This window comes from Papaver somniferum, unplaced genomic scaffold (assembly GCF_003573695.1).
Source record: "Papaver somniferum cultivar HN1 unplaced genomic scaffold, ASM357369v1 unplaced-scaffold_19, whole genome shotgun sequence".
Classification (NCBI taxonomy): domain Eukaryota; kingdom Viridiplantae; phylum Streptophyta; class Magnoliopsida; order Ranunculales; family Papaveraceae; genus Papaver; species Papaver somniferum.
The window spans coordinates 16800069-16872157 of record NW_020628818.1 but is presented as its reverse complement, the minus strand read 5'-3'; the positions used below and the strand labels follow the sequence as shown (position 1 = coordinate 16872157).

The following is a 72089-nucleotide window of genomic DNA, read 5'->3' as shown; positions in this document are numbered from 1 at the left end:
GATAAGTTCAAGTCTCCACATACCTTTTTGGTCGGATGAAGTTCCACTGGTTCCTTGAGTAGTTCTTCGTCTTCGTAATATAATCGCCATGGAGTCTGGAGCTCAACTACACTAATCTTGTCATAAACGAGACTTAGCTATTAGTAGTCTAGAAATCAAGACATATAGTTTTGACAACTAAACTTGACAAACATGCTTGAGATAACAAAGCATGCGAGTTCGACCGAGCAATGCTCTAACAATCTCCCTCTTTTTCAATTTTAGTTACAAAACTATCAATACATACGGATTACAAAATAAATAAAACTTTGTATCTTCTTGTGCACATGCTGGATCTCCTTGGTGCTTCAACATTACTCGGAAACTTCGTCTTTTCCAAGTACTCCCATGATTCCATAGATGTTCAATTCAGCATCATAGTTGTTGAAGTTCCATATCCATAACAACGAGAAAACAAAAGCTCCCGATCATTGTTATCACACAGTATCAAAGTTCTTATATCAAAACTTCGACAACAATACTATGATGATATGTATCACTCCTCCTTAGTCAATACTCTCATCTCAACATGAAAACCACTCCCCCTTACATAATGGCCCGTAAAACATGTAAACCATATGTATTTGTAGTGTGAACTACATATTAATTCTCCCCCTTTTTGTCAATAAAATTGGCAAAGGTACGAAAACGGGATCCTAATGAAATTTCCACGGAGATGTTTCAAGACCAAAGAAAAGTACATACCAACTTATTTAGATGCAATCATATAGCCGAAGCTAAATGCTTTCATCAAGGAGTTTATAAAGATACAAGATAACCCCTAAAAATTCCACAACCGCACTCCACACAAAGATATGGAAATTAAGCACAAGTTCAAATGAACTCTCCCCCATTTAATGTCATTCCCTAAAGAACAACAAGAGCAACCTTACTTTTAAGAAAATGAAGGATTTTATAATAACACTAAGATACTTAGAAGATACATCTACTTAGAAACAAAATGCACAGAACCTTAAAAACTCAAGACATTCCACACTCAATTGCCCAAATGATCGAGATAAGAGAAGGGGCAAGAGTTATGAATGACTAATGGACCAGAACAATACCAATAGACTGCAGTAAGTGTTGAAACGTTGCAGTATCTAATGGTTTGGTGAGAATATCATCCAATTGTTGTTCTGATGGCACAAATTCCATATTAATGATACCATTCTCATAAAGATCTCGAATAAAATGATACCTTATGTTAATGTGCTTGATCCTTGAGTGCTCGACTGGATTTTCAGTTATGCGAATTGCACTAGTGTTGTCGCATAAAATTCTCATTATTCCAGTGTTGAATCCATAATCAGCAAGCATTTGTTTCATCCATAGAAGTTGAGTACAACATGAGCTAGCAGCAATATATTCTGCTTCACACGTTGAGAGGGATTGTGAATTTTGTTTCTTGCTGTGCCAAGATACAAGATTCAATCCTACATAGTATAGTAGAAACCCCCTAATGTATTTTTCTTATCTTCCACACAACCTGCCCAATATGCATCTGAATAGGCAGTAAGATCAGTGTTAGTATCAAAGGTGTAAGATAGTCCATACCCGGCCATACGATTGATATAGCGTATGATCCTCTTCGCAGCTGCCATATGAGATCCCTTTGGATTTGCCTGAAACCTCGCACAACATCCAACACTGAAAGCAATATAAGTTCGAGTAGCTGTAAGATATAAAAGACTTCCAATAATAGATCGGTAAAGTTTTTGATCTACACTTTTTCCTTTATCATCTCTATGCAAGTTACCAGTGGTAGGCATAGGAGTGAGTTTAGGGGTAGACTTATCAAGTCCAAATCTTGAGACAAGATCCTTAGCATATTTTTCTTGAGATAAGTAAATTCCATCCCTATGTTATTGAATTTGTATAACCAAAAAGAATTTTAATTCACCAACATTGCTCATTTCAAACTCCTTTCCAAGAGATACTTGAAACTCTTTTGCAAGTTTCTCCGATGTTGATCCATAGATGATATCATCTACATAAACCTGAGCAATTACAACATCTTTTCCATTCCACTTGGTAAACAAAGTTTTATCAGCTCCTCCTCTCGAAAAACCTTTCCCGAGAAGAGATGAGGTCAGTTTTTCGAACCAGACACGAGGTGCTTGTTTCAACCCATATAACGCCTTATTAAGTTTAAGAACGTGATATGGGAAGTCAGGGTTTTCAAAACCCTTAGGTTGAGCTACATAGACTTCTTCCTTTAAGGTTCCGTTTATAAAAGAGGATTTGATGTTCATTTGAAATAGCTTTACCTTAAGAAAACAACCATGAGCTAATAATAATCTGATGGACTCAAGGCGTGCCACAGGAGCGAAGGTTTCGTCAAAATCGATTCCTTCGATTTGTGAATATCCTTGAGCGACAAGTCTTGCTTTTTTTCTAACAATAGTGCCAAACTCATCAAACTTGTTCTTAAATATCCATTTGGTGCCAACAATGTTGACATTTTGAGGACAAGGTACAAGCTTACATACATATTGTCTTTCAAATTGATTTAACTCTTCATGAATTGCATTCACCCATATGGGATCGCTAAGAGCTTCATTAATATTTCTTGGTTCTACATGTGATAGATAACAATCGAAATTGCACAAATTTTGAAGTTGTCCCCTAGTCTTTGTAGTAGAATCTCTTCCTCCAATGATACTATTTGTATCATGATTTATTTGAACCCAGAGGTGTAGTGGAGGGACACGTTCTTGTTCAGCAGGCGCAGTCTGATCAATGTTTTTCTCCTCGTCACTAGAAGGATCAGGATCAGTAACAGTAGAAAATAACTTCAACTGAGTCCGGAACTTATTTGAATTTCTCAGTTGTCTCGGTTGGAAGCAGCTCAGCACGAGAAAAATCATGATGAACATCACTAATATCATCAATAATGACATTAGCATATTCCATAATTACTTGAGTTCTGAGATTAAATACTCGAAAACCACGACTATCAGATGCATATTCCCTCTCTGTTCTCGATCTTTCAGGATGTAGCACTTACTTCCGAACACTCTTAGATAGTGTAAGTTGGGTTTTATACCATACCACAACTCATATGGAGTGTTAAGGGTTTTAGACCATAGATAGACACAGTTGATCAAATAACATGTTGTAAAGACAGCTTCTCCCAAAAAACTTAGAGGTAAGTTTTTGTTATGGAGCATTACCCTGGCCAGTTCCTGAATATTCCTATTTTTTCTTTCAGCAACCCCATTAGCCTGAGGTGTGATAGGTGGTGAATATTGTTGAATAGTCCCCAGTTTGTCACAGAATTCAAATACCTTGGCGTCCTTGAATTCCGTGCCACGATCGCTTCTAATTTTCTTTAGTTTGCGACCTTGTTCAGTCTGGATTCTATTAACAATAATCTTGAATTCACCAAGGATTTCATTCTTATGTGCTAGGAATGCTACCTAAGTGAATCTGGTGTAGTCATCTACCATAACTAAAGCATACTTCTTTCCTCCAACAATAGGTTGTTGAATTGGTCCGAAGAGATCCATATGAATTAAATCAAGTGGGTCTTTAGTGAGAATGTCTCGAGATGACTTATGGTGAACTTTCGTTTGCGTACCCTTTTGACAGGCACCACATACACCGTTAATCTTTGCATTGATTTTGTGAACGCCTCTAACAAGTTCCTTGTTAATGATCTTAGTTAAGAGACGACAATTGATGGACCAAAACGTTAATGCCAAAGATGTGTAGATTCCACCTTAATCAAATTGCAACAATTATTAAACTGAGTATCAAGAAGATAACAGTTGTTTTTACCACGAGTTCCTTGAAAAATTACTTTTCCATATTTATCCAAAATGTCACATCAATTTGCATTGAAGACAACTTTATGGCCTTTGTCACAAATTTGACTAATAGAAAGAAGATCAGAAGTAATACCTTTGCCGTATACTACATCGTGGATTTCTGGAACGCCGGGAAGTTTGATCGTACCCTTCTTGCTAATGTAGAAACATCTCCCATCTCCGAAAGTGACTGGTCCTCCTTCAAAGTTGCTTGTAGAGATAAACCACGAAATATCACAAGTCATATGTCGACTACAACCACTGTCAAGAAACCATTGAAAGGGTGATGTTGATTTCAAGGAAAAATCTTCCATACTAACGCTACTTTCCTGTTTAGGATTTCTTGTTAGTATTGTACACCTTTTTAGATAAGTACACAGTTGTTCAGCTTTCTTGTGAAGATTACTCGCAACCTTTTTACTTTTCTAAAAACGTGTACAGGTATGTTGAACATAATTTTGAGAATCACAGAACATACAATGGACAACATCAATAATCTTATTTGAGAAGTTCTTCCTTCTATCAAGTTTCTCAAAGAATGTACTTTGTTTTACACTTGACTTATGAAAATTGAAGGGGTTATTCATCACAACTGAAGGTTTTTTCACAGACATCAAATCCAAACATTTTGCAATTTCTGCAATAAGATCTCGGTTGATCTGGATTTGTTCATATAACTTCTTTTGGAGGATAACAAGATTTTTTGAACATTCTATAAGATTTTAATTTATTCCTGATGAAGCGTTTAAAGAGACTTTATTGTCCATCTAGTCAGATCGCTACAAACACAGACTTTTGAGGTCTTGAATGTGTTTGCCTGCTCTGATACCAATTGAAAAAGCGGGTGTCTAACAACAACACCCAATATTTCGCTTAGCAATCTGTATGGAATAACTCCAATATACTTTCTAGAGAATCAACTAGACAGTTAGACTCAATCTAGGTAAAAGTATATCGAGGAGTTAATATATATCTCTTGGTTTGATCTTACTCAAGCAAATAGGATTCTGCGAGTCTTAAAAAAATACAAGGAATAAACTTGGATGACACCAAAGACCAATATCCAATGATCAATCAATTCCCAATCAACAACCAAAGGTTGGATTTCATAACTGATCGATACAACGCACAACCTGTATTATTTCAATTATATAAAATATAATGTGGAATAGAAATAACACAGACACCAGAAATTTTGTTAACAAGGAAACTGCAAATGCAGAAAAACCTCGGGACCTAGTCCAGATTGAACACACACTGTATTAAGCCGCTACAGACACTAGCCTACTACAAACTAACTTCGGTCTGGACTGTAGTTGAACCCTAATCAATATCACACTGATCCAAGGTACAGTTGCGCTCCTTACGTCTCTGATCCCAGCAGGATACTACACACTTGATTCCCTTAGCTGATTTTACCCACAACCAAGAGTTGCTACGAACCAAAGTCGAAGACTTGATAAACAAATCTGTCTCACACAGAAAAGTCTATAGGTTGGATAAATCTGACTCCCACAGATAAACCCAAAGGTTTTGTTCCGTCTTTTGATAAATCAAGGTGAACATGAACCAATTAATAATTCGGGCTTATATTCCCGAAAAACAGCCTAGAGTTATCAATCACCTTACAACAATCTTAATTGTATGGTAGCGAAATAAGATATTGCGGAATCACAAACGATGAGACGAAGATGTTTGTGATTTCTTTTTATCTTGGCTTATCGGAGATAAATCTCAATCCAATCTTACAATTGAACTCATACGATAGAAAATGGCAAGATCAGATCGCTCAACTATAAGAGAAGTAGTTTCGTCTGGCTTCACAATCCCAATGAAGTCTTTTAGTCGTTTAACCGACAAGGTCTCGAGAAGAAACCTACGGTTAAAGAAGAAACGACTCTAGCAAAACTAACTAGTATCACACAGGAGGTGTGGGGATTAGTTTTGCAGAGATGCTAGGGTCCTCCTTATATAGTTTTCAAATCAGGGTTTGCAATCTATGTTACCTTGGTAACAAAGCATTCACTGTTCACCGTTAGATGAAAAACCTGATTTATCCAAGCTAATATCTTTCAACCGTTAGATCAAATCTTAGCTTGCCACATACAAATGAAATGCTTTCATTTAGGTTTGAGTAACCGTACCTAAACGTGTGCACTTGGTTGGTTCACACATGGTTCACCAACGGTTAGCCATATGAGTAACTTTCATATCAACCGTATTCATCTTCTTCATAACTAGTTCAAATGACTTCAAAAGAACTAGTTCAAGAGTTCTTCAATTGTTTACATCTTTATGATAGACACAATTGAAACAAAATCAACTTGATTCACTTGAATCAATTCATGAAAAATATAGCCACGGTTTGAAAAGATTGGATTCCTTATTGATTTATTGTTTTAAGTTCATGAGATACCGATTTGAGATATAACCAGCTTGGGTACGCGTACGGGTACGTGTACTCTAGCTTTACCGGAACTAAGGTTCGAAAACTTCCGAGGGTATGCGTACGGGTACGCATACCTAAGGTGACGGTTTTTCCAGTTGGTAAACTTTACAAACATCAGCAGAAATTTTCGGTTCGAAAACTTCTGCCAGTACGCGTACCCAACCTGTCTCCTTCGCCAACACCGTATTCACGAGTGCACATACTTGGTTTCCCGCACATGGATTTATAGACTAATGTGCGAACACACTATATATGCTTATATCCATAATTGGTTACAACATCCCAACTCTACATTTCAATCATTGAAACATTCTTCTATAATGTTATAATAATCGTTATTCACGACTATTGTCATCAAAGCTATTTTCATGATCGAAACGTCATTATGACTTGCGTCACGGATAAAGATGAACAACGGCTAAAGCGAAAGCTTTACCAACATATTTCGATATAAAAGATAGACGAGTAAACATGGCTCGAAATGTCAAATGTGTATGTATGAAAACTAACATACTTATACGACTTTGTCTCAAGAGTAGGAGATAGAGTAGATAAACTTTTGAGTGATAGATAAGTTCAAGTCTCCACATACCTTTTTGGTCGGATGAAGTTCCACTGGTTCCTTGAGTAGTTCTTCATCTTCGTCATATAATCACCATGGAGTCTGGAGCTCAACTACACTAATCTTTTCCTAACAGAGACTTATCTATAAGTAGTCTATAAATCAAGACATATAGTTTTGACAACTAAACTTGACAAACATGCTTGAGATATCAACGCATGCGAGTTCGACCGAGCAATGCTCTAACAGTTTGTATTGAGTTTAGATGGTTACAAGAGATCTTAAATGCTTCCCAAAGTAATATAGCGAACTCAAGTTGTTGTATCTACTTAAGTTATAAACATTAAAAAGGTTTAAGCTTAAGACTAGATCTTCTTATCCTAAGAATTAAATGCCTTCATTTGTTGGTGAGGCTTGGTATTTATAGCCCCATTCGACTCCAGATATATCTTTGATGTCTTTGAATCCATCGTTATTCTGATATACCTTCCGTACAAATGGTACCTTCGTTCCCGCGTGCTTCCTCCAGTCGAACTCTGCCACCTCAGCTGACTCACGTTTCTCTGGGAACTTCCCAGCCTCAGTACAGATTGTACCTTCGTCCACCGCTATCTTTCTCCTACCGGGCCCCGCCACGTCGTCTCTCTCCACGTGCTTGGATAATATATTTGTGCATTTAATGCTGATTAGATATGTTATCTAACTATGCCTCTTCGCCAGCTGCCTTCTCCTAGGATATGCCTTACTTTATCCATCTTGACCGTCGAGACTTCTTCTTGAGGGAAGATAAAGTAGATCTACGAAGGCATCTTCTGCTGCTCAGGTTCCTCTGTACAGCGAGGGCTATACAGTTATCTTGTATGCGACCGTCGAGATCATGACACGTGCTCTGCGGAATATTGGTATTCACACCACGCTCACTGGACGACGCACTATCATACTACCAGAGTCCTTATTCAAGCCATCGCTCGTACATGACATCTTTACATCAAATAGAGGATTCTGGTAACATATTTTACGATTAAGTTCAACTACTTATTTCATTTACAGTAAAATCATCATCCAGTGCTTACTGCGGTATATGACTATCCCTCACTAATAAGGGGACTTAATGTTGATGGTGGATTTTCGACAAAGGGTAAAATCATAAAATCATGATATTGCATGTTTCTGATACGGCTTCAGACACGTATGTGAAACTCATATTTTAAGATTCGTCAAATCTCATTTCACAATCTTTGACCTAGCGTACACCCTCTCAGAGATATGTATGAATATATGTTATTCGTAAAGCCTCTCAAAATGAGCTTTTCGACACTTCGCATATTTCATCAACAGTTCTACATAGAATCAAAATTATTGGACGGATCCTAGACATATTGCATGCTAGTATAGAGCGTTAATGTCTTCAGGATGCCACATTGTTCCCTAACTATGTAGAATACCTATGTATAGAACATGTTAATGATTGGACATATCCTAGACATATTGCATAATATAGAGCGCTAACGTCTTCAGGATGCCATATTGTTCCCTAACTATACACAATTAATATTCAGAATGAGTATAATGCTTCCATCATCTCATACCTCATTCTTGAATAAACATAATGCTCCTAGACATATTGCATGCTAGTATAGAGCCATTCGCAGATTAATTCTAGCGCAACATTCATCAATTGAATTCCTAGAAAAATAATCTATTATATCTCATTACTCCGTTTCATGGCTTATTTCTGGCTGAACTCCATGAATTAGTAATAGATAATCAATCTATTTTATTACTCAGTTTCATGGATTATTCTCAGCTGAATTCCATGAATTAGTAATAAATATTCACTGTTCGGGCATCTGGGCCACCACCAAATAAGCCCCGAAAAAATGGTGTGAATGTACTTAACAATAATGCACGAACGAGCACCCAAACCCTTAAACAAGCATTCAAAAATATGGACGAATGAGGAAACCTATGCAAAATAGGTAAGAAAAAACCTACGCTTCCCTTTTCTTTTCACCTTATTTTATTATTTTTTCTAATCTCATGAAAACTCCTTGTTTGAGAAAACTTCCTTGTTCGAGCAAAACTACTAGTTTCTCCATATTTCCTCAAATGATGAAAATAATAATATAAAATAGGGAAGAGTACGGGATCGGGCACGCCGGCCGGCTGGCCATGCCTTGGACGTGGCCGGTCCCACACCTACCAATTCCTCATTTTATTATTATTTCTTCCCTCATCTCATGAAACTCCTTCGTTTGAGCAAAAACCTAATTTTTCCATATTTCTCAAATATTTCTCAAACTATCAAAAGCCAAAAAGTCAAATGGTCACACGACCATCCAGGCTTCTCATGACAAATATTAAAATATAATTTATTTTAATGTTCTCAAAATATTGGTCGCACGAGCAAAGTTTTACTTGCTCATTCAAGCAAAATCGAGAGTTTCAGTCAAGATAAAACTCTTCTGAAAATCCAAAATATTGCTCGAACGCGCACCAGAAAATACGAAAATTCTCAGAATTGGGTCACGGACAATATGGTGACACGGGCATGTCACCTTGATCGATCAAGGTCGGACTTTAGGCTTGCAAGGAGCCGGTCCAACATACATTAATGATTTTGACCTAATTAATATTTACAGTTCATATTGGGTTCAAACTCTTTCCAATTAACTTGGAACTTGATCAATCAACCACCAGCTGGTTGCATGACCACCAAGGGCCGGTTTCATGCCCCTTGGTTGGTCTCTCCTCTCTCCATAATTAGGTTTTACCACCTAATGCTCGGACGAGCACTATTTTTAATAATGATTAAACGAACATTTAATCATCCTTTCACCAACTGGTCTACAAAAGACTTTGGTGCATGCTCATTCGATCACCTAGGCGCTACATGGTCGGCCAATCATCCCATGTAGTCATTCTCTCTCTCACACATTGGTTGATTTTCAGTAAACCATCAATTGATCAACAATCGATCAAAATTAGGGTTTCAAACCAAATTCTCTGCAAACCATAATCCTGAGCAGGTTCAAACACTAATAATTTTATGTTAATACGGAAATCAATATCCTAATTAATTATACAATATTCGGTCCAGCTACCAGTATTTTTAATTAATATTTTATTTGGTCCCGCTACCAAAAATTCATGAATCGAGCAATATTGCTCAACCAAGCAATATTTGCTTAAACTAGCAATATTTATTTTGCTCATCTACGTTAAGCTAGCAAAATACGCGATCAAATGGGTTCGGAACTCATTGTTTTAACTGTCTATTGCTCGATCGCGTAATATTCCTCATGTTGATTCAACTATCAACGTGAGGAGAATTTTATTGATCCAGCAATCAATATTCTAATTTATATTAATGTTTGGTCATGTTACCAACATTTTTGCTCGATTGAGCAACATGGTTCGAATTGACAACCATCCAATATTTTTGATTCATATTTTGTCATTCTATCGCTCATGATATATTGGATCATAAATGAGCATGCGACAATATCTTTGATTTCCTATTGAATACTCGACATATCAAAATAAGTCCTTGATAGAGCAATCTCATCGGACGCTCGATCTAATTTGATATCATTATTACTTCTACTGGTAAAATGATATATAACAATTCGTCAAGACTCAACGTCTTTATATTATTGTGTCCCAGCAGACACTTTATGCTCAATCCATCAGTCTCGGAGCATACCACATTCGTTCATTATGCTCGACTCACCAAGGCTAAGACTCATCGTCTAGACAAGTCAACTAATTAAATACACGTCTGCTGTGCAGACTCCATATTCGTGAGATATCAATCACGTCACATGGGGGATAATCTCTAGGGTTTTGGTCTGGCGGCCTACGACACATGTGTACACCCACGATGAGAAATTTGAGTAAGTCGTGCAAGCAGTTGAGGAAGTTATCAAATTAGTGGATGGACAATCAACCAAGTCTCCGCACGACGTGGAACTGGTTTAACCATGATTTTCCACTTTCCCATTCTTTCACTCCAGCAACCGTCACACTTACTGGGATCGATGTGTCTATTATTCTTGCAATATAAATAAGTTTCTGAATCCATGATTGAATAACCAATAATTCTCATCTGAACAAGATCTCACAACAGAACAAAATTTAATCAATCGATCAAAACTCACTCGAACTCGACAGTTCACTTGCAGAAATCTCCAACACATCCACAATCCTCGATCATCATTGATATCATACATACTTCTCAGCTTACCATCCTACAGATCAAACCTCATCCCTCTTTGTGACCGAATTGACTCTGGAACGGCCATTGTCTTGGTTTAGGACGGAGTCCTATAGATTGATCTCTCGAACTCAAAGCACTCCCGTGTAGTGCATCTGTTTGAAAAAGTTTTAAGCAATTTTCTCGGCCAAGGAGTCCCCACCGCATGGTCGTTTCTTCACTTTCCTAAAAAACCAGCAAATCGTTTTGTCCCATCAATAATAAACAAGTAAAGTTGGATTGTTATTGTTTTAGTGCGTATTGCCAACTTTTTTTGACTCTGCACTTTTAGTAATAGATAATGGCGGCTCCTGGTGATAATTATATCTCCGACTCCTCTGAGAAGTGCTCTATAAACATCAAACCGAAGATGAGATATTTTGCAGATGTTCATGCAAAGATAGATCAACCTTTCACCGGGTCAAGAAAGTTGATCCGTGGAATGCCTCTTGATCATCTAGGCGTGGTTCGTGCTAAAATCTGCGATTTCTTGAACTTAGTGGATGCAAAAGAATATCTAATCGGGAAAAGGCCGAAGATAAAAAGCTCGCAGCTTATCAGCAGAAACGGCATCGAGTTCAGCAAGCAAGGCTAGCAGTTGATGAAGTTCGATCTCATGCTGATGGTGTAGCTTCCGATTCAGATGCAGACGAGGTTGAGTCTTCCTGGAAACCTATTGAGCATAAGATTAAGCCACATCCACCTGGCATGTGGGCTGAACGATTGTCCAAAGCTGATTTCCAAGTCGAATGCAAAAAAGATGACTATTTGGAAGCAGCTTATGATGATCTTGAAGATCGTTTGGAGAAGTTCCTGATAAGAATTCTGAAGATGACTCTGAAGAGGAACTTGAAGAAGATTCCATGTAATATGATGACCGTGGAGACGAAGAATATGATGAATCTGATGATTAATCTTATTTTCAATTTTCCTGGATAGTTGAACATTTTTATTTTTCGTAGATATCTTCTTTGATCATTTGAGCAACTTTGCTGCATAGATATTGCATTAGGATTTTTTGAATGACAATCCTTTTACCATATATTCTGCTTACTTCTCTTACGTTATTGATTGAATGAAGTGGACCAATGTCCATACGCATAAAAGTCGATCATGATTCCTTGAAGTGTGATATGCACGAACGTTGTATGAGATGAGAAAAACGTGTGATATGCACAAACAGTCAATCCCGAATTAGGGTATTGATGCTCCTCAATATTTTTGTTAAATCTCATTTTCGTTTTCACTTATTCTGGCAAGACCTAGATGGAGGACCCAGGTAGAAAAACTTGATGTAAAGAACTAGGTGGTAGAAGTTGAAGGTACATTAATGAAGGACTTAGTGGAAAGACCTGGTGGATATCGACCGACTGTGGAGAGGTTATGAATCCCGTCTAAGAATTGTTGCTTGTATGTTGTATGCTCTAGCAGATGTAAAAACCTCACACGACGTTGGAATTTGGTGCTTTACCCCAACTTTTGAAGCTAAGAGTTATCATATGAGAAAAGGATCACTCAATTTGGAGTTGTATAGGTCAGCCAATGAGGCGTGCACATTTTTAATTTGTAATCCCTTCAGAATTCATAGACCTGGCGGTAAAGGACATATCTTTCAGCTCGTATATCCGATTGATGCGCCTTTTTTGTATGTTTTAGTAGAGACATAGACGAACATCGTTTGTCAAGGAAGCATTGTCCCATTCCTCACCCATTGGTACGTTTTTGTAAAACCATGGCCTGAAGTGTGTTGTATCTCATTTGTAGAGGTGATAAGAACATCTTGTAGAAGACTTTGGCTTGTGCCCGTCCGCCGTGCAGCTTTGGGAATACTTTCATGTTAACATGTTTTCATGTTTACACGTATTGATATGAATCATCAGTGCTTGGAGAACTCTGATCCATCGAGTTGTTGGTTAAACTTCAACATAGAAGTCACTAACAAGCTGGTTAGGACAAGATTAGGAAATTGATGTAATCATAAGGGAATTAGAATTCATCTAGTTCTAAGAAAAGGAAAGACATGTAATAAGGTAATAGGACTAGGAAAAGGAATTCATATTTCTATATATATATGATCACCAAAGTTGTGATTGATCATATGAGCAAGATTAGAGCTTGTGTTTAGTTTTGAGAGATTTTCTAAACATCAATAAAGAGAGTTGTCTTTATATAAGCTAAGTTTCATCTTGCAGTTGCCATTAATTGGTATCAGAGCGTGTTTATGATCCATGGAAAACGAAACCACCATTGTGGGTGAAAAACAGTTCACGCCACCATCAATACAAGTTCCAATCCTCAACGCCACAAACTACACAGTAAGGGCCATGAGAATGAAAGTACTGATGAAAATCTACAAAGTTTGGGAAACAATTGATCCTGGTACATTGGACCCAAACAAAAACAATGTTGCCATTGGATTACTCTTTCAAGCAATACCAGAATGTCTTGTTCTACAAGTTGGTGAACAGGAAACTTCAAAGAAAATTTGGGATGCAATAAAGGCACGTAATATCGGAGCTGATCGAGTTAAAGAAGCCCGTCTGCAAACCTTAATGTCTGAATTTGAAAGAGTGAAGATGAAAGACACTGATACTATTGATAGCTTTGCAGGAAAGCTATGAGAGATAGCCTCAAAAGCTGCGTCACTTGGACAATCCATTGATGAAGATAAACTGGTAAAGAAATTTCTTAATAGTTTACCAAGATCCAAGTATATTCATATCATAGCTTCTCTCGAACAAGTCTTAGATTTAAAGAAGACTAGCTATGAAGATATAATTGGAATATTGAAAGCATATGAAGAAAGAATCCTTGATGAAAAAAACAATGGAGAAACTCAAGGAAAACTCTTGTGTTCAAACTCTTTCCAACAAAATTCTGCGACAAGAGGAAGAGGTCGTGGAAGAGGTGGTAGAGGAAACCGAGGCCGAGGAAGGGGAGGAAGGTTTAACTCCCAAGATAGAACAACAAGTCAGAATGATCAAAACCAAGGGAAAGAAAAGAAGGATAGATCAAACATTATTTGTTACAGATGTGATAAACCAGGACACTTCTCCTCTGTATGCCCTGAAAGAATACAAAAGATGGAAGAAACAAACAAGAATGAAACAAGGGAAGCAGATACAACTCTTTTCATGCACGAAGTTGTATTCTTAAACGAAGGGAAACTAATACCAAAGAACTACGAATCAAAGTATGGAGAAGAAGGAATCTGGTATTTAGATAATGGAGCTAGCAATCACATGACTGGTAAGAGACATGATGAGTGCCAAATATTGTATATATCTATCCCTTTTTGTTGGCATTTAACTCATCTTTTGTGCAGTATTTCTACATTTTATCCCATATTCTGTATTTTCATTGTTTTCAAGAATAAATATTTTTCTTACTTAATTTTGCATTTTTAGGTAATAAATAAAGTTTGGATGAATAGCAGAGCGGAAAAGAGCAGAAAAGTAGTGAAAAGCCGGGAGGAATTACACAAGGAAGCCGCGAAGAATGTTGTGCACAAGACCAAAAGGCTAGAAGTGGGCTTGAAGAAGAAGAATTGTCCTTAAAGAAGATATGGGCTTGGCATACCCAAGGCCCAAAACCCTTACTCAAACACATTTCCACTATCCAAGCCCGTCTCGGATTTCAGCCGTCAGATCGAAGCATTTCAGCATCCTACGGTCGCTCCATCATCGCACATCAAACTCCGAAGTCCCCGCTTTACATCGCAACGCCCATCTCCATCTTGGGTCGTCCGTTTTGCTACATCCCTTCATCCGACGGTCGCTCCACGCTTACCTCTGGATCGCCGTTGGATCCACCTACCATCTTCCCATCCATCGCTCCTTGTCGCAGATCATCAAACTCCACTGCACCTGCTTCACACCCTAGCAACCGAACACCTACACCCCAAACAAACAGACCCTAATCCCATTTCCATCGAGTTCTTCCCCTTCTTCCCAAAAATTTTCAGAGCTCTGCAACTCCATCACCACCATCTCTTCCATCTCCACCTCGAACACCACCACTACCACCTTCCCCCGACAAACTCAGGAGTCAATCACCACCCTTGTCTCTCCCTTTCTCGTCTGTAGCATCGAGTCCTGATGCTGCAAACTCGACAGTGAGAGAAGCTAGGGTTCACAGAAGTCTAGGGCTAGGCCAACAGCGCAACAAGAGCTAGAGGAGGAGCAGTAAAACATCAACAGGGCATGGGTCGAGCAGAATTCACACATGGGTATGTCGAATTTGATTTTTCCCCAAAAAATTAGGGTTTCGAATTAGGGTTTTGTTTTGTTGTAAACTATAAATAGGAAGTGATGTAGGATGTTAAAGGTTGTTCTTGGTTAGCCGAGATACCCCCTAATTGGGTTAATTTGATTTCCTTGTTTTAATATCCTGTTGATGTTCACGTGTTTAATTTGATTTCCCTGTTTTAATATCCTGTTGATGTTCATGTGTTTAATTTGATTTCCCTGTTTTAATATCCTGTTGATGTTGTTGTTAATGTGATGTTTTGGGAGAACTGGATTAGCCAGTATCTCCAATTGTTGTGTTGTTCCTGTTAATCATGTGTTGTTCCATCTGTTTTCTCATGTTCTGAGTTCACTGCTGAGGCTCAGATGAAGCTGTAGTGCACTGTTAGATAGTGGAATGCTAGGTTAGAGCCTTAGTGCAGTGTGTTGATTGAGCAATGGGAAGAGATTGATGCTCATAGTGCCTGTGATTGATTGTTCTGTCAAAAGACAGTCAATGCTAGGGGCAAACTAGTGAGCAAATTAGTTTTCCTCCCATTCTAGATGTATGCATAGGATTTTCAACTCAACCTAGGATCACATTGTTTGGCTAGGACACAAGGGTGGATTCAAAGCCTTAGCTTAACCCACATTTTGTTTTCACAGTCACTTGCAACTTAACTGTTTTGTTACTTCTTCTCCTCCCTGCCCTTGGCTCACAGCCTTGGTTTCTTTGGTTTTGTTTCCTGTTTTGTCACTGTTTTGAATCTCTTGTTTTGTCAACTGTTAGATTCTCAAATGTTAGGATTAGTTTACTGTTGTGTGTCAATGCTAGGTTAGAGACTTAGAGCATTGAGTTGATTGAGCAGTGGGGAGAAACTAGTGCTCACTAGTGACTGTGAGCAAGCTGGTTCTCTTCCCACTCTAGATGAATGCCTAAAGCCATTGCCTTGGCTTTGCTTTTTTTTTTCCTTTTTTTTACTTCATTGTCAGCTTATCTCCACACTCCTGTCCTTGGCTTGTAGCCTTGGTTTGCAACTATCTCTGTTTTGTTATTACTTGGCTTGCACTGTCACCATTGCTGCTTTCTTTCCTTTCCCTTGCTGTGCACCTGCTCCTGCTGTGCCAGCCACCACTGCTGCTGCAACCTGGTTTCCACTGCTGCTGCTGCAACTGAGCTTGGCTCACAGCACAAGCCCAGTTCAGTCCACAGTTAACTCCAAAGGCCTAGTTACTCTCAGGTCAAAAGCTAAGCCCGGGAACAAAGCCCAAAAGCCCAAATCCAGCCACTGTTTGGTTTACAAGCCAACTGAGTTCAAGGCTCAGTTCAGTTCACTTGAACCCAAATTCATTACATTTCCAAAGGCCCAGATCCTTGACTGAATCCAAAACCCAAGTTCACAGTTCATTCCAACATCATTCAAAGGCCCAAGGCCTAAATCACTTCACCATTACAAACAAACCCACTAAGCCCAAAGCACAATTAGAAGCCCAATAGCAATTTAGAGCCCAAATAGCTAGAAACTCCAAACACACCCAGTCTCTGTGGATCGACCCGTACTTGCACGAGCTACAACTGACGACCGTGCACTTGAGGTATTACTGTAGGCCCGTTTCATTTCGCTTCAATTTTATACGCTTTCCCGGGTCCACCAAGACACTACTTTTCTGAACTCAATGATAAAATCAAAGGACAAGTGAAGTTTGGGGATGGATCTTCTGTAGAAATTGAAGGGAAAGGATCAATTATATTTCAGAGCAAGACCGGAGAACAGAAGCTTGTCACAAACATCTACTTCATCCCAAACTTACAAAGAAACATTCTAAGTTTAGGACAAGCTACAGAAGTTGGATGTGATGTTAGAATGCGACAAGATTATCTAACAGTTCATGACCCAAGTGGAAGACTTTTAGTTAGAGTCTCACGCTCACAGAATAGACTCTACAAGATAAGTCTCATGATTGGAAGGCCATTGTGTCTGATATGAGACTGGAAGATCAGACATGGAAGTGGCACGCAAGGTTAGGACACATAAGTTTCAGAACCTTAAAGGCAATGTCTCAGAACAAGATGGTTCGAGGGATACCACAGATAAACGATGAATCAAGGATCTGTGAATCATGTTTAGTTGGGAAACAAACGCGTCAAGGTTTTCCAAAAGCAACAACATTCAGAGCCTCAAAGCCTTTAGAGCTTCTTCATGCTGATTTATGTGGTCCTATTACACAACAAACCCTTGCAAATAACAGATACATATTTGTTATTATAGATGACTTCTCAAGATATATGTGGTCTATTCTTATGAAAAAAAAAAGAGTGAAGCATTTGACAGATTCAAAGCTTTCAGAAATCTGATAGAAAAAGAGTTAAAAGAGGAGGTCAAAATGCTTAGAACTGATAGAGGAGGAGAGTTCACTTCCTTATAGTTCAACAAGTTATGTGAGTCAAATGGAATCAAAAGGCAACTCACAGCACCATATACACCACAAAAAAACGGAGTGGTGGAGAGGAGAAACAGGACTCTAATGGAGATGACAAGAAGTTCTTTAAAGGTTATGCAGGTACCTAATTATCTATAGGGAGAAGTTGTACGACACTCCACATACCTAATAAACAGGATACCTACGAAAGCTCTGAAAGATATGACTCCATATGAAAGTTTGCGAAAGAGAAAACCAAACATAGATCATTTAAGAGTGTTTGGTTGCAAAGCATACACAAAAGTTGATTCTGCAACTCTTAAGAAACTGGATGATCGATCTCAGACTCTTGTGCATCTAGGAATTGAGCCTGGATCCAAAGCTTACAGATTATTCAATCCAACAACGAAAAGAGTGATAGTGAGTCGAGATGTGGTATTCAATGAAAAAGCAAACTGGAACTGGAAAGAAATTAATGATGGACCAAGTAGGGATCCAGGAATGTTTCACATGAGATGGGGTCAAGTAATTGATCAAGGCGAAGGACCCATAATCATCAATACCAATGGAAACAATGATGTTAATCAAGAAGAAGAAGAGAATAATGAAACCACTGAGAATAACGAAGAAGAAGAAGAGATCGATGAAATAACTCAACCCATTCCACTGCGAAAATCAACAAGACAGATACAAAAGCCACAGTATCGGAGGATTGTGTTCTTCAAGCAGCAGAAGAATGTGAGATTATGCTACTTTCTGTTAATGATGAACCAAGGAATTTTCAGGAAGCAAAGGTCTCGACTAAATGGACACAAGCATGTAGAGAAGAAATTATTTCAATCAACAGAAACAAGATTTGGTTTCTAGTTGATAAGCCAGGTGGGGTAAAAGTGATTGGTCTTAAGTGTATTTTCAAAATAAAACGGAATGATGATGGTACTGTCAACAAATATAAGGCAAGACTTGTATCTAAGGGATACGTTCAAGAATCAGGCATAGACTTTGATGAAGTTTTCACACCAGTTGCTAGACTAGAGACAATTCGTCTCTTAATAGCAGAAGCAGCATCAAACTCATGGGAAATTCACCACTTAGACGTTAAGACAGCATTCTTACATGGTGAATTGCGAGAAGATGTGTATGTTGAACAACTAGAAGGTTTTGAAGTAAAAGGACAAGAGCATAAGGTTTATAAGTTATCAAAAGCTCTATATGGTCTAAGACAAGCTCCTCGAGCCTGGAATACAAAGTTAGATCAAATCTTAAGAGAAATCAGATTTGTTAAGTGCTCACAGAAGTAAGACACAGTAGCTCTCTCATCCTGTGAAGCTGAGTTTATGGACGCAACAGAAGCAGCTAAACAATCAATATGGCTTCAAGAACTGTTGGGTGAAATCAAAGGAAGAGAACCTGAAAAAGTTCTCATCAAGATTGATAATAAGTATGCAATTGCACTCACTAAAAATCCAGTGTTTCATGGGAAGACGAAACACATTCACAAAAGGTATCATTTCATACGAGAATGCATCGAGAAGGAGGTCATTAACGTAGAACACATACCTGGAACTGAGCAGAAAGCAGATATATTGAAAAAGGCATTAGCTCGGATCAAGTTTGAAGAAATGAGACAATTGATTGGAGTACAAGATATGTCACGGGTAAGGTTGAAGCTTAACGGGGAGAATGTTGGTTAAACTTCAACATAGAAGTCACTAACAAGCTGGTTAGGACAAGATTAGGAAATTGATGTAATCCTAAGGGAATTAGAAGTCATCTAGTTCTAAGAAAAGGAAAGACATGTAATAAGGTAATAGAACTAGGAAAAAGAATTCATATTTATATATATATGATCACCAAAGTTGTGGTTGATCATATGAGCAAGATTAGAGCTTGTGTTTAGTTTTGAGAGATTTTCTAAACATCAATAAAGAGAGTTGTCTTTATATAAGCTAAGTTTCATCTTACAGTTGCCATTACAAGTAACACTTTAGACAATGGATAGTTGATGAAGCCGGTCATGAGGATGTTGCTCCTGAGACCGTTGTTGATGCTAAGATCACAATTGAATTTTCTACAGAAATTCTAGTTGATGCTGAGACCATGGATGAAGTCCCTACAGATATCCTTATTTATGCCGATAAGGTTAGAACCATGATTATCGACATAGTCTTTGCTCCTCTATCCAGTGAGCCTGTACATTCATGAACTAGTTGGAGGGTTGATCATTCCTAAGATGAAGTTGTACTGGGAGTTCAACCCGAATTCTCTTGGACAGTACAAGGGTGCACACGGTACGGTTCTTGACGAGACCGAGTACCTGTACCTCCCTAGCCTCGGTTCCAAAATTTTGGACCGGTACATGTACCTTGTACCTCGGTTCCGGTACCATTCGGTACCAGGTACGGTTCCGGTACCCGTCGGTACTTTTCCAGACAGAAATATGTCTTTTTTTTCTGACAATCTAAGTACCTGTTTTTCAATATATTAAGTATTACTAATATCTGAATTTTCATTCAAAGCAACAACTAATAAGTAGCAAACCAAACAAACAATGTCTTGAAAATCTGAAAAAAGCAGTAGGCAGTAGGCACAGACACACACACTAAGTGACTTAGTCTAATTACATGCAAGTACTTAGCTCTCTCTTCTTCCTTTGTCTTTGAACATTCAACCTCTTGAAATGATTCCAAATGTTAGAAGTTATCTTACCACCCATTTGAGTAGAAGTAGCTTTTACATCTACTGCTGCTGTCTCTGGCTGTGCTGCTTCATTTGTTGGTTGGATTGAGGATCCAACAACTGTATCTGTGGCAGTGGTAGGTGTATCAGTTGTAGGTGTAGGAGTAGATGTTCCATGAGATTGACTTGATGCATCCATACCGGCTTATCACTGAGAAAACAAATTTAAGTGCTGAAAAATTAAATAAGAACTGAAATGAAACTTGTGACCAAGAAACTTGCAAAGTAATGCAACTACTCTCTCTTACCTATGTAAAACAAGGTCAAGAAATTGCACCAAGCTCCCACAATGGATAGAACCCACAATCCAGCAATCACCTAATAGAAAGCAACAACCTTAATCAACAAGTTGATAAATACCAGAGCCAAAGCAATTTCCAAACATGTACATATGAGTCATGAAAAATGAAACACAAGTATTATAAAACACTATTAGTGCATTCAAAAAATTAATAACATAAGAAACTGCATATATATATATATATATATGTATCATTTTCAAGTAGATACTTTTAGGAAAGTAGATCTGCAACCACAAATGCAAAACTTCTAACAAAAGCAAGTGAAAAGTGGCACAAAAAAGATGTGAGGAAATCTAATCTGTTAGGTGAAGAAAGAAAGCCCAGATTTTCAATGGGAGCAGTTGGTTAATTGCTTGTAATAAATAAATGAATGCCGTCCTGTTCAGTTTGCTACAAATTTACACTAGAATGAATGAAATCTTGAATTACCGTTTGCTAATTATAGTTTTTAGTTGCATCCAATAGATTTCAAGAAAATGAAAGTTGTATGCATCAAAAGAGAGACTACGTCATAACTGCAAACCACGTCATAACTGCATAAGCATAACTGCAAACCCAAATCATTCTATTGAACCTAACAGAAACAATCAAGTTTCCCAAAATCAAATCTAAGCAATAAACAAAAAAGAACACATACCCCTCAACTGGATCAGTTCTTCAGGCTTCTCCTCTGAAACTCTACACCCAGTATTCTGGAAAAAAAATTAAAAAACAAAAATCCGTCAATCTCAATCACAGGCATACAAAAATTAAAAAAAAAATTGAACAAAAAAGATGAAACAAATCAGGTGATTAAGAAAGAAAGAAATAAGGAATTTTCAGTAAAGACTTACCCCGTGAATCCGTGATTAAGATTCTGAAATTGTTTAATTAACCCCAAACAGTTGAAATAGAAGGAATTCTTCGCACCGGAATTAGAAAACAGGAAAAAACGAAGATTTGAGGGGTTTGAGGAAGAAGTTCTTCTCCTTCTCAGAGAGAGGAGACGAGAAAAAAAGAAAAAGAAAGGGAACTGAAACCTAACCCTATTATGTTAGTTTATATAACCCCCTCTAATCTAACGGCTATTAATGATCTATTATCCCCTAAATCTAATGGCTCTTACTATTCGGTACTTTCGGTCTGGTACGGCACGGTACTTGTATTGGACCGTGTACCTGTACCCCCAGACCTCGGTTCCTATTTTTTGGACCGGTACCTGTACCTTGTACCTCGGTTCGGTCCAAAACCAGGTACGGTTCCACCGATTTTGGTTCGGTCCGGCTCGGTTCCTGTGCACCCTTAGTACATTATGACTTTACTGTGAACTGGCTTCGTCAGTGAATCGACGTTGTTACGGCAAATAACAGCAACATTCTTCATTCTGGATGTGATCGGTGAAGAGAGGAAGTTCCTTAGTCGTGTAAGGGTTTTTGATGTAGAGAGTTCCCGCTGATGAAGTTTCATGGAATCACATTAGGTTGCAATAACTTCTGAAGAATATGTCCCTCAGAGATGAGATATTTTTGACTTTCGGTTGGCTTTGGAGAAGTAGGCGATTGACAGTTGTAGGTATTTTATTTTGATTTGATAGATTCAATTACTTAATGCAAGTATTGTATATATTTTGGAGGAATTGAAAATAACAGATAAGTTATGAAAATCTTAAATGCTTCGCATCTTAGATGCTTGAGCGTTGAAGCGGCATATCCCTTAAGCATCGGATGTCTTAGGCTTGATCATCTCGGCCTCAAGTATCTTCTGTTGATTCAGCATTCCTTTTACGGTGGTATTCCACACTTGTGCATACATCAAAGCTTTCTGATTTTGTGGCACATATGGACACTCATGCAAAGGTCACGGGGAATACCCAAGATATTCTTTGTCATGATTGAACATCATCTCAGTAATGAATGTCTCAGTGAGATGCTCGATTGGGAGAGGTTTCAGATTCAACCATTTGGTAAAATATTAATGTGGTGAAGCTACCCATTCATTACGTATTGTAATAGTAGAGTTGCTAGCAGAATTGAGGCCCCATGCTAGGATAACATATGAGGAAATAAATGACATAGACATAGAAGGAATTAGACTTTCCTGAGTGTGGAATCTCTTGATGAATGTCCATGCATCTCTTGCAGGTTCTTGTTTTAACCTCGTCAAAGTTCGAAATTCCAACAAGTGCCCTGATGATGGAACATCTGCCAAATATTCTGGATCAGAACTTTCTTCGTGGGAGAGATATGCAACCAAAGGTGCTTTGTTAGTAGACATCTTTTCAGCGTGGATACACGCTCGTCCGAGGATCATGCAATATCTTGGATCTTCCTGATTATGTGAAACTTGGTTTCTGCTCAGGTTGAACCTATTTTCACTTTGAAAGTGATGTAGCCATAAACATGTTTGCGCGTTCCTTCATGGTCTCTGATTGGAGCATGAGTAGCTTCTTGTCGAGTGATGCCTGCGGATCTGAGGGTTTTCAGTGGAACAGTGTTGATAGTGTTTCCAACATCAACCAATTCTCTCTTGAATTCATTTTCGTTGAGATTGACTATGGTAAGAAGCCCCCATTCATACATCTCCTTGTCTGTGGATGGAGGTTCAAGGAGCGTTTCTGGAACGGACAAGCGTTTTCCTGACACTATGTGATTCAAAGCCGTGAACATGTCTTTCCTTGAGCCTTTGACAGATAAAGCAATTCACATATATACTCGATCAAGGATTGAAATGCTTCTTTGACATGTTTCTTAGAGAGGGTGAAAGTCCTGATCAAGAGAGGATTCTTGTATATTCCTTCAGTCCCCAGTTCTTCTGAATCGACATTTTTTTTGAAGATGTTCAGAATTATGTAATCGCTTGTTGGATGATTGACAAATCTATGAAAACGACGGTACCGAGGATTCTTCATTTCTTCATCAGTCGGGTCTTTCCTGACATAAGGCAATTTGATTGCACCGTCTTGAATACAGACTTATAATAATTCGATAACCTCTTTAATGGAAATGGAAAGTCTGGGTCCTCCTGTTCGTTTTGCTGACGCTGAGTTGGTGCTTGTGCATTTCGAGTTTGATTATATTTCATTAATGCTTTTCTAGGAGCTTGGGATGTTGGAGAAGCATTTACGTTGTTGTGTTTTGGATTTCCTCTTTCTCCATTCAGCAACAACATTCGTGGAAGGTTCAAGGTTGTATTGCTTATTGATCAGGCTCCTGGTGCTGCCTCGAGTTTTCCATGGCTCCTCGACTTTTTTTAGCTTTTGCTATTTCCAATAAGGTCGGGGCAGTAGTTTTTGACTGTTTGGATGCTTCATGAAGCTCTGAAAAAGTATGGAATCAGAGATTTCCTAGTAAAGCTTTGTAGACCGGGATCATTCCGTTAATGCACAAGTCTACAAGCTTCTGCTCAGTCACATTTGGGTCGTGACAATCCAAAGCTTGGACTCTGAATTTCTTCACATAATCGTTCGGATGCTCATTGTTCTTCTGAAACATCCTTCCTAGATCAGAGAGAGTAAGTTGTTCTGAGACGAAGAAGTATTTCCGATGGAAAGCATTAATCATTTCTCCCCAACTGGTGATACTTCCTGATGCGATGTTATTGTACCAGGTGTATGCTCGTCTTCTCAGAGATTTCGAAAATTCCTTCAAATGGACAACATGGTTGTGCTCATGTTCGCCTAATGATTCTAGGAATTGAGAGACATGTTCTCGAGAATTTCCCGTTCCATCATAGAGAGTGAACGTTGGAGAAGTATAACCCTGTGAAAGAGGAATCCCCTGTGTAGCAGCAGGGTATGGAGGTTGCTGACGATGGACAAAGGATGTCTTATCTTTTCCATGATTCTCCAAGAGCGCTCTAAATCTTCACGAGTGATGAAACTAGATGGATCTTTCATTGGCGGGTTGTCTGCATCCTTACGGACCTCATCATCTTTCGGGATATGGATTGGGGAAACTTCATGATCAGTGGACGAGGATATATATTTCCTTGGCCTTTCATTTCTATGACTGACGAGGTTGAGCTCGCTCGGGAGACAACTAGTCTGTGAGATTCTTGAGATGATCATATAACTCCTACTTCTGGGTTGTAGCCATGTCTATTTGATTCTTGGTGAGAATTTTCTGAATTTTCATGAGATCAGTTATGGTAGGTGGATATTCTCTGACTTCTTCAGGAGATCGTCCAAAGAGATGATTATTTCCGATGTCGGTTTGAGGAGGGGTAGTATCAGTAGCGCCGCTGTTGGAAACGGGAGGAGTTACTAGAGCACCACCATTGTTTTTAGTGCTATCATTGTTTGGGTTAAGGTTTGTAACTGAACCTGACCTAAGATCAACTATTTTGATGAATTGGGATTGCAACCGAGCGATTAATCTCCCACTGTGGTCGCCAATCTGTTGATGGGTGAAAACGATTTGCTGGTTTTTTAGGAAATTGAAGAGACAACCGTACGGGAGGGGACTTCTAAGACCGAGCAAATTGCTTAAACCTGCTTCAAAAAGATGCACTGCATGGTAGTGCTTTGAGTTCGAGAGATCAATCTGTAGGACTCCGGCCTAAACCAAGACAATGGCTGTTCCAGAGCCAATTCGATCACGAAGAGGGATGAGAGTCGATCTATAGAAGGAAAGCTGAAAAGTGTGTGTGAGATCGAGGATTGTGGACGTGTTGGAGATTTCTACAAGTGAACTGTTAAGTTCGAGTAAGTTCTGATTGATTGATTGAATTTTGTATTGTTGAGAGTTCTTGTTCGGATGAGAATTCTTTCTTGTTCAATCATGGATTCAGAGACTTATTTATATTGTCAGAATAGTAGACACATTGATCCCAATAAGTGTGTCAGTTGCTGGAATGAAAGAGTGGGAAATCGTGGTTAAACAAATTTCATGTCTTTCGGAGACTTGGTTGATTGTCCATCCACTACTTTGCTAACTCCCTCAACTTCTTGCACGAATTACTCACATTTCTCATTGTCGGTGTACACACGTGTTGTAGGCCGCCAGAAAAAAACCCTAGAGAGTATCCCCAATGTGACGTGATTGATGTTTCAAGAATGTGGAGTTTCAAGAATGTGGAGTCTGCAAGGAAGACGTGTATATAATGAGTCTGTTGTTGGCTTGACTAGACGATGAGTCTTAGCCTTGATGAGTCGAGCATAACGAACGCACGTGGTATGCTATGAGACATAAGGTGTCTGCTGAGACAGAATAATGGAAAGACGTTGAGTCTTGATGGATTGTGATATATCATTTTACCAGTCGAGGTAATAATGATATTTCGATAATTTGGCTCTAGCTCCGATGAGATTGCTCGATCAAGGACTTATTTTGATATGTCAAGTATTCGACAGGAAATCAAAGATATTGCAGAATGCTTATTTCTGATCTAATATATCATGAATGATCGTGGGATCAGAAATATCGGATGGTTGTTCGTTCGAACCATGTTGCTCAGTCGAACAAAAATGTTGATAGCAGGACCGAACATTAAATTAGAATATTGATTGCTGGATCAATAGAATTCTCGAATGTTGAGAGTTGAATCAACATAAGGAATATTGCTCGGTCGAGCAATTAATAGTTGAATCAATGAGTTTTGAACCCAGTTGATCGTGTATTTTGCTAACTTATATTGCTAGTGTTGATATATGAGCAAAATAAATATTGCTAGTTTAAGCAAATATTGCTCGATTCATGGATTATTTGTAGCGGGACCTAATAAAATATTAATTAAAAATACTGGTATCTGGACCGAATATTATATAATTAATTAGGATGTTGATTTGAAACCCTAATTTTGATCAATTATTGATTAATTGATGATTTAATGAAAATCAACCAATGAGTGAGAGAGGGACCGACTACGTGGGATGATGGCCATCCATATAGCGCCCAGGTGCTCGAATGAGCATGCACCAAATTATGGAGAGAGTATGGACCGACCAGGAGGTATGAAACCGTCCCTAGTGGTCATGGGACCAACTGATGGTCGATTGATCAAATTCCAAGTTGTTTGGAAAGAGTTTGAACCTAATATGAATTATGGAAGATTAATTAGGTCAAAATCATAGTAGAGTGTTGGATAGGCTTTTGCAAGACAAAGGGCCGACCTTGGCCGGTCAAGGTTGCGTGCCTGTGTCACCATATTGTCTGTAACTCAATCCTGAGAATTTTCGTATTTTCGGGTGCGTGTTCGAGCAATATTTTGGATTTTCAGAAGAATTTGATCTTGACTGAAACTCTCGATTTTGCTTGAATGAGCAAGTAGAACTTTGCTCGTGCGACCAATATTTTTCAGAATATTAAAATAATGATATTTTAATATTTGCCATGATAATACCGGATGGTCGTGTGACCATTTGAATTTTTGGCCTTTTGGTAGTTTGAGCAATATTTGAGAAATATTAAAAATCAGGTTTTTTAATTTATTCGAACGAAGGAGTTTCATGAGATGAGAGAGGTAAAAATAATAAAATAAAAAACTGGAGAGGCGTGGGACCGGCCATGGCCAAGGAATGGCCGGCGGACGGCCTGGTCCCGTGACGCTCTTCTCTATTTTATATTATTTTCCATCATGTGAGGAAATATGGAGAAACAAGGAGTTTTGCTCAAACGAGGAAGTTTGCACAAACAAAGGAGTTTTCATGAGATGAGGAAAATAATAAAATATGATAAAATAAAATAAAAGGAGGTGTGAGATCGACCATGGAGGCATGACCAGCCGGCTGGTGGGCTCGGTCGCGTGTGCGCTTCTCCTCTATTATTTTATTATTATTATTTTATTTTCCTATTTTGTATATGTTTCCTCGTTCGTCCATATTTTGAATGCTCGTTTATGCATTTTGTTGCTCACTTATGCATATTAGGTGCTCGTTCGTGCATTATTGTTGAGTACACTCGTACCATTTTCTCGAGGCTTACTGGGTGTTGGCTCAAATACCCGAAAAGTGAATATATATTACGAATTCATGGAATCCAGGCTAGAATAAGCCATAAAACGGAGTAATGAGATAGATTGAGTATCTATTTCTAATTCATGGAATTCAACTAAGAATAAGCCATGAAACGGAGTAATGATGAATGTTGCGCTAGAATTAATCTATTGATGAATGTTGCGTTAGAATTAATCTATGAGTTGCTCTATACTAGCATGCAATATGTCTAGGAGCGTTGTGTTTATTCGATAATCGAGGTATGAGATGATAGCGACATCATACTCGTTCTGAATATTAATTCTTTATATTCAGGGAAGAACATTGCGACATCCTGAAGACGTTAACGCTCTATACTATCATGCAATATGTCTAGGAGACGTCCAATCATTTAGATTCTATACATGTTCATTTTATATATTCAGGGAGCATTGCGACATCCTGAAGACGTTAACACTCTATACCAGCATGCAATATGTTTAGGAGCCGTCTAATCATTTTCGATTCTAGAAGTGTTGATGAAATATGCAAAGTGTCGAAAGCTCAGCTGAAAGGCTTTACGAATCACATATCCATGCTTGCTCTGAGAGAATGTACGCTCAGTAAGATATTATGACATGATCTTTCACGTCTGAATCTTAAAATATGAATTTAACATATGTGTCTGAAGTCGTGTCAGAAATATGCAAAATTATGATTTTACGATTTTAGCCTTTGTCGAAAATCCACCATCAACAGTTACCAAACAGATTCTTCCTTTACTGTTTGGAATATGATCCAAAGGACTTTATATTCACATGCATGACTCTAGAAGTCGAAGGCTCAGGGATATTGAGGGAACTAAGTAGCTAGGGGTAATCTACTTGGTATCAACTATACAAAGTTGGTATTAGATTTTGTATAGCGTCTTACTTCTGAGAGTATTTAAAACTGGACTAGGTCCCGGGGGTTTTCTGCATTTGCGGTTTCCTCATTAACAAAATCTTGTTGTGTCTTTTAGTTTGTTTTCCACATTATAATTGTTATTATAATTAAGTAAAATACACAAGTACGTTAACTCCGTAAATACTTGATACTGATCCTCTAGAGTTTGGTCATTACCGAACCTATTATCACACTTTATTGTAGTATTGTCTCGATTTTATATCCGTAGTCAATCACACAAGTTATCTTGTTGTTGTATTGTCTCGATCTCGTATCCATATAAAATCATACGAAGTGTGAACCGAATTGATGTATTGTCTCGACTCTGTCCATAGAAGATCACGTTCGGTAGAGGATTTATACGTTAAAACAAAAAGATTGTGGTGTATTTGGGTACCTTCGTCTTTTCAGTCTACTAACTCATTTCCTTCTCGTTTAAAATGAGAACAATACCAGAACTCAAAATCTCAAAGAATTATTAATGCATCAAAAATTAAAATTGCATTAGTCCACTTTATTGCTAAAAACTTCCCATTCAAAGCATTTATCACATTGTTACAGTCTCCGTCCAGGTGAATTGAAAGCTTTCCTTGTTCTTTTGCCCACTATACAACTTCAAGAAGAGCTCTATCTTCTACTTGTTCAGGATCTAAGGCTATACCATGCCCTCCTCGCAGTCCATTGTAATTCCATGAAATGTTTCTACAGATTAGTCCAAAGCCATAAGCACTAGAATATTTAATGAATGCAACATCAGAATTAATTTTATCCATATTATATGTTGAAACAGTCCAACAAGGAGAAACTTTGTTATCATTTGTGCTGGTTTGAACAGAAGTTGTGCTAGCAGACCAACTTCCAAATTCAGATAGGATGGTATTAATGATGGAAGATACATTCACCTGCACATTGTCAAAATGTTTAGCACATCTGGATTTCCATACAATCCAAGTAATGAAACTTACCTTTGTAAAGACCTGAGAGCCTACCTGAATTTGAGAAGAGTTAACATTATACAATCCACACAACCAGGAATGAGAATTTAGGACTATTATATATAGGGCTGTCAACGGATGAATATCCGTAGGATATTTGGAAAACCGATATCTGATATGTTAAGCGTTATCGGGTATCCGATATCCGATAATATCCTATAGGATATCAAAATAAGATATCGAATCAGAAATGCTAAGCAATCGGATACCCGATAATATCCGATTCTGACAAAAAAAAACTTAAAAACCTTGTAAAACATGTTCATAACTAAAATTGTTTGGGTATTTATCCGATATTATTCGAAGTGAGTATCCGAAATGGCTCTAAATTAGGGTAAATTACAAATAAATTCATGTCTTATTGGATATCGGATATTAACAATTCGGATAGAGCCTAATCCGATTCCGATATGTTAAGGAAAAAATATCCGATAACATATCCAATCCGACATCCGATAAAACGAATAAAATCCTATAGGATCTCGAATACTCGGAAACGGATTCCGGGTATCGGAAAAATATTGACAGGCCTAATTATATATATATGCATGTATGTATATTTATACCATTTTGTATCTTTTCAGTAACTTCACAGTCAACAAAAAGATGATGAACAGATTCTGAGTACTTACCACACAAGCAACAAGTTGTATCCTGATGTTGGGTATATCTAGCTAACCACTAAGTGGGGATACAGTTATGCAAACATTTTCACATGAATATAGGATTCTATAGGGCAGCTTAATCTTCCAAAAAGAGTTCCATGCTATGTTAAGATTGTTTTTAGTAGGATGCCTAACCCAATAGTCATTAAGGATGACTTCATAAGCAGATTTAACAAAGACCTGTCCATTATCATCTAGTCCCCACCTAAGTTTATCTTTTCCATAGACAGGAATTCTAATATCAGTAATAGCAGAAACAATATCTTGATCAAAAATAACATTTAGAAAATTTTAACTTCCATGTTTTTGTATTACTGTCAATAAGTTGATTAACATGAGAAGGGTTCATAGCTATTATCTGAGAAGTTGACCTTGGACTCCTAGAATCCAGTTATCCCTCCAAATTTTGATAGTACTACCATCACCAACTTATAAAATGTAGTTTTTTTTTTAACAATTTCTAGACCTTGACAAATGCCTACCCAAATCCAAGAACCCTGTTTAGGCATGATATCAAGCAGGGGATTTAGATTACTGAAATACTTACACTCTAGAATTTTGACCCAAGGAGCATCTGGTTGCTCTAACATTCTCCAAGCAAGCTTGACTAATAAGGATTGATTTAGAGATCTGATCTTCTAATATTTAATCCACTAAGAACTCTGGGTAAAGACCTTTACCATTTTCCTGTTTTCCCACCAAAAATTCCTTCGGACTGCATCCATTTTATTAGTGATACTTTTTGGCATGAGGAAATCAGCTAAACGGTGGTTAGCCATACTACCTAAGACAGAATGATTAAGAATAGTTTTACATGGAGGAGCAAGAAAGATAGATTTCCATGGAGCTAGTCTACTAGAGTAACTTTCCATGAGATGAACAAAAGAATCAGATTTGTGTTTTTGCAAAATCAAGGGCACACCAAGGTATTTTTCCTGCAGAGACATTCTCTTAATCTGTAAAATGTCAGCTAGATCATTTTTCATGTTAGAAGGAACTTTTAAACTGAAAGCAAGAGCAGATTTTTCAAAATTCATAGCTTGGTCAAAATATTTACTAAATTATTCAATAATGCTTGCTAAGTTCCTCACTAGGCTCTGGTATTACAAAGACTCTCTCTCTCTCTAGGAAAAAAAAGAAACGAAAACCACTTTAGCTTGAGCGCCTCCCTGCTCAGATCGGCTCATTTGGGGATGATCTGAGCAGATCCATCATCATCACAACTCTCTTCTTCTAGTTTTATTCATCTTCTGTGGTTGTTAGATCTTTTTATATTTTGGATTTTTTTCGGCTCTGTTTTTGGTTGTTTTGAGGTTTTTTTCATCTTGGGTTTTGGTGATTCATTGTGCAGGTATGTGTTGTGATCTTTCTCAAAGAAGAAAGCAATACATATCATCAACATCTTCGGTCCTGACCCATGATCACAACAAAGAAACATCAGCAGGTTTAGCATCAGATTCATCATCACCATATCATTGCAGATTTGCAATTTTCAATGATGTTGGTGGTGATCGGCCTTTCACAATAATGGATCTATATGTTCAGTTTCTATTTATCTCTGTAATTTGTAATAATTTTAAGACTTTAATGCTTGATTTGATATTTTATTATATAGATCTTGTAAGCTTTTCTTTTGCTCTGATTTTATGGGTCGTTGTGAATGTTTTTCGCAAGTATGGGGACGATCTACTTCAAGTGGTTTGTTGCCCTACCCTTGATGAAGAAATTTTTATGGCCGGTGAAGAAGCTCCGACAAGATGTTTCAATTTTACCGGTTACTGCTGATGAGTTTGCTCAAGGTTGGTGTTTTGATATCCCTCTGTTTTTAAGAGAGAATATTCAAGTAGGTTCAAAAGTGAAAAGAACAAACACAACACCAACTCTTTGTTCGGAAACAGAGACATCGACGACAACAACAAGATCAACATTACTATTCAGTTCTTATACTACTACAACTGCAAACAAATCTTCCAAGCCGATTCAGACCGATTCGTTCATTTTCAGACCGCCAAAGACCGATTCAGATAACCTGTGCTACTTTCGACATTGTTACTACGACTTCAAACACTGCTACTGTTACTTAATACACCGTTACCTTAATTGCATTAGGCGATTTTAATTTAAAAACCATAGTTCATGTTTTTTACATGTTCTTCCAAACACTAGGTTGGATCTGATCCAATCATTGCCCAAAGCTGTGATTCATACTGATTTTGTTTCAAATTCAATATGACCCTTAGATGATGTTTGGCCCTGTCTCTTTCTTTGGAAAGAGGTAGAGAAAAGGTATTCTGAAATAGTTTCTATGTCTGTAAGAATGAATTGCTAGTCAAGAATTGGGGAAGATATAGTAGTCTAGAAGAAGAATGGATGATGATTTTGAAAAACTCTTGTAAGGTTTCCGATCTCCAAAATCGGCTGTATTAATGTATCAACTGAGGTTCGCCTCTTTTATGAAAAAAAAAAGTTCCTAACATCTTTTTTCCTAACCTTGATTTTTTTTTTTTTTTGAAGCATGACCTAGCCTTGATGAAAATTAAGCAATCGTCCGCCAAAAAAAAAATAGATGAGTTATAACAGGAAAGTTTTTAGTTACTTTGAAACCATGAATAAGACCCTCATTTTCAGCTTTACTAAGTCTCCTAGACGATGCTTCCATTCAAAAAATAAATAAGTAGGGAGATAAGAGATCAACTTGTCTTAATCCTCTTTCGGGAGAGGATAAAAATTGAAACAATAGATATGCATTCTTTAATCATCTCACACCAAGCAACAGATAAACCAAGATTTTTCATGCTTTCAAGTAAGAAATTCCATCATATTATATCAAAAGCCTTAGAATGTCTAATTTTATAGCTGTCCCTCCATCTTTTCTATTGGCTCGAAGCCATAATAGGATTCACACAAAAGGCATTTAAATGAAAAAAGTTGGCACGCATTAGTCCAAAGAAAACCTAAGAAAGGTACATTTGATTTGAGGCAGCCACAACCAAAGTTCACTCAAAATTTTGTTTCAGTATTCTCGTGTTATAAAAAATAATTGTTGAGAAATGCGCTATGACAAAAAATCAAATCAATAATTATACCAAAACCATCGAAAATCTTCCCCTCCTAGATCTTCAAGAAAGAACTTGATTGTTCTTCTGGTACAAGATAACCTTTAGTCGTGTATATTCATCATGACATCAAGTAGTTAGATCCATTTGGTGGGCTGCTGCCGTACTGCCATTATTTTCTTCTTGGCTCTTTCCTCATTGTTTTCTTCTTTCTCGTTTTTGTTGTGTTCATATTTTTACCTTCCTTCACAAAATGTCTACTCGTATTTCACCAGAAGATTGTTGTGGCTAAGCCTATGATGGCGCCCCTAACATTTGCACAGCGTTGCAATATCTCAAGTTCCCACAAGAACCAACCGCAATCTTGACCGCCAAAGTTGTTGACCGAATTCGGGCCCCACAAAACCATCAAATATGGGCTAAAAATATTTCTTATCTGACGGCTCTTAACAGTGACGTCAATATTCTGTTCGAAGTTTGAACTGAACTGAAAAAACCAAACCTCAAGGGAAAGCTCTAACTTCGAATGAAAGTCGGGCCCACATATGATACGACTACGATGTATGTGCACTCATTCAAACTCATCCATGCCCATGCCATGTAGTGTATTAGTAGTCATGTCATGTACATAGAAAGGCATGCTTATGCACGTGGACTATGTCTAACCCTCTGATTCATCAGTTGTATCCGAGTCAGAGGCATGAATCATTCATCTCGCATACTCCACGCGCCCAAAAACAACCTAATGCTGATGTATCTCATTATCCCTCTAGCCAAAACAAACATTATCTTCCTGTCACAATGCTAATTACATTCGAGAAACAGCCGGCCCGTGAGATCATGCCGGCAATTCTTTTTAAATCTGGGACGTCGACCGAGTCAAGAAAGCTTCGCAAATAGCAACAGACCACCGTCAAAATTACCATCTCACATGAGGCCACGTAAGCTGACGACTCACCACGTCGCATGACATACTTATACCAGATTAACAGCTAGTGCTACGGAAATTACTTTGACTTTTAGTTTAACCAAAGTCCAAGTGTATTAATTTGCTTAGAGTCAAAATTGACTTGGTCAAGGTTCCAATTTCCACTACATTTGCGATGACTCTCACGTATAAATTGGCTCCATTTTTATGTGCAGAGAGTTGTCTCCCGAAAAGAAAACACCCCCTGGATTTGAATCAGTGAGCACCTTTTATGGGCGTTGAAGAGTTAGAATTTTTTTCTAAATTCTCCCTTGAAATGGTGATGTTTTTCAGTTGTTTTTCATTTTCTTTCTTGTACTTTTATGGTCATTATCAGACCTGAGCTTTCATTTCTTTCCTAATCTAGCTGAATTCTTGCTGCCATCTTTGTTTAAGGTTTTTAAATTTGCAAGGTTTTTGGATCATGATGATGGTTAATTTGGTTGTATTAGGGAGAAGGCTAATTACTCTTTCAAGGTTTTAGGAGCCAGTTTCACCAAAGTAGTAGGAGCTTATTATTTTTTCAGTATATATGTGCACACACGCATTGCCATCATTTACACCACATATATGCAACATCCGAACTGAGGTAGTTCAACTTTCAAGAATTTTATCATTCTTAATCGAGTATATTAATTAGCATCATCTACTGTCATGTGTCATTAGTTTGAACTTGAAATACGAACATAAAAAATTAATGGGCAAATTAATAAAGTGTCCTGCTTCAAACCATATAATTAATAAACCGGCCAAACTTTTAAATTCTTTTAGAAACTGGTCTTTCTGTTAGAGTTGACACCTGGGCCCACCAGATCGGTCAGCTGCGTTGAATAAGTCAAACTCGGTAGGAGAATTTACGACTGTGCCCTTGCCCATTTAAAGACCCGTGTGGTCTCTCACCACAATTTCTCTTTCTCCCTCGTTCTCTTTCTCCCTCGTTCTCTTCTCCCTCGTTCTGAAACTAGGGTTAGGTATTGAAGCTGTTTGAAGCTGGTGTTATTGAAGTTGTTTTTGCTGAAGACATAGATGTTAGCAGAAAGACCAGAGTGTATTTGGAAGAAAAGTTATACATATTTAGGGATTCAGAGATAGTGGTGATACAGTGAAGATGAGGTACAAACCGGGATTGAAACAGTCTGAATCAAGGTAAGATTAACGAAACCCGTGACTTAATATATGATGAAAATCATTGTATTGATAGTTAATTAATTTAATTGATCGATTGATTTTTAGGGTTTCTGTTTTTTTTCCTTTGTAATTAGGGTTTATTTGAAACCAAATTTTTATTGTTTAATTGGGGTTTAATTTTCGTGATTGGGTGTTTGATTTTAAGTAATATTGCTTAATTAGGTTTTCATTGGGTTTTCATAGGTTTATATCTGATTTTGTTTCATTTGTGTTGCAGTCAGTTCAAATTTAGGAATATCAGTGTATATGCGGAGCCAAAGAATGAGACTTTGGTATTTCCTGATTGCCATAGAGATGAAACAGACTTGATGACACTTAAGTATATGGTGTATAAGGGTTTGTCTATGGATGTTAAAGAGAAGTTTAATTTATATTGGTTTAAGGAAGAATGTCTGCCACTGCCATTGTTAAACAATGATGATTTTGATAATTTTTGGGAGGATTCTTTTGTAAATGAGGATGGATGTATATGTTTATGGATGGGGATGAAAGACACAGTGTTTGGGACTCCAAAGACTACACCAAAGAAGAAGACAGTTAGTAAGGGAACCACCCCTAGAAGATCCCCAAGGCTAAATAGTGTGGATAAATCAGTTGAAGGTGCATCAAGAAAGCTGAGTTTCATGGATGTGCCCATATCCAAACATTCTCAGGCTAGTAGCAGTGGTTGCAGTCAGTCAAAAGCTACAAATGAAGTTAAGTTTGTTGAAGATGTGGACAATATTCAGCTGGAAAACACCAAAGAAGATGAATGTCACCCAATTGAGAATCCAGAAGCTCCTCCAGTATATGACAGTGATGAAGACATTGAGTATGGGTCAGATGAAGAAGAACAAGAAGAGAAAGAAGAAGAAGAAGAAGAAGAAGAAGAAGAAGGAGAAAAAGAAGGCAAAGAAAAAGGTATATTTCATTTATAACTGATTTCATTTATTTGCATTTGTAACTTATTATATGGTACTGATGTTGATCTTGAATGTGAAGGTAAGGATGTGGATGAAAGACCTGCTTACATGGATGACTTTGATGATGATTTTGGTCAGTACATGAAGGGTGAGCATGATGTAGATCTTTTCCCTGAAGAAGAAGTTTTTATTCCAGTAGATCCTAGCAAAATGGAGGTAAAAACTAGATTTGAAAATAAGGAAGCATTTAAGAAACATCTCAGGGGTTATTGTGTTCTTAATAAGTGTCAATATATTTTGGATAGAAGTGCTCCCTCTAGAATTAAGGCTGAGTGTAGGTTTAAAACAGAACATGATTGTCCTTGGTTTGTGTATGCTAGCAAGAAAGAGGGTGAGAAGACTTTTGTTCTTAGGAAAGTGAATTTGGAACATAAGTGTGAAGGGGATCCCCAAAATAGGAATAGATCTGCTGATCCTCATTTTGTAAAGGATTTTGTTCTTGATCAGATGAAGAATAAGCCTAAAAAAGTTGTTCCAGACCCTTATAAAATCAAGGAAGACTTCTTAGCTGAAAAGAGAGTAAATATACCATATCAGTGTGCATGGAAGGCTAGGAATCTAGTTTTAGAGTCATTATATGGGAACTATAAAGAAAGTTACAATGAAGTACCAGCATTCTGCAAGATGTTTACAAAATGCAATGATGGGTCTGTTGCTAAGTTCACTTTTGACACAGTGAATAACACCTTTGAAAGCATGACACTCTCATTTGAACCTGCAATGAGGGGTTGGCGGCAAAAGCATGCAGGGGAGTTATAGGGCTTGATGCCTGCCATCTAACAGGGGAATATGGGGGAGTATTGATGGCTGCAACTGCACTTGATGGACAGAATGGGTTAGTAATGTTAGGAATTATGGTATGCAGAGCGAGCTGAAACAAAGGAAAATTGGATCATTTTTTTGAAGCATTTGAAGGATGCAATATTAGCACATCCAGTGAAAGTGGCTTTCATTTCAGATAGGCAAAAAGGTTTATTGGAAGTGTTGGTATAGTGTTCCCTGGCCATCACCACAGATACTGTTGGAGGTAACTTTCTTGTCTAACTTTGTTTCTTGTTTCTTTTGTTTGTCAGATCAGATAAAGTCCTTATGTTAATTGCAATGTGTTAAAATGCAGAATTTATACAAAAATTTCAAGAAGGATTACAAGGGTCTTGAATTATACAGTTCTTTATGGAATGCAGCAAAAGCATACAAAGAAAAGCATTTTCAGGTTTGACAGTTCACAACAGTTCTTTGTTATTGGTTTTATGCACTATTTGACAGTCAAGTTAGCTAGTTTTTGATTGGCTGTGCAGGAACATTTTGACAATATTGTGAAACAGAGTGCTGCAGCTGGTGCTTATCTCAGTAGAGAAGATCCTGCTACATGGTCCAGGGCCTTTTTTAACCCTATTCACTGTTGTGAACATATGAACAACAATTTTTCAGAGTCTTTTAACAATATGATCAACAAGATGAGATGAGAAATAAACCAATTATAATGATAGGAATAATGTATGCTAACTTAGTTGAGACGTCTTGTTTGAGTGGCAGTTGAGGGGGGTTCCCTGTATGCATGCAGTGAGTGCATTGCATAGCATAAGGCCACAATGGAGAAAGTAAGTAGATTTCTCTTTTTTTAAATCTGTACCTTGTCTCAGAACTTATTTATGCAATTTCTAGGCCTTAAATGTATCTAGCACTAACCTTTACATACTCTGCTTGAGCAGGTATGCAGTGATTACTATTCAGTGGAGAACTATAAGGCCACATATGCACCAACTTTTGCACCACTAGATGATAAAAGTGAATGGGTCCAGGTACTTTTTCTTTAAATTGTAAACTATATGCCCTATTTATATTCTCAACTACATTAATATAAGTGCATTTGTTTTGTAGCCAAACATGAACAAGAAGATCTTGAACCCTCCTCACAGTAGGAAACCAGGAAGACCCAAGAGCAAGAGGGTAAGAAGTTATGATGAACCTCGTGTTGTGTTGAGAAGACAAAAAGGAGGTGTGGGAAATGTGGAAATGTTACTAACCACAACAAAAGAACATGTGCTGGTGGTGAAGTGGGATCTAATCCAACTGCAAAGAGGCAAAGGACTGAATGTGATGCACAAAGCTTCACCTTCAGCAACATAGAGCCAAGTCAGACCACCGGAGTTAGGGGTGCAGCTAAGTCAAACAAGAAGAAGAGAACGACATCATTTGTTGGTGAATGTTTTACAGGGCCTGGCAGTCAGCCTTTGGCAACACCATCTTCTACTCCAGCTTCCACAACACCTATGAGTCTGCCATCTATAGCACCATTCTACTCCACCCTCTACAATAAATAACCTTTATCAGAACTTCTTTGGCATTGGATCTGTATCTCAGAATATAAAACAAGGAAAGGGAAGGGGAAATGGAAAGGCTAAGAAGAAATGATTTGAGATCCGTTTTCTGATTTTTTTGTGTTTAAGAAGACAATATTTTTTTCTTTTGTAGACTTGAATTAATGCTGAATCAAAAGTGGATGGTTGTTTATTAGTACATTTGCAGGTTACATTTTCAGATTGTTGAGTTCCTTACATATAGCATTAAGTTGTAAACTTGAATGCATAATTCTGTTTTTTGCAGCAATGAAGACTTCATCTGAGACCCATTTAAAACCGTCACAATCTGTACAAGTGAGGTATGCTATGTTCTTGTTGTGTTCATTCTTGCAAAATTTCATCTCCATTTTTGATTTGCAGTGATCTTTGTTGCAGGTTTGATTTTGCAGTGGGCAGTTTTTGAAGCAATGACCAGATTCTCCGCAAGCGTAACAACCATTCTCTACTGGTAATTTCACCATCTTGCATTTGACAGGATCGATGGCATCGTCAAACCATTCAAAGTACTGACAGGTTGGAATTGAACACTTCAAAAACATTTTTTCGTTTGTTTCTTTTGCTTTTGAACACAATAGTTGCCTTATACCATTACATGGTATATATTTGCACCTGGAATAAATCCAAGGACATACCTTTGGATCATGAATTCCCTGTGCACAGATAGAACATGAAATTAGGGGTTGTTTTAATCTTAATCTTACCTTGCTGCTGCTACTGCTGCCTGAGGAGAGTTTACTTCATTTTGGCTCATGTCTTATTTATTTTTATTTTTTGATCTGTTGAGTATGACAAATACTATGGTTTTTCTCTGCAGGGCCTAATTTATATGAATGAAGCTGAATCTGACCGTTACAAATCCAACCGTTACAAATCCGACCGTTGCAATGAGTCACCGAGTTGACTCGATACTGGTTTGGTTACGAACTCAGACGAGGGTTAAGTCGTCTTTTACCTAGCAGGTTAACTGCCACGTAGCCAGTTAACTATCTAAATTCGTTTTTTGAAAAAAACGGGATGGAAAATGTCAATATCGGCCAGTTTATATAAAGATTCAAAAAAACGGCCAGTTTCTTAAATATGGTTCAAAAAGGTGGTTACTTTATTAAAAAGCCCAAAATTAATTACGAAAAATATTTAACTATTTAATTATCAACTGAAAAATCAGTTTTGTCTACTTATTAATAAGATAATTACCTGCAATCGTCATTAAGGGAGTAATAGTACGAACATAAATTCTAAAATGCCGAAAACCGCAAGCGAAAATGTGTCTGTTAGGATTCAATGAAATCCATATAAACTTTTATGCCCTTATAACTCTTTGATAAAAACTCCACCCTTTCGGCAGAGCAACTGTTATCGGAGTGGATTCACACTGTACGAGTCACAAGTAGGGAAATGTCAAGCACTGTCGCAGGAAAAAACCAAGAAAATGTGGCATTTTCCTTACTCTTAGAACTCTGTGAAAGCTAGGAGAGAAAATTCCCCGTCGAAGCAGGATCCGAATTTCGAACTCAGATCACTGATATTGTCATCCAGTGATTTTACCACGGTACTATAATGACACCGGCCACATATATCTTTCCAGATTCATCTAAAGTAATGGAACTTCTTGTATTTTTTAGTTTTAGGGTTTGAATTTCCCCACCATTAAATGCTTTTAGATTTCTCAAGAGATATTTGGTAGGTTTTTTTGCATCACACGTTTACGAAATCCAATCTCCAAAACCTAAACAATGAATTAAGTATATCCAAAAACCCTAATCATACCCCATACACCCGTCACCTTAACTTTTGAGGTGGTTAAATGATGTGGCTGACCTTAATTCATAATATGTGATGTGCCTAAACCAAATATGGATGGATGGTCTACGTGTGTGGAACTAATTAACACAAGGTCACTCAATTTTTTAATTTGATTAAATTAATTTAAAATCATTGAAAAAAGTTACAAATAAAACAAATAATAAATCACAATGTGACATCGCTAATACGATCAAAATCTTGTTGCATGCGCCTTGAGCTGTAATACCCTTTACCTTATTCTTTGTTGTTTATCAATTGAATTTTGTTAATGGTTCGTTTCTTCATAACTATAGCTTACTTAAAAATACATTTTAGGTCATTAACTTATTATTAGAAGACGCAATTTGATTAGACTATTAGCCTTGTTAGGTACAAAGAAGGCTGCAACTTGCTAGTGTCTCTACTCTCTTTGTTGCTACTACCAAATCATCTTTATGTTCCTAGATGATGGTCCTTAAAATGCAAACGTGATTGCCTTTCTCAGCTAGAAAAGCTGTATGCAAAAAGTAAGTGGACTCTATTATTTGATTTTTTGTAAAGGCAGTGTCGTCATTTCTAGGAAGAAAGGGTAGCTTGCCCTAACTAATTCTACAAATATGCACTTGCCAGATTTTTTTTTTTTTTTGTTGGAGTGGTACTAAAAAAGAGATTGCATTGCAAATTAGATATACTGAATTGGGAAATCGATTGTATCTCATGCACAAAGCCACTTTAGAAGAGCATTTTATGCTAAATCTCTCGTCAAAAATTGGTAACAAAATGAGGTATAGATTTGAGAATTACACTATTTGTAATTCATGATGATACTAGTGACCTAGTTACATACATTCATCTTGCATGTTGGTAGCTCAACCTTGAACTCCGCTTAACATTCATCTTGCATGCTTGGGTAGCATTTCAAGTTCCAATTAGGTTCAGGTTAGAGCAGGCACTGGGAACCCAATATCTTCCGTATCTCACAGAGAAAGTGTAGAATCTAGAGGATTGTAAGGATACTTAGGATCCGAAAATTTGTAAGAAATCACGTTGCCAAAGAATTCTTTCTCTACTACGCCATGGACACTTTTCCTTAAAGTCGCGAGCTACAATCATCTTGGTACAGGAATCTCTCTGAAAGAAAACGACACATGGTAGTACAGATTTGACACCATACATTAAAACAAAAGTGAAAACTGAATTGACAACTTTAAGAAAATTACATTTTTCGTTTTTTACCATAACATTGAATCCAAGTACTACCAACCGCACCACCAAAAACCTCAAACCTTTTTTTGTCTTTCAAAAATAAATATTTCTCATCTTCATATTTACTCCGAAGGAAAAAGCATTCATTCATATTCTAGTTCTAAGTTTATTTACATTGTCTTAGTTTTTGACCTTCATTTTTCTCACATGACAGAACAAGCATTAGGATTTTCATCACTAAATATTTGTGGAGCATGTACATATTCGACCACGTATCCTGGACCAGGACCGTATCCGGGGCCTTGTGAGTAACCAACACCAGGACCAGGAGCGTATCCAGGGCCAGAACCGTACACAGGGCCGGGAAAAGCGTAACCAGGTGCCGCTCCGTACCCGGGGTTGAATCCGTATCCGTTGGCGTACCCGTATCCTCCTTGTCCTGCGTAGTAGTCCATCTTGTTTATTCCGACTTCAGCTTTTCCTGCCTGAGCCGGAGCTTGATCACCTTTCTTATTTCCATCACCACCACCTCCGGCAGCTTTTACTTCAACATTTTTCTTCTCTCCACCATCTTTCTTCTCTCCACTATCTTTCTTCTCACCACCACCTTCTTTCTTCTCACCACCACCGTCTTCTTTCTTCTCTCCGCCACCGCCTTCTTTCTTCTCTCCGCCACCACCGCCTTCTTTCTTTCCTCCATCATCCTTCTTTGGAGCTGCCGCTGCTGGTGGTGGCACAATGTCAACACTTCTTTTCAATTTCTCTTTCAAGTATGGTGTTAGACTCTTCACATCCATTGTTCCTTTCACTGTAACTAAATCCTTGGTGTTACCAATTTTTACTTCTTGCACACCTGCAAAAATTTCCACATTCTTAGTCGATAATCAAGAACTAAATTAAACAACTTCAACATAATAAAATTTCAAATTAAGAACTAGTAATAATCTTAGTATCCTACCTTTATATTTTGTTATAATTTTTCTAATTTTGGTTATACATCCTTCACAATGCAACCTAATCTTCAGTACCACTGTCACCACAGGAGCCTGTAATAAAAAAAAAAACAATCATAATTGTTAATACCAAAATTCACTAAACTTGGGGTAATTTACTAGTAAATTAAAGGGCTTTGTTCACAAATTAACACTAATTATACCTCTTTTGGTTTCTTTTCCTCAGTTTTCTTTTCAGCTGTTTTCTTTTCCTCTGTCTTTTTCTCCTCTGTTTTCTTTTCTGCTGGTTTTTCTTCAACCTTTTTTTCTTCTTTCTTCTTATCACCTCCTTCAACTTTCTTTTCACCTCCTCCTTCAACTTTCTTCGGTGGTAAAGGAGAAATAATCTCAACTTTCTTCTTAGTTTTCTGCTCAAGTTTCTCTTTAATTTTCACTGGATCTACTTTTCCTTTTACAGTCAATTTGTTTGATGCAATGTCTCCTTGAACTTCTTCCACACCTAAAACACCCAAAATTAAACTCAATAAATACAAAAACACACAAAATCAACAACAATTCTCACCAAAATCTCTTTGATTGTTTACCTTCAAAGTGACTAACAGATTTCTTGACTTTCTTAGCACAACCTTCACAATGCATGTCAATTTTCAAAACAACAGTAACAATTCCATCATCTTTCTTAGCACCTCCATCACTCTTCTTCTCTTCTTTCTTAGTTTCTGCTACTGGTTTCTCGTTTTTGGTATCCATCTGCAGCACAAAAAAATTGAATTTTCTCTTGTTAAAATCAATCAAAAACAGTAATCTCATTTTCACAAACCAAGTAACAATAAGATCTAAGGAAATCCTCCCCCATTAATTAACAGTTATAATTACCTCTCCCATTTCTTTTAGCTGTGAGATGATTCTGTGATCCTAAAAATAGTGATTTTTGAATTGAATGATTCTTGGTTTTTATTTCTGGTGAAGTGTGAGAATATGAAATGATTCCGAGTATTTATAGGCGGCATTTATGTATGATGCATCGGTGATGTGTGATGTTATTAATGAGGTGCATGTAGGCCATGTGGAGGAATGTTAGGGTGTTTCTGAGTATATTGTATTACATGGTTGGTGATGATGTCATTATCGAATCTCTGCCGCCGGATTAGACTAACGGACATATTTCATGATATTGGTTCGATTTTTCTGTCCGCTTGTTTGATGATGTTTGATATTTACCAAACTACCACTTTGGTAGATAACTTTGAGATTAGAAGTGTCTAGAATTCAGATGAAAAGTGGTGAAAAGGTTACACAAAATTTCCGGATGGTAACTTTTCCAAGGTGAGAATTTTGAATGGAAATTCTGCAAAATTACACCATCTGAAATTTTGCCTATACCAATTAATGAGTGTCCATTGAGGAGGATATTTGTGCCCAATAACATGTTTGGATAACAAAAATAAAAATAAAGATATAAGTTAGAAATTTTATTTGTTCAAAAATAAATCACACATAGCTATTGGTTGGCAACCTAGTAACAAGCTGGACACCAACCCTCTCTGAATAGCAATGCCTAATCTATGAAAAACAAAACTACCATAACCACTACTAGCGTCATTATTAACAAGATAATTTTTCAGACGCTTAAAAACATAAAGTATGTTCGCCGAGTTCACCCAAAGTAGAGAAGGCCAAGACCCCCAGACCATAACCGAGTGAAGTGCACTTGTCCATATATTTAGCACGCTTCCTTGAAACTGCCTTAGAAATGGCTTTCCTTGGGAAAAAAGAACGAACACCATCACCAGTAAAGGGAGAGATAACAGTAACATCCATACAAACATCTTGCCCGTTTTCCCAGTTGAGAACAAGAATATCGGCAGGCCTCAAGTCTTCATCCTCATCTGAAACAATACCCAAAGAAACCTCCTTGAGAGCTCATACACTAACTTTGTAACAAATATCAACAGTAATATCACGGACAACATCATGTCGAAATTTACTTCCAACATCTTTAGCACAATGAAGCGCATGGTCTCCAAAAATGTCCATAGATTTGTTGCAACTAGTGCATAAGATATTCTCAACAAACAGAGGAATACCGAGACGATAACAAAGCACAGCCCGAAACTGTCTAGGACCAATGCACTGGTTAAGACCACTGATTGGCACAACAAGTAGATAATCTTGAGCATGCTTGATACGGTTACACTGCCATAAAACAGAATCTCTTGCAGACATGGAAAATTGGTCTGGGATTTGCTTCCTAATTGCATCAAAATAAGTGACTGCCAGGGAGTGCATGGAAAGGGGGGGGGGGGGGCAGTATCATCGACACAGTAAGAAGGAGGTAATCCACATACCTGAATAAAGTTCTGAAGAGCCAACTGATAAGCAGAGCCTTTGTTTGTTGAGAATAAACTACTCAGAATTGTCTTCTGTACAGAAGCGGTCTGCTTCTGAGAGGAAAGGAAACAGTAAGTACGGGTATCCGCCATGGTGTAGATGCCAAGTCCACCATCTTTGATAGGCAAAGTAGCGAATCGCTGTTGTAGAGGACCAAACCCTGCACCATCTCCAATAATTAAGAGTCTCAAATACTTAAGCAAATGATCGTCAAAAACATCAATGGCTGATTGCAATGCCGCTGGATTAGTAGTACGCATTGAAAAATAAAGACGAGACACACCAGTGCAATTACGAAGTAATAGCATCTCACTCTGAGGGTCCTTGAGTTTTTTGATTGCATCCATCAGTTGAACAGTTTTATTCACCCTGGTCAACATCATATCACTAATGAAGCTCGGATCCAAACTCACAGGTCCTCCCAAAAGATTAACACCATTAGAGGGCCTACCAATATCTGGGGGGAAACACCGTCTAAAGTGCTTCTGGGATCAATAGATGGCTAAAAGACTTCAGTTTTACGAACGTTAAGATGTAGCCCCCTGTTAGGTCCTTCAACTTCTATTATACTCAAGGCCTTGGCTACTTCCAAAGTATCCCCAATAATGGTACCATAATCAAGGTACCAAGCATGCAAATCAAGGGTGCAGCGAGAAGCAATAGTCTTCACAAGAGGATGAAGAGTCAAGGCAAAAACCAAGGGACCAAGGGGGTCCCCTTGCTGAACCCCAAGAGCAGAAGACAATATATATTGATCATAATAGAGTTTAGCAGGTCGCAAATAACAAAACTCTACCCAGCGAGAAATACCTGGACAGTGAAGACGAACCTCTTTGATGAGATGCGACCTAGTCACCATGTTGAAAGCATTGGAAAAGTCAATAAGCAACATTGACATTGTGTCTGAGTGACCTTCAACTCTAATAAGCTATTTACAACATGTAAAATACTCTCCCCACCGACAGGCACACCCACTCCAAATTGATAGTCGCCTAAGTAAGAGGTCATCTCTTACCCACTCTAGTTAGAAACAAAATGATTTTCTTTACTTTTAGATGTCATTCTAAATTGGTATATTCAAACGATGTGATGTTTTTGTTTCAAGCCTGTTATAGAGGCGGCATGGTTTATTTGAGGGGCGACAGTGTGATAGTAATGTCCCTCTAGTTGGTTAGGGGATGTCCTATAGAGAGTGTAAATTGACTGGATTACCCTCCCCATTTTTAACCTAAATCAAAGCTAAATTGAAAATTTGTTTTCTTTCTTCTTCTCTTCTCCTCCTCCCATCAACCGTAACCTCCATTAAAACTCAAAATTTCATCGTCTTCGATTAATCGACGATCCGAAAATTAATAAAGTGTAGTGTAATGACTTATATGAGGTATTCTTTGAAAACCCAATTACGATTTGGTTTATTTTGTTCGATTTAAGTTTAATTTCTATCAAAAATTAGGGTTTTAGATGAAAATTGAAATTTCTGGGTTTAGGTGAGTTACGACTGATTTTAACTCAATTACGAACCGTAACTGGAGATTTTGATGTTTTTACGGTGGGTAATAGTTCAATTACCAACCGTATGTTCTTATATCTGAGAATTTTCTTCAGTAACGGTTGGTAACCATTTTAGTTTACGAACCGTAACTCAGTTACGGTTGGTATCGAGCATTTGGTTACCAACCGTAACTGAGTTACGGTTCGTATCGAGCATTTAGTTACCAACCGTAACTGGTTTTACGATTGGCTTTTCTTCAAATTTAACCAGTTACGGTTGGTAGAGCAAAATTCCAACCGTAATTAGCTCTGAAAATGTAAAAAAAATTGAATTTTTTACGTACTTTAGATAACTTTGAGCAACAAAAAGTTAGTTGGGACTAATTTAGAAGTATACCCGGTCATTTGCAGGTCCTGGTTCTTCTTTTTGTTGGTTAATTTCTTCAATTGATTGAGATTGACATTCTCCTCTAAATTTTTGTTCTTTTTTTAACTCAAAAAATCTGATTTTGGTTTTGATTTTGAGTTAATATAAGTGAAATTAATCATTAACAATAAACTTGATTATCATCACCAAACTAGGTTGTCAATTATGAGGGTTAATTTGTCATTTCCAGTCTTTTTGGATAAGGGACACTTGAATTATCATGTAATGACCCTTTTTATCCTATTACAATGTCCCCTCTAATAAACCATGCCGCCCCTATAACATGCTTGTTTTGTTTAGTATATCCAAACTAATTTTTGACTTTTCTGTTTCCAGAAACCAAAAAACAATTTCCAGGTTGACATCTAGATATATTATAGTTGACAGTTAAAAAGATCGGAAAATTGGTCATTTGTCCAAATATTTTTAAAACGTGTTTCAAATGGACGAGTAAAAATTAGTACAGGTGAAATGGACACTAAAAAAATAGCAAGGATGAAATTAGATTCATCCTAACTTAAACTTAAAAAATAGTAAGGATGAAACTGGATGCATCCTGATATAAATTAAAAATAAGAAAAAGTATTTGAAAATGGGTAGAATGAAACTATTTACACCCTGGTTATTTTTACATTTTTGTCCATTTAAACAGTATCAAAATCTAAATATCCTTTTCACCCAGAAATTGTTGATTTTGGTCTTTTTAACCAATTTATGTAAAAAGATGGGGCTCAAGATTCATAGTTTTTCAGTGTAAGATTTAAACGACTATCCAGAGTGACATAATCCCTATATGGATGAGTGTCAAATGACTGCATATCAATATCAACTATTGTAGCACAACGATAAAATCATTTGGTAATCCTGAGTTCGAAATTCGTCGGCACAAATTTTTTTTTGATTAAAAGAAATATCAGGATTTCCAGCTCGTACATACCAAAATCTTTGTCGATCAAAAAGAAAATCTGACAACTGCACCGTCGTTTCTATAATATAGATATAGATTTACCATTTTACTATAACTACTATGTTTTACAGTTCAAAATGTTATAGTCCGTGCAGCTGGGAAGCACGGACACTGACACGGGACACGGACACGACACGACACGGACACGGGGATCGGCAAAACTTCAAAATCATCAGGACACGGACACGTCTATATATACATTTATAAAATGGTTTTTATATACTAAGATCATGTTGTTATAGTATATCAAATACATTAATCACGCAAATACATGAAAAAACTCTATTTTATACCGTTAGGTTAGCTCACATATTGAAAAATTAACTATTATACTGAGTTCCTTGACACACTAGGTCAACAAACTACTAAAATGGAGTATAGATTTCTTCACGTGTGTCGTGTCGGTGTCCCACGTGCGTCGTGCGTCGGTCGCGCGTCTGACGCGGACACGGAGCCAATACCTGTGTGTCCGTGCTTCATAGCCGTGCAGCCATTATTGCTGGTGAAATAGCAACCTTGTGAATAAACAGACCCCAATTCCTAGACCAAGACCAAAGCAAAGCACGTGGTTCTGCTGTGATAAAGAAGGTAATGAGAAGCTCACTTTACCTTTAACATCAACTGATAGATATGACACCACCCTATAATAGCAACCCTCCTCAAATGACTTCACTCGTGATTCAAATTTTGTCATTTTAACCATGGGGGCTAATTATCCATTCAAAAGTAACCTACAACTGGCCAAAGACTGACTGCATTTAATGATAACAAATATAATCAGTCAATAAAATTGACCATATAAGCTTGATAGAAAGGCACTTAAAATTTTGACTATTTTTGTCAATACCGTGCAGCTTGAATTTTGAAACCATCACTGCCCATATCATGCATGTGCGAGTAAACAACGACTTACTAAGGCTGCCACTGCGACCACTAAATTCTATCGGTTCTCAAATCCGTATATATACTCTTTTTTATTTCGAGGAAAGTGATATTTTACTTTGTTTTGTCTAATTAATTTCTGGGTAAAAATGAAAAGAAATGAAAAAATCATTATGAAATTGATGTAGTATAATGAAGCTTTAAAATAGCTTCTTTTGAAAAATTTGATGAAAAACAAAACTGCTTTTATCGAAGCGGATAGACGTATCATTGGGCGTACTGCATTGATAATTTTTCGTAAAATTCGGTAATTCTTGTATCAAATTTTTAACATACAAGTGTCTCAAGTTCAATTTCAAGACATGTGACTGTCAAATTCAACAAGTCATCAACGTTATAGTCAAGCAGCATTAAACGAGTCATATTTTGAACGTTTATAAAATCAAATTTGGTTTTTTCTTCTTCACTTTTTTAGTGTCAATAAATGAATTATTGTGTTTACAGTATAGTAGTACAGTACTGGTGGCTAGTGTGTGATTGGGGAGTTGGGCCTTGGCAGAGACCACTACCTACTCATCATACACTATGTACTACTGTATGACAATTCAATCAATACTTCATTTAATGATTATTATTAAGAATTAAGAATAAAGTTTAACATTCTTATTACGCATAAAACAAAATTTAATGTGTCATATGAGGATTACGAATGATGATTAAATGTTTGAATATGAAGATAAATAATAGGATAAGAGAGGCTCTAAATAAAGTTAGATGGATTTGGATTATGTGTTGAAAATTTGGTCCTAATCTGGTTTACTTATTGGCTGGTGGTTTAGTTATTTGATTCCATCTGTTTCGGTTTATTACGAGTCTGATAAACATTAGTTTCATATAAAACGTCACCAGATTATTCCTTAGCAAAGTAGTAAAAAAATGGGTATCAGTATCCCACATTTTTAAAATTAAAACTGTAATTTAAATCGGTAGATTAAAAATTCATTTAATTGGGGCCTATGGCTAAATGATAAAAAAGGTCACTAGAAATTACTTCACACCACCCTTTATCAAAATAATTACCAAACTACCTATTTTATTCCTGATTAATTAACACTAATTAATCATATTAAGGGTTAATTTTTTTTTTGGATGTAAGATTAACTAATGTTAGAGAGTTCATCAAAACATCAACATTTTGATTTTTTTTTCAAAATTACTCAGAATCGGTTTACGTTAATTCACTTGTAAACCGATTCTGGATTGGTGTTTAGAATTACCAGAGGACATCGATAATCGGTTAACACTGAAATGTTTTATAATCCGATTATGAAAATCGGATTTTACTTGTGACATATATAAACCGATTATTCCTTTCATTACCAATTTTCATTCATTGCATTATTATTGTAGGATGCATTTAGCACATGCATCAAGCCTTTAAACCCCTGGGCGATCCTAGTGGATGAGTTATAGTCTCGTGAGGGTTTACATAGAGGTCTACCCACAAAATCTTCTAAAGCCATCAATCTTCCTTCGACGAAGACGATACCGCATCCAAGTAGTCCGGGTTATCCTCCGGGATTCTATCTGTCAAGAAGTGATAGCTTGCATCAAAGACGAATGCTTCCCCCTTTACTTCCAAGTAGCGCGCTTTCACGACTTCGTGTTACAAAAACACAAAAACAAGCTTACATTTGTTAGTGGTGTTTCGTTGGAAGATAACACAACATGGGGTACGTAACAAAAACCACAAAATTACTTACAAATTGTGCAATGGACAAGGTGAAGGGGCGAGCGTTAAAAATCGGAGGTTGGAGAGCTAAAAAAGCAAGTATCGCATTTTCAAGGACTAGGTGCCTTTCATGGATGACTTGAACACTTCTTGCGTTAGGATTTCCAAATTCTTGGATATATATGTTGTGTACTTTAACCCAAAAGGTTTTTGAATCCTCCCTTTCGGAGGATTGACGTCTAAGCCGATTTTCCGCATACCATGCTTTCGTGATTGTCAAATCTTCCTCGGAGTCGAATGATGTCATTTCTTGTATGTATATGTATGAAATGAGTAGTTGTGGAGTATACGGAGTGAGGGGGAATAAAATGATCAATTTTGGGGCAAATGGGGTCCAAGAGTGAGGTCTCTATTTATAGAGAAAGTCCCAAACGACTATTTTTTTTGAAAAACGTGAAATAATTTGAAATAATCGGTCTTTTAGAAGCACAATAAAAACCGATTGTGTTTATATGCCACAAGAATCGGCCTTTCTTGCGACAAAAGTAAACCAATTAAAGTCATTTTAAATTTTGAATTTTCACCGATACTAATCGGTTTATATATTTCCAAATGTGATCCGATTCCAAAACATCCAGAACGATTGGCTTGCACAATCGGTTTATAATGACATATCGAGTAAACCGATTCTTGGCATGTCAGGCTAGAGTTATAGATAAACACATAATTATAATTAAAGCTTCAAGTTCATCAAGTTCAACACAGATATCATCCAAAATAAAAACCTTAAAAGAGTGTTAAGAACTTAAGATAACCACAAGTCTTATATACCTAAACTTTTAATATCTAAAACTTAAACAGCTGGAGCACCAGCATCAGCAACAACAGCACCACCGGGAGCATTTGCAGCACCACCATCAGCAGGAGCACCAGCACCAGCATCACCACCATCAGGAGCAGCAGCTTGTGCTTCAGACATTAGTTCCCACATGCCTTCAAATTCTGCATGGAGCTCCCTCCCAGATGAAATCAGGTTTCTCCTCATCCTGGCGAAAGTGATGACCTCAATAAGCTCTTCAAGTGAAAGATTATCAATCAATGCGAGGGCTTGTTCAAGACGGGTTTCAACTCCGAATGCAAACTTATATAGGCTCCTTACTGGCACTCTTTGTGGTTGCCTCAGGATATCCTACACGGTTAAATCACTATTGTAGAATGGTAGGTGTCCGAAGTCCATTCTACACAAAAAATAAACAAAAATCAAGTTAAAAATCGGTACATAAAGAAAACTATGTAACCCGATTATGAAAAAAAGATGAAAAGACTATATTAATCGGATTATACATATTACATATATAAACCGATTCTGGCGATGTACTTTCATATTTCATTTCTAAGCCAGAATTCGTTGATGTTAATCTTTGTGTAAACCGATCACTGTGTATGCTCTTCATGTCGAAAACAAAACCCAGAATCGGTTTATTCGATTTGTCAATAAAAACCGATTCTGGGTGTAATCAGAGTTTTGATTTGTCAAAAACGATGATTTAAAGATGTAAATCAATAAGATAAGAAGATGGGTTGATGGAGATTTACCTTCTTCTTGGTTAGATCGAAGATCGTCGGAGTAGAAGATTAAAAAAAAATTGATTAGGGTTTTGAGAATTTGGAAAGTTTATGATGAAAATAGAAAGATTTTTTAGGTTTAGGTTTTTTTGATTTTGGATTTACTGAAAATGGAAAGATTAGAATTTATATGAGTGAATTTTAGAAATTAATGTGGAGGTAAATTAGTATTTTTTGTAAGGTTTGGGTGCCTAGAGTAATTTGGCGGTGTGAGAAGGAAAAACCTATAGGCCCCAATTAAGTGGTATAGGCCCCAATTTAGCTAGGTTAAAAATAATGTGGTGTTGATATCTAAGACGTGAGTTTGTAACTCTTATATTGTACCATTCTAAGTTGTTAGGAAAGCCCCCTACAGAGTTGCTCTTCTAATAACGTGTTTAGATACTAGAAGTATAAATATAAATTAGAAACAAAATTGTTTTGCTTCATAAAAAGTGAAATTTTTTGATTCTAAAAGTTGTTTGAAATTCAACCGCTAAGTTGACTTCTTGATTTTTAACTTCTAAAAGTTGTAAAGTAATTTCTAAATGCATATCCAAAAGGGCTTTAATAGGTGTTTGAATACTTACCGAGAAGTTATTTTCTGATTTAATTAAGCCGTAAAGTCAGAAATTAATTTGTTAACACAAAATCAACACGTTTTCTAAAAGAAAAATATGTTACTTTTTTTTACAATAAATTTTTTCTTCTTTTCTTTTCTTCTTCCACTTCTAATTTGATTCTGCTTTTGGGAAAGTAGAGTTGTTATATCCAAACACCTTATAAATCTCGCCCTAATACGCAGTAGTAATAGTACTGTAAGTATTGTAGGAGGAGAGCACCACTCCTTCATCTTGGAATGGTCCAAACCTGAAAACTTTGGTCTGTTATTTAACTAGAAGGCAGAAAATTCATCCATGTCAATGAATTTCGACGGGCTATGACAAAATATAAATGCAGTTGTCAACAATAGTGTACGGTGTCATATACTAACTAATAAACTAATCTACCGTTGAAGGCGGTAACCTATACAATACAGAACGAGATCATGTATGTCATTGTGATTCAAAACTACACCATCCAAAATTATCCCTGTGATCAAGCACCATGACCTGCAATTGTGGCCCAAGATGTACCCCAAGACTCTAAGATCTGCCTTGTGGTGAAAATTTGTCTTGTGACAAAAAATCTCACATGCCCCAAAAATGAAATGAAATGAAGTTAAGTCGGAGAAGTTAGGTTGTCATTGCAGTACAGTACTAAGAGCTAGTGCGAATACTTCATTTAAGCTGTGAATGTAGCACCTAACCAGAAACAGAGTCATTGTATCCAAGCATCTATATTTTCATTCTTCATCAATTGTAATCTGCAATCTCTAATGTAGAGGGCGATTAAGGGGTTTACAAAGATGCCAGGAGCCCAGAAGGCCCAGAACTATAACAAAGATGCAGCATGGTCAAATGGCTCATATCTGCAGCATGTCTTCAGTTAAGATATCATATCCGAATTTCTCAATCATTTTTTGTTGAAATAATTTTTTCTGATATTCTCTCAAATTCTCTCCATCGTCATGTAAAATCAGAAAATATCTACGCTGCAGTTCTTCCAAATAAAGTTCAGAATCTCTTACTTCCGGCAGTCCATTAATTATTAACCATCCCTTTGCATCTGCCAGTGCCTGCCTTAGCATTTCCTCCTGAGTAGCACTGAGACCCGCAGAAAAATCATCTGGCACTTCTCTTGACATATGTTTATTAACAAAAAGCCATACCTTCATTTTCGCCTCTAGATTCTTTCTCTTACTTTCCTCCTGTTCTGGATTCTCCATATCTCTTTCAAATTCATTGAGCTCGTCAGGCTTGGAATTCTGTTAATCACCCGCCTAGCTAATTGTCGTCTACGACTTCCATCCTCAGCAGCAGTTACATTAAAAATGCCATTACGATCAACAGAAAAATACACTGTAATGTTTGTTAATCCCATTTCAGCTGCTTGAATTCCATCAAAGATGAAATGACCGATAAGATTGTTGTCCTCCACTATTACCTCTTCACCTTCATGAACCCCAAAACAGAAGCTACGTTGATTATTCCTTGCAGTTTTGAGACTAAGTATTCTAACAATTGGAATCTCCGTGTTTCTCGGAATCAAGTTAGGCATTGCTAAAGTTTTTAAACTTATCGGCACAACATCTGTAATCGAAATGCCATCCAGTAGAAGATTACTCGATGCTTCTCCACCACTCCAAACTGCTGCTTGAAGCGCCGCTCCTTGAACAACAGCTGCATCTGGCTCCATAAGCTCACAAAACCCTCGTTCATCACCACAAAACGCTCTCAACATTTCTCGAATTCTCGGAATTCTTGTACTTCCACCAACAAGAATAACTTGATGAAATTGAGAAATCCCTGAATTTTGAAGACACTGGACAATTGCTTCCTGACATTTATCAAACAATTCCTTGCATTCCGTATCAAACACATGTTGCGTCACAGGAAAACGCACTAGAAGAAATTCTTTCGGAGATCGAACGTAGTAAAAATGCACACTGACTTCTGTTTCTGTAACATTTGGATTAGTTAGATCTTTCTTAGCCTTTTCACATGCAAACCTTAAACTGCTCTTAGATCTGAGACGTGCAGATGAATTATTGAACTGAATGCGATGACAGTGTCGATATAAAAGATCATCGAAATCTTTGCCACCAAGATGAGTATTACCTGCTACAGATTTCACTTTGTACCTATTCCACCCATCTTTGATATTGACAACCGCAGCACTCAATGTTCCTCCACCAAGATCAAATATCAACACATTCTCTTCATCTTTTTGAGGGGTTCTTGTTTCAACACCCTGCTGCTGCTGGTCTTCTCTTGATTTCTTCATCTTCTTTAGCCATCCATAAGCAAGTGCAATTGCTGAAGTTTCATTAACAAGACGTGAGGCCCCAAACCCAGCAATTGATGCTGCTACTTTGGTTGCTAATCTCTGAGCGTTGTTATAACAAGACGGAACGCTAATCACAGCATTAATAATTACATCTCCATTATCAAGACCTAAACCTTTTTCTGCAATTTGTTTCAATTTCTTTAAAATCATACCCAAAAGCTCTTCAGCGGAGACTGTTTTTAGGCGATTAAATGATCGAACAATGACACTAAGTTGATCATTCTTGCTTACTGGGTCAGGAATTACTTCAAATGGGGAGTTAAAAAGGTCTAGTTTCGTACGATTATCTGAGAATTTTGCCCCAATTAGACGCTTGAAATCAAGAACTGTGTTTGATGGATTCTTGTCAACTCCAACCAATGCTTCATCACCAACTACGGGTTCTGCATAATCAGTGAATGCGACGCAAGATGGAATCTTTCTGATTTTTAATTCTTCTCCGATCCAAAATCCAACACTACTGTATGTCGTACCTAAGTCGATGCCAATTACAATCACGTTCTTGGACACCATTGATGAACTGTTTCCCGTTTCCTTCATTATTTAAGTAGCAGAGTCGCTGATGAGTGTAGTTAGAGAGAAAAGAAGAAGAATTTGACGAAATCTGAGAATTAGGGTTTTTGCAGTAATGAGAGTGAAAATTTAAATAGAGAGAAGCAGAGGAGGAAAAAGGCGGTTTAGAAATCTCAAAGAAAAGTTGGTCAGCTAGAATTCACCCTGAGCTTTTTTATATGATACCGGATGTGCAAGCTTTGTCTTTCCTTGTGTTATGCTTCCTAAAGCGCATCATTGGCTTATTCTACAGAGTAAGAGCTGGTTGGGGCACTTGCGGCTCGCCTTGGCCAAAAACTGGATTCGATGGACCAGAAAGTTGAGATATTTGGCTACACCGTGTGTACCATGTACACTGAGCTCCAGCTCATTAACCGCATTGGTGATGTCTGTAGCCGCAGTGCTCGGAACAGCAATACTACATGACCTGTGTTTGTTCCAGGAACGCTATCTAGAACTAGAGCTATTTTCACATACTAAACACTCACACTACTAATTTGACAGTTACATTTACACAATGATCAAAAACTAAGATTTTCTTGATCGGCAACCTTTATTTTGCTCTTCAATATTTCGTGATCCCGAGGAAACATTTATGACGGACCTAAGGTAGGTAGTAGGGTCAGATAATATTAGCTCCTTTCTGTCTTCCTTTTTGTAGTAGGTGTTTGTATGACTACAAAAACACACAAACAATGATATTTGTAATTATAAATACGGAAAGCAAGCATAGAGCAACAATCGTACCCACATAATTGCCTAGAAGTAGAGCACAAGCTGCCCAGGTGTAGGCAAAGAAGAGAGAAACCACGCTAACACACATGGTAAACCGGATAGTTCTCGCCAAGTGAAATTTTTTGAGTAATAGTGAAAAAATTTAAGGATACTCTGGGAGATTTTGGATTGCACCGCAAAATCTTTTATCACGTTGTGTGTCTCAATCATAATTTCTGAGATAGGAATCAGATCACGTTTTTGCAATTTCTGAGTTACGAATCAGATTTTGATCATCCTGGATGCTAATAGGGGGTAAGAAAATTGTTAGGGGTGTACCATTCCAAAGGTAAAGCATGCATAAAATTTGATACACCCCCAAGTAGAATGTGCCTCCTATTAGTAATCTTGCTGCGTGTTGATTTTACCATTGATAAAAAATCAACGGTGTGAGATCCTAGATTATTAAGGAATGAAATATTTAGAAGCTTCCAACACTAACTGGTATAGAATTCAGATACTAACACCAATTGGAAATACTTAGAAAGGAAAGCTATTAGCCTATAAATAAAGGTAGCCGCTTAGCATACCTTCAAAAGTATTAAAAAAAAAAGATGTTAGTACAAGGGTATAACAGTAGCTCGATTCTAGGAGCCGGACCATGGGTCCATTGTCGTCACCCGGATAGTTTCAGTTCAAGTAAAGAAAATCTTTTTCTAGCAGATGTTTATAGATGGATTTGGAGTAATTTTGACGTTAATAAATCAGATGTCAAGTGGTTAACAACAGAAGAGTTTCCGAAGATATGCCAAAAAGTTATTTATCTCGGTGAAAGCGTTCAAGTCGAGTGCTTGGTGAATCAAGAAGCAAGACTCATGGTCAGAAAGCTGCATCTACAGATTGGGCTAGTCAGACAATCTCTTCATATAAGGTAGGTAAATTAAATTCGTTTTCACTTCATTAATTATTCTAGTAAATTTTGATTTTTCATATGCTTTTTATCCGCAGTACAATTATAACATTCTTCTTAAATGCCTCTATTTGGACAGATTGTTAAGCGAAATTGTTGTGGGGAGAATTGATGTACGCAAAGACAAATCCAGACCTGGTTTTCGAGAGTGTAGGTGGCCAAAGCCACTGGATCCTCGTACTTATGTAATCAACACAGATGGTTCCCTAAAAGGAAACCGAGCTGTAATTTCATGGATTTTTCGAACTGCACAAGGCCGTCCTTTCGCAGCTTGTTCAGCTCCGTGTCAAACAATGCCGATTTGCGTGATAGAAGCGTGGGCCATTCGAGATGCCCTTTTTCACGCTGTGGGTAATCTCAAATTCGTGGTGGCACAAGCAGATGCCACTATAGCCATAAGTATGATAAATACGATTGCCGCTTCGTTTTCAGATTTGATAAGTACATGTCGAGATGATGGAAGGAATTACTTGGAAGCTTCAAAGAAGCAGAACATCAGATGTAAAAGCCCAAGAGATGACGACAAGCTAGAGGAGTATGTGAGATTAGTGATCATCAACCATTCAAAATGGACCGGAGAGTTAGACAGCAGCTCATCAGATTTTCTAATGAAGGCTTTAATTGATGTGATATATTACCTCGAGAATTTCCAGCAATGGGGTTGTAAGTACCTCATGAGAGAAGCAAATAAGGCTGCCGATTTCCTAACGAGATTAGCTAAAAAAGAAATAGTTGTTCTTAATAAAAGCCAAGAATACCCCAAACAACTTTCCAGGATTGTCCAAGAAGATCAGGACGACCATATGTGGTACCAGAGGATGAAGCACACCCCGAAGGAGGACAATTTTAACGAGTCTAGCGGGTGGAGATTATTATCTTCCTTTTAATAAAATTCAAATTTCTCCCAACATTACGTCTACACGATACCTTGCTTCAGTTGATGTAAATTAGCTACACTACATTTTGACCTGTAATCTCTATTTTATAAGCAAAACAATGTTCAAGCAGTTTCTTGTTTTGGATCGCTAAAAACTCCGCTCAAGCAGTTAAATTTATCTTTAACAACAAAAAAAAAGAGAAAAAAGGTAGACAGTAATTGAAGGCTATCAGATCTTTGGAAAAATGGTGATGGAGACGGTCAGACAGCAGGAAATACAAAACCTTCCCATAACTCATTTAATATTATTCAATTTCAGGTACAATTATACAAGGCGCTATCTCAGACAGTATATTACCGCGGGACAGTATAGAATATGTACAAAAATTGTGCTCGAGGAAAGCACAGTATCATGTCACCCAAAGAAGGCTCCTCATCTAATAATTCCTAGTGTCCTCTACTCACAAACAGAGAAGGCTGTAGAAGACCAGTGGAATGAACGCGTTATCGAGCTGGGCAGTGTATGCCTCTAATAACCCACTCACAGTCACAGCTATGAGGAGGGAGATCCAGTGCTGCATTATTAGAACATTCGACAACGATTAGGGAAAACAAATGATTCGGTCCAAGTCCTAAATTCCACACACAAAAAAAAAAGGAGGAAAAGGATCCGTGTGTTTCTAATGGTCCAGTAAGGCAAAAGAGTGATAGAACTTGGATACAGCGAAGTTCACAGTACGGCGTATTTTAATCATTTTCAGCCAGAAGTTTTAACAGAAATGCATGATTTTAAGGATCAAGGCACTAGTTTAACTGTTTATAATGATCAACATGTCTCTATTTTCAAAGTTGAACCAAGTCTTGAGATACAGACTTGTCTACTGAAGCATCAAAATAATGCATTCCTCAAAACGACTGTAGCTGGAATAACGGAGATGCATGTTTGATAATATCACCGAAATAAATTTGAATTCAATGTTTTCTTACCTGAGAGATTATAAAACCAGTTGATGCTAGAAGTGGAAGGAGAACAGAGCAAGCTGCAAGAACAGATGTTATACCAGCTGCAGTACCTTCTATGGTTTTCTCTGACAAGAAAAAGAACATAATATACTTATTAATGCCATTGATAGGTACTGATGACTAAACTTCAAAGAACCACAAAGTTAACTCACTGCCTGTTTTGCTCCACCTGAGAACCCCATACTTGTACCCAACCATTGATGCCTGAAGACAAAACAAAAGCAAATCCAATAGGAAATAGATACAATTTTTTTTTTTCTTTTGGAAGGGGAAATGTCCCATGTATCTCAAGCTCGGTCCTATTTTAATGCAAAGTAACGGTAACAGCGAAAGTAAGATTCACCATTGTATCTCCAATTCCTAAGCTCAAGATTCCAGCGAAAGGGGCAAGCGGGCGATCATTGAAATCAGTCAACAACCATTTAGGAAGTGCACATCCCAGCAAGAGTGAAAAATGGCTGCGTTAAGGAACTGACATCAGCATGACCCAAAAAGATTGGAAAACAAAATTAATGCAGAATTAGACCACTCGCCATCAGAAGACAAATCTGTTATACCTGACAATAAGGAGCTCAGAGTCGCGATGGTCTGTAAACGCATTCATGAACTGGTTCATATGTTTCCCCAAGGGCCATATTTTCCATACCTGCCACACAAGTTGTGGTTATGCAAGGGTTTACCATTACCAATGAAATACAAGAGCTGGTGAAAACATAAGAACAGCCACAAGATGGTAGTATTTCCGAAGAAGAATCCTCTCAATTTTGCTACTTTTTGAAATATTATAAAAGCGCAAAACTGATGTACATATCACAGTGACCCAATATATACATAGTGCAAACCTTTTCAGTGGCTCTTCAAACACAAAATTCAATATCCTGCGAAAAACCATGTACTTGCAAAATTAGTCATATTGACAAATAGCCTAGTCTCCCCCCACAAGTGCAGAGCTGTTTGATTTAAACATTCAGTGCTTAAACTGAGCCAACTTAATTTCCTAAATTACCAAATTGATGAAAAACACTGAAAAGACTTTTTTACCATAATAAAGGATGATGGTGAAACCCCTGAACAAACTGCATCCATGCTGGGGCAATCACAACTAACGTCACCATCAAAGAAGCATAAAAAAGAAGAGAACTCTCAATCACTTTGGAATCCGTCTCTTCAGCTGCATGAGTTTGAGGACTAATCCAACCTGATAGCTGGTGATAAACTCGTAGAAGAAAACCATATAACACAGGTAACACGAGAAGGCTGACCAGGAATCCCTGCAGGAAAGAACAATTAATGCCACAGTTACAGGAATTATACTCATCCAAATCCATTTCTTCGATAGAAATTTACCTGAATAATGGTAATAATCTCACTTCTTTTAAAACCATACTGTTCAGAAAGTAACTCCGGCGAAATGAGAAATGTGTTGAGCTGTGAAAATAAGGAAACTTCCGATTAGGAATGAATTACAGAGAGAAGTGAGTATAAGTAAAATAAATATACTGACAAACTACAAACCTTGGCAAGAGTGTAAGCTGCCATGTCACCGAAATAGAGAACAAGGCCGGAGGTCACCAGAAGTGCTTCACCTATGAAGTCATACAGATTGTTACCTTAAGGTATACGAAACAAGAACCATCTCGGTTCAAAAATAGTGACCAGTATTTTTTCCAACTATAATTGTTTTTTTTATTTGTAGATCATCTTAATTCTGTCATTGCGAAGGACTTCAAATGATTAGATATTAGTATCAATATTTCTAAATGGGTCATCTTGTTTGTCACCCAACCAATCCCATTTTCCATTTAAGGATGAGATGCCTGCTCGATTCTATGTTTTTCAATCACCTAAACAAATTCTATCAATGTTCTAAGAAAAGGTGGTGTGTATGTATGTGGATCAAAGAGCGGTGGAGATCTTCCGGAATTAAGGATGGCAGATATTATGTCCCGGCCCTCTAAATATGTCTCTGCATGGAACCAGCAATGATTAATGATTCCTAAGATAAAATTTCACACGGTCTTTCATCAGTGATAGATTGTTATGTCGTCGTAGACGTACTTTCATTACTTCGATTTTTTGGCATTTGAAAGAAGTATATATGTCTGTTTCTAACATACGGAAACTATGCAGTTAAAGTTTGACTCAGCTGTGTATACAGGTTCACAATCACCAATCCCACACCCATAACAGATATGGTACACATACCATTATGAGTACCATAAACGCTTTATTAACAGAAAACCAGAAATTCTTAACGGCTAACTAATTGTGAACTCCGAATAAAAAATCAGATTCCTAAGTCCATGCTAACAGAATTTGGTTAATTTTGGACGGCTGATATTTTATCATGGCCCGACCATATTTAGCGCTAGATAGGTGAAATTAGGGACTCTTCTCCCTTCAACCGCACTTCCGTACCCACCACCAACAGCACTACCATACCCATCACCAACTTTATACAGTGTCGTAAGTTGAGATTTGTAAGTTGGAAAAGAGTAGAAAGATATCGAGAATATTACTTTTTTTCAAGAATATATGCCACAGGAGAATCTAATTATTGTTTACAAATTTTTCAGAACAAGCACTTGAACTTGCAGAAAGAAAATAGAACAGTTGAAGAAAAAGTAAAGTACAGAAATAGCAAATAGCAAAATCACCACCAACATATGAATTAATGGATCAAAACTCAGTAACTTATTAACTAATTAACGTTACATATGCATTGTCGCGGGACAACACTGTCCATTTTCTTTTCGATTCCTGGATTTCATCTTCATGGAAAAAAATCAAGTCCCTTATATTTGATTTTCTCTCTTTTTATTTTATGGGGATTTCTTAGCCTAGGTTGCAACCTATTCATCGAAATCATTGAGTTTAAGATGGATCTTAATTTTACCTGGACTAATAACTTCAAGTGGCGTTGAAAATCAAGCCACGTACTCCTACAGTAAGTAACGCAAACCGGCCACTGAACTATTCCAACCGAACCGGCGTGAAGCAACAACAACAAACCCCTTAGATAGACATAAGTGCCATGATCATCTTTTTCGTGTATACATTATATTACTATTTTTTTTTTGAAGCATTTTACTTTGTTATTGTTAGGGCAATGGGAACTTTATTTGATTTACTGCTACTTATGGATATTTATTATATACTTTATGTGTGTCGCAACTCACGACCAATAAAACATCAAGGAGAGATTACATAACATCTATGCGGAGTCCTAAATTTTTTGCAACGTGAAAGCCGCAAGCATCCATCTCAAGTAAAAGATAGACAATTTTTCAGCACCTCATCTTAAGATATGAGGGTGTTAGTGCATGCATTCCTTATAGTTATACATATCTAGAACCAGTTTATTCCATGCTCTACAGTTCTACATATCAAGAATCAGTTTGTCACAGCGTAACTAAATTTAACCTTAATCAGTTTATATCATAGGCTGGCTAAATTTAACATTAATCTAACCCACGTAGGGGTATAGGCCTAGGCTTACCTTGAAAATGGAACAAATTAAGTTTTTTTAAATACCAATAATCTTAACCTAACTGCATCAGGACTTTAAGTCCCGGTTAACAACAACAAGGTTGTGCCTCGCCCGTAGGTCGGGGAGATACCTAGTGATCCACTAAAAAGAGTGTTCAATTGAAAAACTAGAAGCTAGTCACTGTACTCCTTTAATATGCAACCTCGCAACAATGTGGCTACTGAACAAACCGACAAAAGCCAGTAAATACCTATGGAAGCGCATGATGGGAAAGTGTGAAGAAAATGTTGAATTAACCTCACAGCTGCTAATCCATGACAGAACACCCAAAATAATTTCATCGCTAAATGTGAACCTGCAAAGAAACAGGAACATAGTCCCAGCGGAGTGTGAGAAAATTAGGAGGAGGAGCTCACTTGAATCAGCTGAATTTAAGTCGTAAGCAGCGCAACTAATGCTTGACCATGAAATCTCAAGCTACCCAGCTGCGTAGATTGCTGCAGTATATATTTAGAATGATCCAAAGAAAAATAAAACAGAAAGAAACAACTTGGTAAGAAAATAAGTAAAGAAAATCATTTACCAGGAGAGATTTAGAATGCTGTGAGAGTTTCTGCAAATTTGGTTTGGAAGATGAAGGAAGAGATTAGACAGGCAACCCATGTATATAATATATAAAAATGAGGGAATATACATGGGTTGCCTGGTGATTTCGTCTGGATGAATGTTGTCGTTATCTTCCATCAGGAAAAAACAGGTTATGATGGTAGAGAAACACGTTAAATTTCTTCTTCATCTGGTATTGCGTCAGTGAAGTGGGGGTTGCTTGTGTCATTTCTATTAGTTAACTTTAAGTGGTTCTTTGAATGGTCATACACTTTTTGTTATGTCAGAACCAACTATGCCACATAGTGCATCGGCAACTACTTGTTTTCATGAGAGCCGTTTCCACTGCCAACTCTACATACTGGTAATATTTAAGTCTCTAATCGCACAACCAAAATAAATAAACAAAAACAATCAGCAGTAGCGAGACTACATTCATAAATATATATGATGCTCTTAAAACCTTAGATAGCGTGTCAGCAACAATTATCATTCAACTACCCAAAAAGCTGTTATAACACCAGTCCATCAAGAATCCCTAACTTTCGTGCTTCACAACACATCTTCGGACCATGTTGAACTTCCTTCTTCCTCTATTTGGTGTCGCCCAACAAACGTACCTGAGTTAAGTGAAACTAAAGTTTCGATATACGGTTCTGTTCCAAAGAAGACATTAATGTTATACGGAAGACCATGTATTTTTAAAACTCTCTCTCTTGCAAGCTTTGGGTCATATGAAATCAAACTCTCCTCTGACCCCTCCTTCCGAGTAAAAAAGACTTCACCATTCTGGAACGTCTGAATCGCCCTTCCATAGGTTAGATCTAGCTCTCGACGAATGTACAGATGCTTGGTCCAAGTATAATCCTTCATTGTCCACACAACATCATTATCCTGGTCATGGTAAAGTATAAGGCAAAGTTTCCCTTCCCATATACCCAAAAATGACCAGTCATGGGTAGCAAAACGTTTGTCAGGAAATGGTGTATAGCGGAATGTCTCATCACAAATATCAAAAGAAACAACATATGGAGGGGCTTCAGATCTAATGCGCTCAATAGCAATCCAATGCAGAACACCGTCAACAAGTAGACCACGCTGTCTATACCAATTTGAGGTATACGGAATAAACCCAAGGCTTTTCCATGAATTTAGTCCTAATGTATAAACTCTAGCTTCAGAAACACATTCCCCTTGAATACCCACAATCCGTAACAACTTATAATCTTCAACCTTGCAATCATAACCAAACCCATACGAAACCCAAATACCCCGTGACTCCATATCTCCTGATGCATCTGGAGGATATTCAATCGGGGTTGCTGGAACTTGTTTGAATTCTTTCGTACTACGGTTCCAAATGCAAATAGTACTAGTGTCATGACATGGTTTTATGCAAACCAGACCATTACAAGAACCAAATGTGTGAGGAACGCATTTACAATATTTTCTCCGAACGTGATTAGGGGACATAAATGGATTACCATTCCCAACAGCTTTTCCTAAAAACGGTGAAGATAGCGATTGTGATGCTGATGATGATATAACATTATGATCTATGAAAAACATGTGAGGTTCTGTAAATAACCTTTGATGATTGCTAATCAAGAGATTAAACCTATTCATTTGAATGGCATGTTTAAGATGAAGTTTTATAAAATTAGGGTCTTGAAATAGAATGCACCAGTTTTTGGAAACACACTTGAATCTTGAAATATACTTGACTGGTAGCCATGACAGTATATTCTCAATGATTTCGTCTGGTAACCTTGACAGTATGTTCTCAATGATTTTTTTTCGTAACCTTGACATTATTTCTCCTCTCCTTCTGGTAACAGTGGGCGAAAATAGAGCAAGACCCGAATACTAATAGATGATAACTATGATTGGAGATCAACCACCTCAACTATATTGGTATAAAAGTTCAATGTGCAGGAGAGTATTTATATGACGAGATATAAAATCCTAGTCTAAAAGCAAATACCGGAGATATAAAGCAAAAGTTAAGTAACTAAGGAACATAAAACCTAGTACAACTCCTCTCCTTATATAATCCAAACCGAAATAAATTCAGATTGGTGTTGGTGTCCCGTCTGAACAAGGGAATTTAGTTTCGAGAGAAATCTGTTTGACATAAATAAGAAGGTCAAATCCCGGTCAACACATGGTCAATCATGGTTTCAGATTGAAGTCGTCAACAGTAGGGTACAGGACAAACTAGAATCGATATGGAGAGGCAATTTTATAAAGATGCCAGGAGGGTCAAGAGGAAAACAAGAAACAACACAAGAACACTGAACATGGAAGAATATCATGAAACAAAACACAATCTACAGTTCTACATATCAGTGATAAATATGTCTCTACAGTGATAAATATGTCTCTACAAAGATGTAGCAAGAAAACACCATACTTTAATTATCCGATATAAAAAAGGTGTCACCGTTTTTATAAAATTATATAAAAATGCCATACATAGGGGTCGTAGCGGTTATCTGCAAAAATCGTACCGAACCAAACCAAATCGATTAGGAAAAAACCGAACCGAGCTATTTCCTAGTGATTAATTTTGGTTCAGAAAGATAAAAAACGAGAGTTATGGTTTCAATTTTGGTTTGATATAAAAAATAAACCAAATATAAAACCAATTATAGTCGATGAAAAAACATCAACTATTTGTCTACTTTTAGTTAACTATATTTAATTTTATCCACAAATTTAAAATTTAAAATATTATATTTAATTTTAATGTCTTACTATATTTTAATTTTTCATTTTTTGTTGTTGAGTATTTTCTTTTGTTAACTGTCATTTACATGAAACTGACAAAATAGTGATAAAACCGAAACCGAATGGTAAAATCGGAATCGAAAGGTAAACTAAAAATCGAAACCGTTAGTTAATGGAACGATCTTGGGTTGGAAAATTAAAATCCGGGAGTCAAGGTTTCAGCTCTGATTTGAGAAAAAACTGAACCGAACCAAGCCGAGTTGTTACATCCTTAGCTACACACGTTAATTATTCTGTCAAGGGCCATTAGATCAGTCAAAATATGTGGCATTAGTGCCAATTGGATAACTACTCTTCTCAATTTTCTAACAACTTGTACCTTATAAGAAAAAAAATCTCGATCTGATTTATGTCTAACCATTCTGTCAAGGGCCACTAGATCAGTCAAATGCCATTGAAAAAGTCCAATGTATGTGGCATCATTAGCTAACTGGCTAACTACTCTTCACAATTTTCTAACAACTTTTACCTTTGTAAGAAAAAAAATGGATCTCATTTATGTCTAACTGTTCTGTTAAAGGACACTAGGTCAGTCAAATAACATTGAAAAAGTCCATGATATGTGGCATCATTACCTAATTGGCTAACTACTCTTCTTAATTTTCTAACAACTTGTACCTTATAAGAAAAAAAATTTCGATCTCATTCATGTCTAATCCTTATCTCTTTCTTTTCTTCTGTACACACAAATGGGTATTTGCAATTTTATATTATAAACTTAAGATCATGTGTTCGCGCTAATTCATGAATTGTGTATTTGTAATTTTATACAATGAATTAACGACTTATCATTTTTATTAGATTTAATTTGATGTCTGGGTTTATGAATCCTGAAAATAAAAGGTTTGTGAATGTTAATTTACAGTAGAAATTAAAACAAAGGAGAAATCGCAAAACAGGGAAAAGAGGAACATAATTTGTTTCAGACTTGGTTAAGATTTAAATTCGGAAAATCAGTTCAAAGTTGATTCTATTCCTTGAAAACAGTAGACAACAAGAGCTATTGTCGTTAATTTTGTGAGGTGAACGGCTTAGATTGGTGATATTACACTACACTAAAAATGGGCTTGAGCAACTGACCTCAGATGTTATAGATTGGGGTTGCAACTGCGGTCCTGACACGAATTTCCACAACGTGAATGTAGCTGTTACGAATATTGAGTGACAATTTTTTTAAACTATTGCAATGCGAAAAGATTAGCAACAACCAGTTAGCAGATACAAAAATTGTACCGTTTGTTGCTAAATATTGACTAAATCAACTAAGACTGATACAAAAATTCACGACAAAAATTTAGCAACAGATATCAGCAGTCACAAATATTTTGTTGTTGTTACTAAATGCTTGACTAAGTCAACGAAGATAATTTCCAATTTTTGGTACAAATTTAGCAACAAAGTGTAGCCGTTGCTAAATTTTTGCAACAAAAAAAAATCAGTATTTATTGACGTGGTTAAAAAATCTCCCACCCCCACCCATATATCAATTATATTATACATTAATTATATTAATAGTGACATATTCAACGATACATGAGAACAACATTTATTAATTTACAAAAAAAAGAGAAGAAAACGACTATATGCTCACCTACACATGGTGCTATTTGTATGAGTTATCTCCAGATTTCAATAACTTAGTTTAGTTTCAGAAGTAATTAAAGCATGGTGAGTGTCTAAGATACAAATTTCCTAGTTAAATAACCTAAAACAAGCATCTAATATCAATGCTCTCCACATGTTCAATTCCTTAGCGTTATGCGACAATACTTTCAATACAAGTACAAATCATATTATTAGATATGGAAAATGCAGAAATGCACGAGTACAACATAGGCACAAACCATATTAACAAATTGTAAAGTTTTTGTATATTTAGATATTTGGGTCTCTATCATATTCGTATTTACGGGGAAGATTGGCCAAAAACGAGTCTAAAAATATGAACAAAGATTTATCTCTTGCTCACAATCATCATATACATCTCATGTTTGATAGAAGTCCCCTATGAATTCAAATACATCTATCACTAGATGTACATAACATGTCAGTAAGAAAGTTCACAGCCAATTCTATTATCAGTTCCTTATAATTTACCTAGCTAGCCTTACAATCTAAATCTAACATTAAATGTTGAGTTTTCATTAGTGAAGAAGATGAACAATTGAGTTCTAATTTAGCTCGGCATTTAGTCGCAACTAAACACAATAATTGCTTATGATTCGAGTCTGTCCTAGTTAGATGGTCTGAGGTCTTAAGTGTCTTTTTAGGGATGATTTAATGGCCTGGTCAGTCCTCGATTCGAGTCACTAACAGAAATAAGTCGTTTTGTCATAAAAAAATGGGTCCGAAAAGGTTAATTGTGGTATTTATTAAACTAAAAAATAAGTAGTGACATACTTATAAGTACAATTTTAACGGTGTGACATTTTATTAAAATCCTCTCAAAAATATGTATAGTTCATTTTTGCACATACAGTAGATCAAACGGCCTAGTCGTACCATAGGACCCAGCGTAGCCACAATGTGTAGCTACTAAATGAAAGATGAAAACAACAACATAATTGATATCTAAAGCATGTCTCTAGTTCCGGCTAACCATGCAGAAAATATTTACATAATTTACATTCAATTGTTCTGGATGCTTTTATTCTCTCGATCATCATGTAAAATCAGAACTCTGCATCCTTCATCCATCCACATATCTGCCACTGCCACCCTTGCATTTCCACCCAGTGTAGCCGTAATGGGGTTCCACACGACTTGAGTAGTCATATAATGGGTAGTTGAGTCTTTTAAGTAAAAGGAAGCGAGGACGATAAAAGCCCTGTAAGTGCTTTCTGGTGTGACATGTCAATTTATAGTCAAAATTTTGTTGGTTGTAAGTGTTTATACGTGAAAAATAGTACCCTTTAGCGGGTTTGGGATGCCCCCTAAGGGGTGGCTAAGTCAATTAGGAGACATGGGGACTTGGACTAAGCCCAAGTCCAACAAGAAAGTGCCCATTAGAAGGAAAGGACAAGGAAGAGATTAGAATAAGAAAGAGGTTATATTAAGGAAGGAGTGACATTAGAAGTAATTAAAGAGGTTTAGGACACATGGCGTGATGTCATAAAAGGAAGGGGATTTTGGAAAGCCTATATAAAGGAGGACAATGTACAATGGAAAGGAAACTCTCTCTCTTACTACTCTTGGTAAAGTGAGGTCATTTGGTGTAGTTAGGACGGATAGAACCTAAAACCTAAAATCACCCCTCAACATTTGTCGACCACACCCAGAGGCTCATGCCTAGCTCACCATGACACACTTAGAAGGCGCCCGTTCAAACGCGACGGAGAATCCACCAAACATCCCGCCACTCAACCCAGAAGGCGAGAGAGTAGGGATAATGTCAGAACCAATCAAGCAAGAAAACCAGACGCTCCTTGCGAGAAGGACAAACAACATGAGGTCGATAAAACACCCCTCGCACAACCATCTCTGAGGGAGATGCAGAAGGATCTAGAGGACCATGTCCGCAAAGAGCAAGAGTTGAGAAAACTTATGAAAATGGCCAGTGCTGAGCAAAGTGTTAAAGAAGCAACAGAGGACTCGGGAGAGAATGAGGAAGAACCTATAACTGTGACGCAAAAAGCGATGGCTAAGTATTTGGAGATGAACCATAGGGTTGTGAAGTAAGATAACTATGATTTCATGGCTAGCCCTTACTCCTCCGAAATCACGAAATATCAATACCCGGAGGATTACACCTTGCCAAAATTCAAAGTCTACAACGGTCAAGGAAATGCGAGGGAACACCTTATCCGATTTCTGTCCACTATGAATGATCACGCAACCAACGAGAAGCTCTATCTAGGGGAGTTCTCAAAGTCACTAACCGACACAGCGTTCACTTGGTATGACAACCTAAAGTCAGGAATCATTAACTCATGGTCGACTATGTACACTCTTTTTCTTAGAAAAATTCTATTCATCAAAAAGGAAAGTCACAACTATAGACCTGAGCAAATGTAACCAGCGACCAGGTGAATATATAGGAAGGTACATTGCCAGGTTTCGCCTTCTCACTTTAGATTTCCATAAGGACGTTAAGGAGGAAGCGCTAGTGGAAATCCGTGTGCTAGGAATAACTCCGTCCTTTAAGAAAAGCTTGGTCAACTTCAGCTTCTCAACATTCGTCGAGCTAGAAGAAGCGGCGACAAGAATTGTTGATTGTGTCGAAGAACACAATTCATATTATATCTGGCGCAACATAGTTAACACCGTATCAACTGCTCATAGAAACATCCGCGCGAATAATAACCGAGAAGGATGGAGTACACAAGCGATCCCCCCACCCTTACCGTGTAGCAAGACACAGATCGTGGGTCTGTTGGAACAGTGGATAGTAAACAAAGAAACTCAGCTACCTCCCAGAAAAATAGACCCCAGCGCCATTGACAAGAACGATGTCAGGTACTGTCACTATCATCGAAGGATACAACACCCTACATTCGACTGCTATAATCTTCAGAGAATGTTCTAGAAGAAGATGGAAGTAGGCGACATCGAGATGGGAATCCCTGGAGGCGGCAAGGCGATACAACACCAGGTCATGATGATCTCCCACGACCCGAGCAGAGATGTTTGGAGATTCTGGGAGGAAAATGAAGAGGAGGCATGCGAAATCGAAATGGAGAACTCTGCATTTGCAAATACAGATAACGTAGCTAGCCTGTTCGCCATAACAGTGTTGGCTCAACAATTCTTCGACTCCCTCGGCTTCAGAGAAAATCAAATAAAAGAGGCATCCAAAGCTATAGAAGCTATCGCGGCGGGAAAACCCTACGGTCCCCTGCTTAAAGAGGCGATTGTGTTCACATATGAAGATATCTGCTACCCAGGAGAACATCTCAGACCCTTGTAATTAACGACATATATCAATAAGCAACCACTAAAGAGGGCTTTCGTAGACTGAGGCGCGTCCCTGAATCTAGTTTCCATGCAAACAATGGACATCCTGGGAGTACAGCGGTATGCGATCAGAATGCGAGTAACAACAGTGAAGGGGTTCGGAGGCCACGCTCAGACAACTATTAAAATCGTCAATCTAGTCATGAAGGTCGGTCCGGTCTGAGCACTTACGTCGTTCTATGTACTAGAAGACGACACCACATTCCATATATTACTAGGGCGAGGATGGATACTTATTCATAAGGTGGTGGCGTCAACGTACCACCAACGTATCAAAACCAATATAGGAGGCAATAAATACCGGGTTCCAGCCACGAGAAACCCCTTTGATCCTGAGGAGGCATACATGGCAGACGCAATCTTTTATGAAGAGCCAAAGGAGACGGATGAAACGCCCGAAGTACAACTCATTCCACTACCTAAATGGGGAGAGGAAGAAAAGACGGAGCCGGACAAGTCTGTATTTAGACCATCCAGAATGGTACTTCCCGCCGAAAGGAAAAGGAGACAAGAAGAACAGCCCAGATTCCAACGCTTTTCTAAGCCAGATGGGAGGAACGTATACCGCTTCTAGAAATTAACCGGGGAAGTATCCACAGATGTACAGAATTGCGCCGATGTGTCCAGGAACGAGATGGAAACTCCCTCCTAAAACACTGAGCAAAGCTTAGCTGAGCTACCTTACAACACAATCGATGATGATGAGATGCGAAACTAGCTCATAGACGTGGCACCTTGGTCTACAGAAGAGCGGATACCTGAAGACCTCACCATGGAAGGAATGAAGGAAATTAATATAGGAACACAAGAGGATAAGCGTCGTATCTTGATAAGCAAGAGCATGTACAAAGAAGAGAGATAAGAACTGATTATGCTACTCAGAGACTACAAATA

The 72089-nt window shown here is 37.5% G+C and overlaps 4 protein-coding genes, 1 long non-coding RNA gene and 1 pseudogene across 5 annotated transcripts; 3 read left to right on the top strand and 3 right to left on the bottom strand.

Annotated features, from left to right (window-relative positions):
- Positions 1-35113: 35113 nt before the first annotated feature.
- LOC113338605 lies at positions 35114-36168 on the top strand. Its single transcript, XM_026583985.1, has 3 exons — positions 35114-35468; positions 35728-36110; positions 36164-36168. Exons 1-3 carry the CDS (start codon positions 35431-35433, stop codon positions 36166-36168), a joined length of 426 nt encoding a protein of 141 aa, XP_026439770.1. The 5' UTR covers positions 35114-35430.
- Positions 36169-36355: 187 nt separating this feature from the next.
- On the top strand, positions 36356-37231 carry LOC113338604. The gene is made up of 2 exons (XM_026583984.1): positions 36356-36410; positions 36492-37231. Exon 2 carries the CDS (start codon positions 36521-36523, stop codon positions 37229-37231), a length of 711 nt encoding a protein of 236 aa, XP_026439769.1. The 5' UTR covers positions 36356-36410; positions 36492-36520.
- A 964-nt stretch (positions 37232-38195) lies between these two features.
- Positions 38196-39857, top strand: LOC113338244. Its single transcript, XR_003354690.1, has 4 exons — positions 38196-38274; positions 39080-39134; positions 39211-39348; positions 39650-39857. It is a non-coding gene; the product is annotated as an uncharacterized LOC113338244 (long non-coding RNA).
- Positions 39858-41792: 1935 nt separating this feature from the next.
- LOC113338812 (heavy metal-associated isoprenylated plant protein 3-like) lies at positions 41793-43778 on the bottom strand. Its single transcript, XM_026584200.1, has 5 exons — positions 43653-43778; positions 43361-43526; positions 42980-43275; positions 42782-42869; positions 41793-42676 (listed from the first exon to the last, which is right to left on the bottom strand). The coding sequence occupies exons 1-5, from the start codon at positions 43659-43661 to the stop codon at positions 42027-42029; spliced, it is 1209 nt and encodes a 402-aa protein (XP_026439985.1). The 5' UTR covers positions 43662-43778; the 3' UTR covers positions 41793-42026.
- Positions 43779-54056: 10278 nt separating this feature from the next.
- On the bottom strand, positions 54057-55760 carry LOC113338603 (heat shock 70 kDa protein-like). The gene has a single exon (XM_026583983.1). The coding sequence runs from the start codon at positions 55758-55760 to the stop codon at positions 54057-54059; it is 1704 nt and encodes a 567-aa protein (XP_026439768.1).
- Positions 55761-58672: 2912 nt separating this feature from the next.
- LOC113338601 lies at positions 58673-65021 on the bottom strand (annotated as a pseudogene).
- Positions 65022-72089: the final 7068 nt, after the last annotated feature.

Coding starts and splice junctions, on each gene's coding strand:
- LOC113338605 (XM_026583985.1), top strand. CDS start 35,431: ATGAGGTACAAACCGGGATTGAAACAGTCTGAATCAAG. Junction 35,469..35,727: donor TTGAAACAGTCTGAATCAAG/GTAAGATTAACG, acceptor TTTGTGTTGCAG/TCAGTTCAAATTTAGGAATA.
- LOC113338812 (XM_026584200.1), bottom strand. Junction 43,276..43,360: donor ATCTGTTAGTCACTTTGAAG/GTAAACAATCAA, acceptor TGGGTGTTTTAG/GTGTGGAAGAAGTTCAAGGA. Junction 42,870..42,979: donor AGGAAAAGAAACCAAAAGAG/GTATAATTAGTG, acceptor TTTTTATTACAG/GCTCCTGTGGTGACAGTGGT.
- LOC113338603 (XM_026583983.1), bottom strand. CDS start 55,760: ATGAAGGAAACGGGAAACAGTTCATCAATGGTGTCCAAGAACGTGATT.
- LOC113338604 (XM_026583984.1), top strand. CDS start 36,521: ATGGATGACTTTGATGATGATTTTGGTCAGTACATGAAGGGTGAGCAT.